The sequence below is a fragment of the Brachionichthys hirsutus genome, chromosome 5 (genome assembly GCF_040956055.1).
Source record: "Brachionichthys hirsutus isolate HB-005 chromosome 5, CSIRO-AGI_Bhir_v1, whole genome shotgun sequence".
Lineage (NCBI taxonomy): Eukaryota > Metazoa > Chordata > Actinopteri > Lophiiformes > Brachionichthyidae > Brachionichthys > Brachionichthys hirsutus.
The window spans coordinates 5,069,913-5,131,246 of record NC_090901.1 but is presented as its reverse complement, the minus strand read 5'-3'; the positions used below and the strand labels follow the sequence as shown (position 1 = coordinate 5,131,246).

At 45.9% G+C, this 61,334-nt stretch overlaps 7 protein-coding genes across 7 annotated transcripts; 4 read left to right on the top strand and 3 right to left on the bottom strand.

The window, feature by feature from the left end:
- The first annotated feature begins 1,202 nt into the window (after positions 1 to 1,202).
- gtf2h1 (general transcription factor IIH, polypeptide 1) lies at positions 1,203 to 5,913 on the top strand. Its single transcript, XM_068739473.1, has 14 exons — positions 1,203 to 1,356; positions 1,447 to 1,639; positions 2,474 to 2,639; positions 2,752 to 2,845; positions 3,003 to 3,152; positions 3,321 to 3,400; positions 3,518 to 3,651; positions 3,722 to 3,809; positions 3,890 to 3,978; positions 4,271 to 4,388; positions 4,507 to 4,597; positions 4,794 to 4,909; positions 5,196 to 5,288; positions 5,368 to 5,913. Exons 1-14 carry the CDS (start codon positions 1,203 to 1,205, stop codon positions 5,452 to 5,454), a joined length of 1,653 nt encoding a protein of 550 aa, XP_068595574.1. The 3' UTR covers positions 5,455 to 5,913.
- Positions 5,914 to 6,435: 522 nt separating this feature from the next.
- On the top strand, positions 6,436 to 14,787 carry hps5 (HPS5 biogenesis of lysosomal organelles complex 2 subunit 2). The gene is made up of 23 exons (XM_068739461.1): positions 6,436 to 6,452; positions 7,076 to 7,188; positions 7,339 to 7,449; positions 7,527 to 7,591; positions 7,711 to 7,903; positions 8,091 to 8,221; positions 8,643 to 8,861; positions 8,945 to 9,016; positions 9,112 to 9,200; positions 9,343 to 9,521; positions 9,774 to 9,932; positions 10,035 to 10,182; positions 10,795 to 10,912; positions 11,193 to 11,330; positions 11,448 to 11,516; positions 11,604 to 12,175; positions 12,313 to 12,433; positions 12,530 to 12,679; positions 12,765 to 12,884; positions 13,100 to 13,213; positions 13,293 to 13,399; positions 13,721 to 14,012; positions 14,301 to 14,787. Exons 2-23 carry the CDS (start codon positions 7,081 to 7,083, stop codon positions 14,359 to 14,361), a joined length of 3,336 nt encoding a protein of 1,111 aa, XP_068595562.1. The 5' UTR covers positions 6,436 to 6,452; positions 7,076 to 7,080; the 3' UTR covers positions 14,362 to 14,787.
- An 810-nt stretch (positions 14,788 to 15,597) lies between these two features.
- Positions 15,598 to 21,298, top strand: epx (eosinophil peroxidase). The gene is given in 18 exon segments (XM_068739466.1): positions 15,598 to 15,615; positions 15,687 to 15,774; positions 16,299 to 16,395; positions 16,472 to 16,647; positions 16,969 to 17,101; positions 17,188 to 17,355; positions 17,357 to 17,591; positions 18,179 to 18,548; positions 18,627 to 18,789; positions 18,791 to 18,831; positions 18,834 to 19,124; positions 19,213 to 19,383; positions 19,936 to 20,173; positions 20,258 to 20,469; positions 20,543 to 20,707; positions 20,840 to 20,923; positions 21,027 to 21,123; positions 21,241 to 21,298. Coding segments are annotated over 18 exon segments (2,805 nt in total).
- A 507-nt stretch (positions 21,299 to 21,805) lies between these two features.
- rab3il1 (RAB3A interacting protein (rabin3)-like 1) lies at positions 21,806 to 30,866 on the bottom strand. Its single transcript, XM_068739392.1, is given in 13 exon segments — positions 21,806 to 22,883; positions 23,014 to 23,080; positions 23,158 to 23,257; positions 23,571 to 23,594; positions 23,801 to 23,913; positions 23,993 to 24,121; positions 24,986 to 25,033; positions 25,035 to 25,094; positions 25,288 to 25,524; positions 25,628 to 25,705; positions 25,965 to 26,060; positions 26,186 to 26,369; positions 30,667 to 30,866. Coding segments are annotated over 13 exon segments (1,431 nt in total). The 3' UTR covers positions 21,806 to 22,788.
- Positions 30,867 to 32,395: 1,529 nt separating this feature from the next.
- Positions 32,396 to 36,110, top strand: best1 (bestrophin 1). The gene is made up of 9 exons (XM_068739937.1): positions 32,396 to 32,547; positions 33,191 to 33,285; positions 33,374 to 33,607; positions 33,715 to 33,869; positions 34,223 to 34,300; positions 34,431 to 34,583; positions 34,707 to 34,787; positions 34,873 to 35,024; positions 35,099 to 36,110. The coding sequence occupies exons 1-9, from the start codon at positions 32,396 to 32,398 to the stop codon at positions 36,108 to 36,110; spliced, it is 2,112 nt and encodes a 703-aa protein (XP_068596038.1).
- Positions 36,111 to 36,721: 611 nt separating this feature from the next.
- Positions 36,722 to 43,664, bottom strand: incenp (inner centromere protein). Its single transcript, XM_068739619.1, has 20 exons — positions 43,525 to 43,664; positions 43,304 to 43,411; positions 42,577 to 43,196; positions 42,449 to 42,485; positions 42,112 to 42,163; positions 41,908 to 42,013; positions 41,759 to 41,798; positions 41,183 to 41,264; positions 40,932 to 41,072; positions 40,596 to 40,613; positions 39,843 to 39,952; positions 39,638 to 39,749; positions 39,262 to 39,372; positions 38,873 to 39,045; positions 38,649 to 38,769; positions 38,355 to 38,417; positions 38,131 to 38,166; positions 37,837 to 37,899; positions 37,603 to 37,759; positions 36,722 to 37,102 (listed from the first exon to the last, which is right to left on the bottom strand). Exons 1-20 carry the CDS (start codon positions 43,662 to 43,664, stop codon positions 36,927 to 36,929), a joined length of 2,466 nt encoding a protein of 821 aa, XP_068595720.1. The 3' UTR covers positions 36,722 to 36,926.
- Positions 43,665 to 44,773: 1,109 nt separating this feature from the next.
- On the bottom strand, positions 44,774 to 49,140 carry pgghg (protein-glucosylgalactosylhydroxylysine glucosidase). Its single transcript, XM_068739661.1, has 13 exons — positions 48,897 to 49,140; positions 48,596 to 48,806; positions 48,093 to 48,528; positions 47,899 to 48,018; positions 47,639 to 47,770; positions 47,460 to 47,571; positions 47,196 to 47,268; positions 46,923 to 47,059; positions 46,697 to 46,830; positions 45,981 to 46,076; positions 45,799 to 45,896; positions 45,466 to 45,689; positions 44,774 to 45,234 (listed from the first exon to the last, which is right to left on the bottom strand). Exons 1-13 carry the CDS (start codon positions 49,138 to 49,140, stop codon positions 45,158 to 45,160), a joined length of 2,094 nt encoding a protein of 697 aa, XP_068595762.1. The 3' UTR covers positions 44,774 to 45,157.
- Between the last annotated feature and the right edge of the window lie 12,194 nt (positions 49,141 to 61,334).

Here is a 61,334-nt window from a genome sequence, read left to right as displayed (position 1 = left end):
AAAAAAGGATGAAGATATTTGATTTATTTATTTATTTATTTCGACCACGTAAACAACAAAGAATAAAATGATAAAACAACGCCAAATACATGCGCACACATATACATAAACATATAAATAATTACAAATATATACTGTACACACATATATAAATACATATTCACACACACAGGCAGCGCATGTAACATTAATTAACAATAACTCAAACAATAAATAATAGCCATAAGGCACTAACTATGCAATTTACGTGAGCGAAAAGGAGTAGGAAGAAGTATGTACTTAAAATATAAAAGTCCCAAGTATCATATCATTAAATATTAAATAATGAAATAACAGTTGGGTTTGTTATTCCACATGAGTTTAATGTATATGTTAGTATATGATCCTTTTTTATTAGTCCGTCTGTGTGTCTATCTATCCCTCCCCAAGCCTTGTATGCTCTGTACTCCTCCTGTTGCCCGCCCGCCTGATCGGCTTGTCAAAGCCCAAATATTTTACCATTTTAATTTTAATACATTTTCTAATATTTATTTGTGGTGTAACCTGTTTGAGTTACTATTGTTTTATTGTGAAAGGTTAACCGGATGTGCCGGAACGGAAGTTTGGATTGTGGATCGTGAAATACGGACGCTAAATAAATGTGGTCCAGTTGCTTTACAATGTGTCGCATGAATCCTTACGTCGAATAACACGACACTATTAATAACAAATACGTATTTATTTCTGTGTTGACGGGATTAGAGTTCTGTATATATCGCGTGGATTTTTGCCGTACTGATGTTAATCGGACTCTGACCGGAACTGTTTCCTTATCGCGTTATCCAGCCGTAACGTGTTTAGTGTAACACACAACCAACCAGTTATGTCAGCGTAGAGCGCTCACTGGGAACAGTAGTCGAATTTCCGTTATAAATAACCCGTTTTGAGTTGTTTATATTCGGAAACACATTAGTTCGGGATTATGTGTTGAGGTAAATTGACGTGTTCATTGCAGCGTCGTTTATTCAAAGGTAAAATAAGTTAATTTCCGATGTCTTTAGGGTATTTCTTTCTCGTCTACACTGTTAGCGTTAGCTGCACGAATTATTTCTTACCAATGCCTAGTTAGTTCTTCAGTCTGCAATATTGGATCTATGCTGCTGTTTGTGACTATTGTTGATGCAGTGACAGTTTGTCCTGTTTCTCAGCTGTTTGCGTGAGCCATGGCATCACTATCAGAGGAGGTGTTGCTGGTGGTGAAAAAGGTTCGCCAGAGGAAGCAGGATGGGACCCTTTATCTGATGACTGAGCGTATAGCCTGGGGGCCAGAGGGTAAAGACCGATTCACAGTCAGCCACTTGTATGCTGATATTCGATGTGAGTACTGGTTGCTATCAAAATTTGTATAGTTCCAACATAATATGTTGGAGATATGTGTTCTCAAGATGGGCTTTGTTATATGAACAGGCCAGAAGATTAGTCCGGATGGGAAAGCCAAGATTCAGCTTCAACTGATTCTTCACACCGGCGACAGCACCACGTTCCACTTTTCCAATGAGAACAGTGCGCTAAAAGACAGAGAGGCTGCCAAAGAACTGCTGCAGCAGCTGCTGCCCAAGTTCAAGAAGAAAGCCAACAAGGAGCTGGAGGAGAAAAACAGGTGAGACATTGCTAGTTAATGTAACAAATCTAATTAAAACACTAAAATCAACAATTAATTTATCTATCTGGCTGTCCAAATATAAATATGTGTTTGTTCATCTTTGCAATGAAAATTCAAAAAAGCTTCGATCCAAATCACTGCACGTATATATGTTTACTCACTGCACTCGTGACATGTCAGATGGCAACTACGGTATGTTATAGATGGTATTGTTGGAGCAAAAACCTCCACCACGCAGCTCATTCTCCTCGTAATTGGATTTATGACTGTGATTTTTGGTGAGTGAATTGAATGCATATTTTACGAGATATGATTCTTAGTCCAGATTTTTTTTTGTATCCAGAACGGTATCTGGATCGCTCTCAAAATGCAATGAGATCCAAGTTAGGCTAATACCCATCTTCAGATTCCATCCAGCAGTTTCTCTGTAATCCTGCTAACAAAAAGACAAATGGCGCCAAAAACATAGCCTCCTTGGCGGAGGTACGTGTTAGTTTGGACCAGATCAGGAGAATTGGTCACACCAAATTGTCCGTGAGTGTGCGTGGCTGTTTGTCCTTAATGCGGCCGCGTGATGAGCCGGTGTCTTTTTGGGGGTGTGCACCGCCTCTCACCCGTGACCCGCAAGGCTGGATGAGCGGCTGTAGACGAGATGATTGAGGTCGTCTCCTCCTATGAGAAAATGGAAGGATGGATTGATTGGTGCTTTACAGTGAATCAGTGCGGTTTTCTGAATTAGTCACACAACTAACAATGTCTTGTTATGAAAATTATTTCTGAGGCGTTTGCACACTTTCTTTCTTGCATTCTGCTCTTTGATTCTATCCTTAGAATGCTGCAAGAAGATCCGTTGCTCTTCCAGTTGTACAAAGACCTCGTGGTGAGCCAGGTGATCAGCGCCGATGAGTTCTGGGCCAACCGCCTCGGAGACATTAACACTACAGATTCCTCGCTAAACAACAACAAACAGGAAGTTGGTATATCTGGAGCCTTTCTGGTAAGCATTGGGGGAAACAATCTAATCTTAAGCTTCTTGGTTGAAGGAGAACTTCAGCATTAACAGCCTACTTTCAATAGTTAACAGATTTAACATCATCCTTAATTTCTAGGCTGACATTCGACCTCAGACAGATGGCTGCAACGGTTTGAGGTATAATCTGACAGCGGACATCATTGAATCCATCTTCAGAACGTACCCTGCAGGTAACTGAGCAGGGAGCGTTCATGTTAACATGAAACATGATCCCGAGAAGAAGGCGTGGTCTCTGTTAGTAACACGCAATGCATAAATGCTGTTCTTCAGTGTTTACATGAAATATTGGGCTGAATAAAGTTCTATTAACTTGATTTGTACTTGCAGTGAAGCAGAAGTATAGCGAGAATGTGCCTCATAACCTGACGGAGAAGGAGTTCTGGACCCGCTTTTTTCAGTCCCATTATTTTCACAGAGACCGCATCAACACAGGAACACAGGACATCTTCTCAGAGTGCGCCAAGCAGGATGAAAAGGGTAGGACTTCACAAATCGACTCTCACGTAGAATCTAGAGCATTGTCGGAACGCGTCATTTGTTAAAAATCCCTCTCCACAGATTTGTTTTCATATGTAAAACTAAATGTGTAAATGAATGAATGAAAAAAATGAATGAATGTAAAACTGTTCAATCTGTCTCGTGCAGGTTTAAAGTCTTTGGTGGTTCAAGGAGTGAGGAATCCTTTGGTCAACCTCTTATCACTAGAAGACAAAACATTAGATGAGGTGAGATTTTAGGAGGCGCGGCTCCTTCATCCAAAAAAACCCCTAATTTGTTTTTTATTAGCTTTAATCGTTTGTTTTGCCCTATATCCTCGAGACATGATATTGTCTCTTCTGCAGGGTTATGGAGCTTCCACAACATTACCTTCAACTTCTAATTCGAACAGGACGGTGAGGGAGAGCAGCAATGCCGCCATTATTAAGCGGTTTAACCATCACAGCGCGATGGTGCTGGCGGCAGGCTCACGCAAAGGGTAAAGACGTTTTTTTGAAAAGATGTCCCTTCCTCGGTATCGTAAATTCTTAACGCTGATATTGTTACAGGGAAACACAAACTGACCAAGGCAGTGAGACAAGCAGCACAGATGGGAACTCCAGGGATTCTGACTTCTTCCAGCCTCCTGTAAAGAAGGTATGACGACTGTAGCTTCAAGACCCTTTTCTGGATCGGGTTGAGACTCTCTAGCAATCACTCTTTTCTGGTCTCCTTAGGTTAAATTACACGAAGCCTTGGAGTACGAAGATCTGCAAGGGGGCAACAGACCAAAAACAGTTGCACTAAACCTCAAGAAGTCTGACAGGTACAGTCCCTTCTGAGCCGATTACAGTCTCATAACCTAAAATGTATTGGCATGATTATTGCATTACATATTATTGATTGATTGATTAATGCAAAACAGATGGCTTCCTGCCAGCGATCGCGACCTCTCAAACCAATAACACGGCTGCATGAACTCATCTTCAACTGATGAAATTTGTGCAAGAATGAAATGTCCTTCTCGTTTCATGCATCTCCAGTTGAATTGATGGTGACATGATGTAAATTGACATTTCTCCTTCCCTTTTTTTCCATGTGGGGGGGGGGGGGGTAAGGTATGCTCATGGTCCTGTGCCACTTCAGTCCCAGCACTACAAGACAAGCCAGGATATAATCAACTCTGTCAACTTCATCCGGCATGAGATGATCAATTACAAACCCAACCTCACTCAGGTTCGATCCTAAACACCTCGGGTCTTCATATGAAGATTAAGAATTATATCGTCATGTTTTCAGTTGTCCTCCACCAACACTACTGAGTCTGAACCCTGCCTCCTGTTCCCTTTTGCAGGTAATGTCCAGCACAGCAGCCAGTTCCGCCATTGCTGCTCTTTCTCCGGGTGGCGTCCTCATGCAGCAAGGAGCACAGCAAGCTATAAATCGTAAGTGTTGCACGAAGTCTAGACAGCGTTACTATTTCGCTACACTCTGAAAAGCTGGTGGGCAGTGTGAGCCCATAGTACGTCTACACTGTGTGTGAGGATGTAGAGAGACTACAGGAGAACAGCCAAAAATAACGACTGAAATATTCACAGATAAGGATTTAAATTGGATGCATTTCTCTCCCCCTTTTTCCAGAGATGATACCCAATGAGGCTCAAACAGAGTTGAAGCATCTTTATGCAGCTGCTGGAGAGTTGTTAAGACACTTCTGGTCGTGTTTTCCTGTAAACTCTCAATTTTTGGAGGAGAAGGTGACTCGTATTAATTGTGCTGTAACCGGCTTTTATTACTTTATGTTAGATCAAGTACATACATTTGAGTACTTGCTGATAAAGGACTAATATGAATACTTCCTGCTAACAATAGTTTACTTTGAAACCATTTATTGTTTTTCATCGCTTATATTCTGACTGTAAGAGAATCCATTTTTTAGAATAATGCTGCATCGTCAAATTCTAGAATTCAGTTTAGCTTCTTTTCTTTTGCTGACCCAAGAATCACATCTACCTTAACAAACCTGCAAACGTTTAATTCTAGGTAATGAAAATGAAGTCCAACCTGGAGAAGTTTCAGGTGACTAAGCTTCGGCCGTTTCAGGAGAAACTTCAACGTCAGTACTTGAGTACAAACGTAAGTCTCTCGGCGATTGTTGGCAACACAGCAATTACACTCGGTGCTTCCGACATTAATCTCTCTGACGTTCCCGCAGCTCACAGGACATTTGGAGGAGATGCTGCAGGCCGCCTACAGCAAGTTCGACATTTGGCAAACCCGTCGCATGATGAGGAAAACCTGAGAGCTGTTGTTTGTCAAAGGGAGAATGAGGAGAACAAAAAAAATGAACAAATCGTCGGTGAGGAGAACGCGGATCACACCCTGACGGAACGTGGTTTTTAGGTGGACGCCGCTGCAGCTGTTCAACGGAGACTAAATGTATCTCCGTCACAGATGACTCCACTGTCTTCTCATGTTTGTTTGTGTTTTATCAGTGTTTAGGAGGTCGCTGGCTTTAACGGTTAAATGGATTTTTGTTTATTAAATGGCGCATCATGACCAAATTACAATATAACATCAGAAAGGCACTCAGGACAAGCGGATCGCTGCCGTCACGCAGCCCAAGACTTCCAGGAAATGTCAACGAACGTGAATATAGACATACTGTGCTGTAGACGCGTGCAGGAGTGCGTGCCTCGCTGTCACCGGTCTGTAACGTCTGCTCCTTCTGCACTGGGCACAAGATGACACTGAATTAAAGGGAGACATAATGTTTGATGCAGTGTTTCATTCCATTCACCCTCTCGCTCGGGTTTGTTACTGTAATCTTTTCATGCTACAATCGCATCTCATTTGATCTTCAAGTGTGTGGGGGCTCGAGTGTTTTGCACACCTGCTTCCTGGGGAATCTGGTGGCAGCCGTTGATAACTTCCTCTTTCTGAGGAATTGCCTGATTTACAAATGTGCGCGCTCATATTCAAGTGATTGAATATTTTTTGAGATTGCATTAGCGTTTTGCGTTATTATTTTTTAAACATCTTGTAAGTCTGCTGGATGTTGTTATTGTAAACGGCTGCTAAGTCTCCATCCGGATGAATGTCGGTGCAGCTGGTCAGATTCCCGCGATCCGATCAGCTGATAGCCGACAGCGTTACGCGCGTGACGTCACTGCTTCCGATCAGCTGATAGCCGGCAGCGTGACGCGGATCGACGACTCTCTCCAGCGGGGGGGGGGGGGATTATTCTGCGATGTCAGACCGCGGTTTGAAACGTCCGTGAAGTTTCACCGCGACCATCCGGTGAGTCCAGCTAACGGAGGACAACATCTGTCTTAGCTAGCTAGCTAGCATCTGTGCTGCTTGACTGCTGAACGCGCTGACTCTCCGTCAGATTTATGTCTGCTGGCGTGAACAGAAACGGAGATTAAACACAAACCATGATTCTGTCCAAGCCTTTCGGCGTGTGTGGACGGAGTCAGACGCAGGGTCGGCCGACGGGTCTCGTGATGCAGGCTGCCGTGATCGCCCTGTTGTCCCCTGTTCTGTCCTGCTGTTGTCCCCCCTGTTGTTTCCTGTTGTCCCCTGTTCTTTCCTGCTGTTGTCCCCCTTTCCTGTTGTGCTTTCCTGTTCATCCATCCTTGAACAGTTCGGTTCAAGGATGGATGAGTGTTTTATTTCCGTGCAGTCTTGCGGCCGACATGTCTGGTTATTACAGAACTGGAACCGTCAGTGGTTTCCTTTCTTGTGAGCGTGATCACACGCCTCCGAGGCGCCGTAAAGTGGAGTCATCGCTGACCAATTTGTGGATTCATTAGCGAGAGTCACGGGTTCCACCCGGCACGGCGCTGACAGGCCGGTGGCCCTTGTTGCGTCTCTTTTTCTACGTTTTGCTGACGGCCTCATTCTTTGTGGGGATTCACCAGTGGGAATGGCTCTGATACCAGTTGCACCAGAGAACCGCAGTCATGTGCTGGCCGAGTTCGACCGCCTTGATCCACTTCTGTCTGCTCTCCGATTGGACTCCGGCAGGCTTAAGGTAGGCTCCACCCTCTGGCTGTGTAGTAGAATCACACACACGCATCACTGGACTGGAGGTAGCCGTACATTTATTACACATTTTGTTTTGTTTTTTAAACGTTCCTCTAAAGAGCCTCCCGTGTCTAAATGTGATCCGGTTGTCTCGCAGTGCACCTCACTGGCGGTGTCCAGGAAGTGGCTGGCCTTGGGGACATCAGCAGGAGGATTACACCTGATTCAGAGGGAGGGCTGGAAGCAGAGGCTCATCCTCACTCACAAGGTGACGCGAGATTTAGCAGGAACAAAGTTTCCATGTTCGATCTCTGGATCTGAAACGCAGCATTTGCTTCTCTTCAGGAGGGATCTATCACGCAGGTGTCATGTTGCCCTCATGATGAAGACTTTATCGCTGTTGCAACAAGGTTAGACTCTCTCCGAGAAGTAAAGTAGCGGTTTCATATCTTTCCATTTCTTCCGACCCGTCTCCGCATGTGTTTCCGGTCGTTCCGCTCTAATGGCCGGGGGTTTGTCCCTGCTGCAGTCGGGGTCTGCTGGTGGTGTGGGATCTGCAGCTGGAGCGGCGGGGTCGTCCAGAGAGACTCGCAGTCTCCTGGGAGCACCGAGGTCAGACCATCACGGCACTCTGCTGGGACAACAGCGCACTCCGAGTTTTTGTCGGGGACTTGGGAGGCAAGGTCTCCTACCTCCGTGCAGGATCCTCCAAGCTGGGCAAGGTGATGCCTGCTGGTTAACAATGGGTGAAACGCTTTAGTGCAAAGTGTAGGAACGAAGTCAAATATTCAGAACTGTCGTCATTGTAAAATATATATCCAAATATTTCATTGTTTCCAGTTTGTCCTAACATCCATGGCATCAGGCCGAGGGGTAATTAATCTGATATGGTGATGTTTTTGTCTGCAGGGATCAGCGTTCCTCATCTTCCCGGTTCACACCGTCACCACGGTGGACTCCAGGGTGGTTCAGCTGGGCTACCAGGACGGCCGGCTGCTGGTGTCGTCCCTGAGCCGCTGCTACCTCTGTGACACGGAAAGGTGAGGACCGGCCAGGAAGTCCTGTCCTAGGGGGACAGATTATGGAGACCTCATAGCCTCGGCCGAGGAGGCTATGTTTTTATCTTTCTGTTAGCAACATAACTCAAAAGGTTACAGATGGATCTTGATGGAATTTTCAGGAACGTTTGGGAATGTTACCAGAAACAGATGATCCAGGAGAGATCATGGATTCTGGATCACTTGGTATTTTTTGATAACATTGCAGTAAAGTGAATGCATATATCATCTTATATGATATATGCATTCAATGCACTCGCCAAAAATCACAGTTATTAAGGGGTCATCATGAAAGATGTCATCTGGATCTGATCTAGAATGAGGTCAGGAAGAAATATGACATTTTAGCATCAGCGTTCTCTGACGATCTCGCTTGGGTGTGTTTCTGTCTGTCTGCCTTCAGGGAGAAGTTCTGGCGTGTCGGGAACAAGGAGCGTGATGGGGAGTATGGCGCTTGCTTTTTCCCTCAGAACAGAGGATTATTATTGGGCCAGCCCCCCCTGCTTTACTGTGCCCGACCAGGGTCCAGAATATGGGAGGCCAGTTTCAATGGTGAGGTTCTGAGCACCCATCAGTTCAAGCAGCTGCTGGCCTGCCCTCCTCTCCCTCTCATCACCCACAGGTACGGATTTTTCCTGCTTTTATCTTGTTGTTGTTTTTAATTCTCAACACCTAATTTCCCCCGTTGTCCTGCGTCGCCTGTAGAAATGAGCCACATTACAACCCCGAGCACAAGAGCCCCCAGTCAGTCGCCTTCCCGAGACTAATCTACCTGGGGTCAGGTTTCACATCTTTATTACATACATTTCTTCACACTGTTATTATTACATCATTTATAAATGTTATTACATTTATACAATTTATTCACACAGAGACCAAAACCTGCTGACCTGGACCGACTCCGCTATATATATCTTCACTCCCCAGAATGGACAAGTGCTTCTGTGGACTGAAGTCAAAGGTGTGTTTACTGCCCCCCCCCCCCCCCCCCCCCCCCCGAGTAAAACTAGTAAAGTGATAACAGCAAGGATGAGGTCGAGTCATATTTAACCACCTCGTCCTGTTGTTCCTTTTTGATTCAACGTAATTGTCTTTCCTTTTAGATCTGGTCGATATTGCCGTCCACCGCAACGAGCTGTTCTGTCTCCACGCCAGCGGCTGTCTGTCTCACCTGTCCTTGTTACCCGCTGAGCGCTGCGTGGAGCGCCTGCTGCGGCGGGAGTCCTGGCCTCTGGCCGCTTCCGTCTGCTGTATGTTCCAGGATTCCATCACCACCAGCAGGGTGAGATGGCTGTCGCTGCCGGGCTTGCGTCTCTGTGTGTGTCCACTTTTGTCTGGACTTTATTTGATCTTGAATAGCCTGAACATAAAAATCACAGAAATGTGCAGGAGTCTTTTTTTGACTGAAAACAGTGTGATTCTGTCAGCCGCTAACGGCATGAGCTGGCAGGAGAGTGATGGCAAAGGTCGGAATGTTTTCAACCAGATTTTTCTTGATTAATTAAAGCCTTGCTTATCACCCCGCTTGATTTAGGTCAGGAAGTCCATTTCCATCGACCGCCTTGAACATCTCCGATCCCAGCTCAGCTCTGATTCTCAATCCGAGCTGCTCAGCCAGCTGGACGAAGTCATTTCTAAATTAGAGCCTCTGGACTCGGCCTCCAGCAGCCGTAGAAGCAGCATCTCTTCACATGTAGGTTCAAGTTACCCACTTCCAGAATAATTCCTCAGACAGACACGGCTTCGGGTTTTTCTAACCCATGGCTGCGCACAAACGGGTTCTCTCTTTACCCAGGAGAGTTTCAACATCCTTGACTGTGGGATTTATCGCGTGATCAGCCGCAGAGGGAGTCAGTCAGAGGAGGAGACGAGCTCCCTCATTAACCAGTCGACGTCGCAGGAGGAGTTCAGTTTTGTGCAGGAGGACGATCAGGTGGCTCTTGGTAAGAAGACGCATAAAACGAATGTCCGCTAAAAATATACAAGACTTGTATTAAAAGAGAAAAAGTTGACCTAACTAGTTTCAGGGCTTTTTTTTTTTTTTCCAAGCCGTATTAATAAATATTAAAATACTGATGGAGGCAGCACATTTCAGTGTTCAAACCAGGCAACAAAAAATTGGGAAAGATGTGGGACGTTCAAAAAACACGTGATTTAATAACAAGTAAAGCTACGAAAGGAGGATCTTTGAAAGGCTTGTTTGTAAAACACTCTTATTATGAAGGCTGGCGCTGATTGGTTCTGGAGCGCTGTACCCTTCGTCGGTCCATATGGCCATTGTTTTTATTCTGGCATTACTTTATTAGGAAAATACATTCAAATAAATGGTTTCACGCTGTTTACACCACGTTTCTTGTCTCTTCCTTTCTATCACACGATTATCACCATTTTGGTTCTCTGGCGCTGTGCGGCCTTTAATTTCCATCTTCTCCATAGCGCCGTCTGGCACCGTTGCTCCATCCGCTTGCGTTATGTCCTCCGCCTCTCGTCACTCCTCATCAGCGTTTCCATCCATCTGTGTTTGTCCTCTGGCTCTCGCCCCCGCCTTTATTCAGATCCACAGAGCAGCGAGCGCGTGGAGGCCGAGCGATCCGAGCAAGGCCTGCAGTTCCACCTCCCCATGTCGTTCCGCCCCAAACCCCCCCGCATGGCTCTGCAGGCTGTCAAAGACAGGTGAACAGCCAGAGACACGCGTGTTCTGATTTATGGGATTGAAATACAAACGTGCTGCCGTAACCCATCTTTCAGGCACAGCTGGAGGGGCTTACTTCCCGTTTCCACTGAAGGCTCGCATCTTGTTTTTTCACAGTCACATTCTTTGCGTGGGAGGGTGTGGCATGTTTCATTTCCAAGCTTCACACTCGATCATTTGTCGTGTTTGTAGTTCTCTTATTGATCGCTTGCAGACCCACGTAATGGAATGATTTTCTTTCTTTTCATTCTTTTTTTCCAGTGTTTCTAGTTTTGTTAAGAAGACGACAGAGAAGATCACCACCCTGCAGATGAACTCCGAGCTCAGGCAGCGACCTGAATTCAGAGAGGGCAGCCAGGCTGACGTGACCGTTCCGTACTCAGAGGAAATGGACAGCGAGTAATTTTTGGACCTGACAAACTGGACTGGAATCAGTTTCTGCTAAGAACAAATGCATCTGTTTGTTGTTAATTTAAAAAGATCGGATAAATGAGTCGATTATATCCGTCTTCACAGATCTTATGACGACGTTCCAAACGCAGAGGCCGGCATGCAGGAACTCCGATCAGCCACAGAGCGAGCCATGTGAGTTTCCACTCTGAATAGTTGAGCTTTCTGAAGGTTTACTAACAGAACCTGAACACACAATTCTGTTTATTTACCCGACATCAGCTCCCAAATCCAAGACCCTTCGGTGCTTCTGGATCCCGTCTGCCTGACAAAAACTCTGCTGGAGTGGCTTCCGGTGCTGGAACGGATACTCGGACCCGAAGAACACGAGTCGCCTCCTGCGAGCGATTCACAGGTGGACGGTCCAGGAAAAGGGAGTTGGGAGAGAGACTGTCTGAACTCCAGCTCAGAGCAGCAAGAGGCGATGTCAACGGAGAGCCTTAAAGAGGAAGAGGAGGAGAAGAGAGAAGACATTCCTGAGGTTGGAGAAAATCAGGACCAGTGTGACTACCCTGAAAAGGAGGCGGGGTTTTCCATTGACACCCTTTCAGAGCCTGTTCGAGTAGAGTCTCCTAAGCCCATACCTCCAGACCTGCTGGATCACATCGCCCAGCTGGCGACGCTCTACGCCGAGCTGAGCTGCTTTAGGAAGCAGGAGAAGGAAGCGCTGGGATGCACGACATTCCTGCGGCGCTACTTCTTCCTGCTCGACGAAGAACGCGTGAGGAGAATGTGTCTGCTCTGCCATCAGGACCAGCCGGAGGTGCAGAGCTCCTTCATTGAGGCCATGTTAGGTCAGAGGCGGCGCTCTTTCTGTCAATTTTGTCTTTTTTTTACATTTTGTAAACCAAAAGAGGAATATGTTCAGGTAACCTTCAGACTCGTATAAGCTTCTATTAATTAAAAGGTCAGCCTCTCTCCTCCTCTGTAGAGCTCACTCGGTCCAGTAAGGTGGTGGAGGTGATCCAGAGAGGGGAATTGCTGAGATCGATGCGCAGTCTGAGAGAGCTGCAGCCCTGGAGCCCCCCTCCCCTCCTCGCTCACCTGCACAGGTCAACACACACACACGCACACATCTGTTTCACTCTTAACACATACAAACGCACGTTCATCACAGTAATGATGGGCCTTGATTAAATTCCATCTAGGCTATATGAGAAGCACGGCGAGGCGGCTGTACGACTCTTTTCCCAGTTCTACCCAACGATAACTCCTGCTGATGTCATGACCATGGCTCAGCAGAGGCACTTTCTGGCATACCTGGATAATTTGGTCCAATCACAAACCGAGGAGCACAGGTACATCTTCTGTCGCATCTTTCAATCAAGTAAAAAAAAAAAAAAGGACTCCTTAACTCTGGATTTTGTTTTTTGCCTCCTCTAGGCTGTCATTTTTGCAGTCCCTTCTTGACCCAGAGTCGCTGAGGCAGGATTGGCTCGAGCTGGCACTCACCCACGATGCTCCTCAACGCTATGATACCCTGACCCCCGAGGGGCAGCCCAGGTCTGGTTCTGTTACTATAAAAGGACATGCCTTTGTTTCATTTTTTTTTTTTTTTTGTCAGTTGGTCTGGAAATTGTCTATTATTATTTTGGTTGATTTCTTGACTAAAAATGATGATACTAACGGATGGATGTGAGCTAAACCGTTGCAGTGCCGTGGCTACGTTTCACCACTTGATTGTATATATATCATGGGAACCCTGATTTGTGCTGCAGGTGGCATTCGCACCGTTTCAGCTGGGGTTATGGGCGCCTCCTGTCGCTGCTGACCCGTCTCCCTGCAGACCTGCCCTCCAAGCAGAAGATGGCAGAGACGTGCCGCGGTCGCGGGTGCTGCTTCTTTTGTTCGACTCGACAGACTTGGTGCATTTGATTCTTCGGTAACCTCCTGGATCACGCCTGTGTGCAGGTACTGGACAGGCTACCTTTACCTCTGCTGTGAGCTGCAGCGTCGCTCGGAAGCGTTCTCCACCATCTGTCAGCTGGACGACATCAGTCTGCTGGAGGAACCGGAGGGTAAAATCCTTTTAATAGTTTGAGTTTTTCGCTCGTATTATTTGTGATTTCCATGGAAAAGCGTTTTAGGTGAAGATGGGTCATCTTCCCCATTACTTCTAGCTTAAACATCATTTCTTCTTCATCCTCTTTTGTTTTATTCTGTCAGATTTTAAAATTCTGGTAGCGTGACATCTTTATTTCACACTTTAATTCTACAGACAGTAGAATTATTCTCTCAAGGAATTGTATATTGTGAATGATACAAAAAGGATGCGTTCATCAGATGAACATTTTAACTCACCCGGTGATTTAAAATCTTAACCGCGTCTTATTTTCCAGGCCTTCAGCCCCAGTCGTTGGAGGAGTGGAAGGTCTTGATCCAGTTGTCTCAGCAGTGTACCAGTGGGGGGGACGGCGAGCGGGTCGCTGGTGTGAACGGGAACAGTTGGTCCGACGGCTCAGCGGATTGCGGCAGCAAGATCAGTCCGGAGAGCCTGACCCTGATGCTGGCTCGGTCGGCCGGGCCCGACCGGGCCTTGGCCGTCGTGGAAGACTGCGGGGTGCAGCTGATCCTTTCGCCACAATCCAAGCTGGTGTGTGAGCTGCTGAGAGTCACCGAGACGAGGCAGAGGTGGGTCAGGGTGGCAAGCACCAAACTAAGAACCTCAAGAACGAGGTTTTATATGTCGACGATAGAAACCAACCAAATAATTCTTGTGGCATTTGAAAGGTTTGTAGAGCATGAAAATCCCTGTTTGATATCTTAATATTGAACTAAATTATGTGACCGTATCTTGAAATAACAGCTCATGAGTTTGTCCGTTATTTATTTAATAATAATAAAAAAAAGCCAACTAAAATCTGAGGATGTGCATCCGTGGTGTCTCATGTCTTTCCTTTGGTTTTCATTTTTATTTAGAGCGATGATCCAGACGATGCTGGAGCGCTGCGATCGCTTCCTGTGGTCCCAGCATACCTGATCAAATGTCCCAGCTTCCTCTACCTGATGACGAACGCAATGTCAAACCTCCTCGGTATCTCCTGTTGAAACTGTCGTTTAATTTATGGACTGTGATCATATAAATCTTCCATTTTAAATAAAGGTACTAAATCTTCCGGTATTATCCTCTTCATGTCACATCATTATTCAGATATATGTAGTCTCGCTCCATTAGTGTTATTAATAAATCAGGTTAAATGCTTTTCTTTGCATGAACCGAATATCTATGACAAAATAAATTACTGATATACAGTATGTGTTAAAGATGTTCTGAAAGCAATGCTATATGAAATAAAGCTGTCTGTATGAACCGCTTAGTATTTACCTCTTTAAGAACAAAAGGTTTCAGTCGGCATGACCTGTGAAGTCTGATCAGTTGTCTATATGCAGATGCAATGCAAGACATTGTTTCAATTTGTATTAAAATTATAAAACCAAATTTAATGTATTCGTAGCGTCCAGCTTCATTTACCGGGATTCTTTATTGAGGTTCTGAGCTGAAGTTTAAACTGCTCGCCAACAAGATGTTTGTGTGTAAAAGGGGAAAGCCGGAACACTGGTTCATATCTTTGAAAACAATAATTTTCTACATTTCAGGTCATCGGGGGGGGATTATGGGTAATGTGGGGCAACCGAGATAATGTTAATAACAACGTAATGAAATGGGGAACGATGACTCGTTTGATGGTATCACGCACCTGGATCATCAAAGGGAAGCAGCTGAGGGAAATGGACTCTTGAGTCACAACTTCTAAAGGGATTCATCTGTGACCTTTCTGTCTCACCTGAATGCGTCATCCTCACCCTCGCCTCTTCATCAGTCTTCACTCGCCTGCTAACGTTGCTTGGGATGGTCAGATCTCAGCCGCCTGCGCCTCGTCTATCAGTCCTCTGCTCTTCAATGGATGGGGGGGAATAGTTTCATTTAATTGAAATGATCCCAGAGAGAGACGGGCTTTTCATCATGGGCTTGGAGGGCAGAAATAAATTTGATTTAAGAGGCTCTCCGTTTGAGTCCGCTCAGTGTTTGATGTCTGTTTCTGTCACCAGGACGTCAGATAAGGGGATTCTGCACATACCTGCTGGACCTGCTGGCCCTGCTGCCGGTGTATAAATGGCTGGTCCCAACACAAGCAAATCGGTTGTCTCTCAAGATGAGTCTGAGACACTATGATTAGTTCTCTAAAGCTGTCTGCACGGGGTCTTAACATCGTAGATGGACACGGCACTCATGGTGAGTTTCTGCTTCATTTATTTGAAGTAAATTCACAGAATAACGTGCCGTCCGACGGGTTCCGGTTTCAGGTGTCCAGCTGTCTTCTTGGACTGGCTCTTGTCCTGCTGTCCTTCCCTGAGCAGGCTTCACTGAGCAGACACTCCGACGGCACCTCAGGTAGGACGTCGGCTCGATTATGTCTCGCTCTGTTCGTCTCAGTCTCTCCACGGCACTGCAGAACCTGGACCTGTGGCTGTCGAATCAGATATCCTTATTGCTTGTGTGTTGGCAGTTTTCTGAATTGCCGCCAACACACTTGCATTAGCATTCATAGTTTTATAGGGCAGCTCTATGTTGTGAATTTTGACTCTCCTACCTGTCACTGTCTCTCTGTCTTTCTACTTCTCTCTCTTTCTCTATTTCTCAACCCAGCTGGTCAAGACAAATGGCCGCCCACTAGGTTCTGTCCAAGATTTCTGCCTGTTAAAGGAAGTTTTCCTTGCCTTCGTCGTCAAACTGCTTGCTCTTGTGGGACAAGTTGGCTTCTGTCTTTCCCTTCTGTCTCCTGTAAAGTGGCTTGAGATAACTCTGTGTTACGACCTGGCGCTATAGAAATAAAAACGAATTGAATTGAATTATCACCCACGAGGCAACATGCTGCGGGACCCGGCTGAGCGGATCTAAGCTTTCCTTTGCGATAGTTTCAGGGACTTCATATTTGGGATCTATGTTTGTGAAGGAGGCTCTTCAGAGGGCAATCCAACTGACGGATGCTGCTTACGCCCGAACGAGTGAAAGGTAAGACTTTACTCTTCCTCCAGCTCCATCAGGTCGTGCGCTGATGCTGACGCACGCAACCGCTGTAACGTCACAGGGTGAAGACGTCTCTGTCCGAAGGCGCCCTGAGACCCAGCGACCTGCTGGCTCAGTTCAAACAGGTCGAAGCCACGACCAGGACTCAGATCTGGGCCGCAGAGCTGCTGGACAACACAGTGGAGCTGATCAGAGAGATGGTGTACACTCACACGATGGAGCAGCCCGGCCCTCACGGTACGGAGTAGAAGCACAGCACAGCTACGTCTAACAAACATTTACCCAGGCCTAATTAAAATATGACGTTTAATATCGTGATCCAGTTTTTTTTTATTATCCCGCCAGAGGAGCCTCAAACAGCCCAACTACATCCCGAATTCCTTAACCGTCGCTTCCCCAGTTTGTGTTACTTTATTTGCTTTTATTTTTGCCGTTTCCTCCTCTCCGTTTCTCGTTCTTCCTCGCTCTGTGGATGACGTGTGAACACTACCAGGAGGTAATGAATTGGGTTTAAACCAGCCTGGCTTTTCTGTGTTGTGTTCCCCGTTGTTCTCCAAGAGCTACTGAGTGAAGGAGACATGGAGAACCTGCTGCAGGTGACGGGTTGCTCAGCCGAGCTTCAGAGACCCGTCTGCGGCTCTGGCTGTCTGTTTGAGCGCTACAGATCCATCACCGGAGAGTGCAACAACAAGTTAGTGCTTGTGTGGCACGATGGGCTCCGCTTGTTCAAGTCGATTCTGTGGTTTGGCCAAGCCTCTCTCTTCTTGTCCTTTCTAGACAGCACCCCAGGTGGGGGGCTGCAAACATTCCGTATTCCCGCTGGCTGCCTCCAGAGTACGAGGACGCGTGGGGGACGCCCAGAGGGTGGGACCCGGAGCGCACCTACCACAATGCCTCTCTTCCTCCAGTAAGAGTCCCTTAGCAGCTCTCTGTCTCTCTCTCATCAGCCATCTCATCAGTATTCCAATCTGCAGGTCCGGCTGGTGTCCCAAGAGGTGCTGTTCACTCACAACTACAACATCTCTCTGGATTCCACTCTGTCCCACCTGCTAGTGGAGTGGGGTCAGTGGATAGATCACGACGTGGTGCAGACCCCTCAGAGCCCCAGCACGGCTGCCTTCAGGACGGGGGCAGACTGCTCCCACACTTGCAGTCGGGACACGCCCTGCTTCCCCATACAGGTGCAGCCCAGCATCACCTGCGTCCCACTCTGCTTTGTTTTCCCGTCTACAGCACATATCCTATTTGCTGCTCCACACACACAACGCTCAACACCCGCACACTGATCTTCTGGATGGTAAATGAGAACTTTAAAATTCTTTACCGCTAAGCTTTGCTTCCAAGACATTTTTATATCGTCTTAAAACACGATTGAAGGACTTGGAAGGAGGCAGAGTGATCTTATAAATACTATCATCTACAAAGTGCAGGCAGGGCTAGGCTGTGCTAATGATTAAACAACCAGCGAATTAACCACCGAACCAAGCAGAGATCCAATCTAAAAAACAAAAGAGCCTCTCATTTGTGGTAAATAAATACTACAATGCAGGTTTTTATATTTTTTGTAGTGGCAGGAATCAAAACAACAAAATCTCTTGCACCAAATATTCATCTCCGTCATCATTCTAGATTGTACAGGATTAATCACGTCTATACTGCAGTATATCTTCATATATAGTCTTCCCATGTGTTTCCTGTTGTTAATCGTTTTCTCATTAAGCTCCTTCCTTTACGAGAGCCCCGTCTCATAAATGATAACTCTCCTCAGATCCCTCCGTCCGATCCTCGCTACAACATCCAGAGTTGCATGCCGTTCTTCCGCTCTGCTCCCAGCTGTGTTCCTGGAGGACTGTCTCATCGCCACCGTGAGCAGCTCAATGCAATCACCTCCTTCGTGGATGCCAGTATGGTGTACGGCAGCTCTGCCAGTCTGGCCTCGGTTCTGAGAAACCACTCCTCTCCTCTGGGCTCAACGGCCCTCAACTCCCAGCACACCGACCAGGGGCTGCCTTACATGCCGTACCTGCCACGGCTTCAGGCTCACCTGGATCCCTGCGGCCCCCGAAACGCCACGGCCTCAGGGGCCACAATAGACAGATCCCAACGGCAGGACAACAGCTCGTCCTGCTTTCAGGCTGGTGAGTGACTCCCTGCAATGAGGTATGAGATCTCTGCAGGCTTCAGTGGAGCCATTGTTCATCGCTCAGTCTCCACAGGTGATTCCAGAGCTAATGAGCATCTGGGAATGATTGCGCTGCACACGCTCTTTCTGAGAGAGCACAACCGCCTGGTGAAAGAGCTGCACCTGCTCAACCCTCACTGGAGCCCTGACACCCTCTATCAGGAGGCTCGCAAGCTCATTGGAGCAATTCATCAGGTTTTCCGTCCGGCACCCATTCGCCTTCTCCTATAAGAGCATTCCCAACACTCTGACCGGCTTGCTTTAACGTTCCAGATCCTCACATGGGAGCGCTACCTACCGCGGGTCCTTGGTGGCGACGCCATGTCTCGTCTGATGCCTCCCTACGAGGGCTACGATCCTGAGGTGGATCCCAGCATCGCCAACATCTTTGCGGCGGCTGCCTTTCGTTTCGCCCATGTCACCGTGCAGCCCGTGGTGAGCAGACTGGGGCCGGGATACACCGCTAATTCCCAACACCCCCCGCTGCCTCTGCATCATTCGCTGTTTGCTTCATGGAGGGTTGTACAGGAGGGTAAATAACAATAATAATGTGAAGCACAACACTCGTGCGAGAGGCAACACTCTCACTGCTCCTGTCGCCCGTCCTCCCGGAACACCAGGAGGTATAGACCCAGTGCTGCGGGGTCTGCTGCTGTCTCCGGCCAAGCTGCAGACTCCAGGTCAGATGATGGTGGAGGAGCTGACGGAAAGGTTGTTTCAGGCCCAGGGAGGGCTGCCCCTAGATCTCGGGGCCCTCAACCTCCAGAGGGGCCGGGATCACGGCCTGCGAGGTACCAGCTTGGCACAGGATAGTATCAGTGTGTACTCACTGTCAGCAGTGTCAGTTTATTATATACCATATTTGCTCTAGACTCCTCTTTGTTAGGATAATGGGCGATTTGAGCATGCCAGAGCACAGGGACATTTAATGGAGCATTTTCCAGAGACAGATATTTCAACATTAGAATTATGGTTGGATGAAAGGGGGTGAAACAAGGAGCACAAATAAATCCGCTGCACGCTCTCCTCAGAACACTGAAGGTTTCTTCTTGGTGCCTTGCTTCCCTGTGGTGTGGCACAGCCCTCGATGGCGCAACATAGGAAATAGAACTTAATGAAGCATGATAGGCTTGTCGGCCAAGAGGGCGTTAAAATAAAATAACAATAATCTGTTTCCTTTAAGATGCTTACAGAGAGATCTCACGTCAGTGGCGTCTTGTTAGCAGCTCCTTTGGAGACATCTGAACCTCCTCCTAAAGCTGATCACTATAGACGTCTCTCAAGGACATGAATCTGACACCCCCCCCCCCCCCCCCCCTACCTGTCTCATCTCCCTCCATCAGGATATGGCTCATGGAGAAGCTACTGCAGCCTGTCCGTTCCCACCACCACATCAGAACTGGCTGAAATCCTCAATAATTTCACTCTGGCTGAAAAATTCCAGCTTCTATACGGGACACCTCACAACATTGATGTTTGGGTGGGGGCCATATCCGAGGCCCCCCTGCCCGGCGGTCGAGTCGGGCCGCTTCTCTCCTGCTTGCTGTCAAGACAGTTCAGAGCGTTGAGAGACGGAGACAAGTATGACGACATGTTGCTGTGAAAGTGTGACCATTACGACGCGAGAAGAGAAATCTAAGTCCGCCTCTGTCTGGTTGGTTGGAGGTTTTGGTGGGAGAGGGACGGAGTCTTCACCAGCACCCAGAGGAGACACCTCCAGTCCGTCTCTCTGTCCCGCATCATCTGCGACAACAGCCACATCACTCACGTCCCCGCTGACCCGTTTTCACGCACCGAGAGGTCGGAGGACATGCTGGCTTGCTCTGACCCGCTGATCTCCCGCCTTGACCTCGCCCCGTGGAAAGAACCAACCACAGGTGAGGAAGAAGACATAAATGGAGCCTGTTGTGTTTTACACATCTGTATGGAGCAGTCTGAACTCTCTTCCAGACCCCAGCTGTGGTCCGATACCCAGGATTCAGTGGGGATACCTGCAGCTCTGCAACGCTGACATTCTGTACGCGTGTCACTCCGGCTTCAAGCTGCTGGGATCGTCGTCTGTCCACTGTGATCCAAGCAGCCATCAGTGGAGCCCCGCCCCCCCTACGTGTCAAGGTAACACACCATAACGCTTTTCCATTTTTCATCGGTTTAGTCTCCACTTTTGTATCCTCTCATATCTTCACATCACTTGATGATAGTCGGTCCTGAATGTCAGAAATCATGAGCCTCATTGATTTGTTGTAGATATTAATGAATGCGAGGAGCAGCTTTCTCTCTGCCCACCGGGCCTGGCGTGCTTCAACACACCAGGTTCCTTCGTTTGCTCAGGTCGGTTTGATTGTTTGATGAAATGAGGTGAAAAACACTTTTACTACTATTATGAATGAATATTATAAGCGTCCTTGATTTGTGTGTCTGCCTGCTGATCCAGAACCCTCGCATCTGTCTGCCGTCTCCGTGGCTACTGCGGTGGTCCTCGTGGCCGGGGGGGTGGTCGCTCTGCTGCTGCTGATGCTCTGCTATCGCAGGTAAACCTGGACAGTCTTCACTGAACAATGACCTTTGACTGCAGTGCCAAGATGATTCTGTAATCATTGTACATCCCAAGATTTCAAAACTTAATAAAGAAAATATCTCTCTTGCAGATGTTTCCCCAGGAAAGAGGAGTTAGTCAGTGCTGGATGTTGCCAGGTGAAAAGTTAAAAGAAAAAAACGTTGGTATTTATTTATTTGAAAACTATATTGCTGTTGTCAGCTTTTTCGCATAAGGTGCCATATAAACAAATAACGAGCTTTTAAAAGTCCTTTCAATCCGGAAACCGAGATCTAGTTGGAATGTCTGCTCCTGAAACGGATCTGACCGTGAAGTCCGTCTGAGCGGGATCTGATCCGTCTGCCTGAGCCTCAAACCTGTTACACAACCGTGTGTGTCTCACGGGGGAAAAGGCGTCTCCTGTCAGTGACCTCGATCGAAAGAAAAATCAGCGTCATGCCCTGACAGAAATAAGAGTCTGTGTGTCATCTGCAGTCCGTTCCCTGCGTAATAAAAGGATTACAATGGTGACTCATTGTCCCCAAACGTCAGACTCATATTTTTGAAAAGGCCACAGAGACTTGACATCCAAGTCAAACCTGCTAATCCATTTTTTTTTTTATTGTCAAGTTTTACTCAAAGATCTACAAAGCAAACACAGCGCACAGGTCATGTAATCTTTAATGGAGTGTGCACACTGGAAGACAATTCATTATCAGTACACTAACTGTAGGAAGCTAAGAAAAACGTATTGCACTTTCTAGCAAGATATCCTTCATATTTATCTTCAAAAGACCACTTCACTTTAAATCGGCTGTTAATAATAGTAATAATTAAGCTATACAATGAGGTATAGCAAATGGACATTATATGGCTGTGTACTTCATTCATGGAAAGTAATTTATGGCTTTTACTGTACGAGCAGATGTGCAAAAATTAAAGTTGTACATATTACAATCAGTTTGCATTAAAGCTTGTTCACGTGTCTTTGTTCATCTTACTGTAAAAGTTTCACTATATCGAAAGTGCGTGTCATGACTACTGAATTACCAGTATGCATGCATATCTGTGTCCCTAATGCGAGGCTGTTCCTTTGAAAAAACGGTTTGACCCAGGGTTTTCTGTGGCAGGCAGCACAGGAACGCAGCCGGTGGGAGAGGAACGCCTCATCTCGACGTGTGACAAGTGAGCAATATTTTGAAATCAAGACATAAACGCAAGTTCGGAAGAAACTAAATTAATGTTTTCAGTTTCACAATGGAGCTATAGATATTTGATACCAATGTAATACTTGAGGTAAGAGACAGCTAACGTCTCGACCGCGTCCATCCTCCACTGTTCTCGTCTTTTCCTCAGGCTAACGCCTAAAACATGATACGTATTCCATTGTGTTAGCGCGTGTAATCACATGCACTCCACCCGGGAGGTTCAGAGCAAGATGCCGTTCTCCTCACCAGTGCAGGGAATTACTGGAGGTATTACTGCAGTACATCCTGTTTTGACTCCTTTCTCGCTGTGCCGGTTTAATTCTTCATTCTCATTGCATAAAAGTGGCACGTTCCCTTTTTGGTTGACTTCAGTACAAACCTCTGCTACCAAAACCACAGTTTAACCCTCCCCGGGACCGTAAATAATCCCGGTCCTGGGATCGTGCTGCCCTTTAGTTCCTCCAGCCCTGGTCGCTGGCGTAGAAACCTAACTTGGCCACAGTCATCTCTCTGCGGAGACGCATCACCTCCCAGAACATCTGCTCCTCTGGACAAAGAGACAATAACAGAAACATGTCGGTCGCCCGATGGAAGCCTTTCGTAGGAGAAGCAAGTCCGTGTGAATGAGATTTCCATGCTAATAAAGAATACAAACTCTTGTTGTAGTGCTAGCTTACCGTCTTGCCTCACCAGGCCCTGCTGGATGTAGCGGACATAAGTCAAAAAATTGCAAACAGCCGTTACCTGGAAAGATGAAACGCGATCACATGTAACGGGAGCGTGCACTGTCGGAAACGCAAGGCAGATAAAGTTATGGTTACCCGCGCTCGGCTGGAAGGAGAGATGTAGTAGTAGCTTCCCTTGTCGCCAAGTTTGATGCGGTGTCTGCAGAGGCGCGCCATGCCGCTCAAAGCGCACTTTCTGCAAACAGAGAAGCGTCGGCCGTCAGCGACGAGATGCGTTTCAGCACAGCGAACACCGAACGCGCGTTGCATCTGAGGCGCAGAGTGAAAAATGAATCCTGGCGTTGAACAACTGACGACACACAACCATCGCAGGAAGTTAATCAGCGGAGGAGGCAAAGGTTTGCGGCTTCATTTACACACACACACACATGCAGATCATTGCTTGAAGGCATGTTTTCAGACACCTGGACAGGCAGATCTCATTTCATGCTGCATTCATTTGTGTTAGTGGAAATCTGAACACGCGATTGGTTCCTGATAGGACTTACGTCTCTATTGCTGCCCTAAAGCCACTGGAAGAAAAAGATGTTTCAATCAGATGGTGAATAGAAATGATTACCCCCCCCCCCCCCCCCCGGGATGCGTAAAACCTCCAGGGATGATCGTAAACAAACTGAAATTGGGTAAGAGTGGATTTTCATTGACTTGAGCATTGTTTAGCCGTGAATGGTGGAAGCGAGAACAGAATGAGAGTTCCCATGTGATGGCGATAACTCACTTGGGGCTGCCGCGTTCCACGGCTGTGGCTTTAACCATCGGTAGCGCCGACATGGCCACAGGCTCGATGGTCAGAGAGTTGTTTTCCACTGCGCTCTGTACCAGCTGGGACAGCTGTGGAGGACAGTAACCAATGGCGTTAATCTCGGAGAGGGAAATAAAGCACATGCAGTGGGAGTGGCGAGAGGCTGACCTCAGATCTGGTGAAGGAGAGGCAGGGTCCGACGTCCTCTCTGTAGATCCGACTCAGGAAGGCAGAGGAGCGCTCCAGACAAGGATTCTCCTTCCACATTAAGAATTCTGCGTACAGAACAGAGTCCATCTGCAAGCACAGGACCGTCCTTAATAAGGAGTCCGTTTAACGCGTCAACAGCCGCAGCGCTTCAGAAGCCTTCTAGTGTGAGACGGAATGACTTTAACGACTTTAAGCAGTTGGAACTCCCCACACAAATTACCATTCAATATTTGGCATCAATAGACTGGTTAAGAACCGACTTGTGTTGGGAAAGAAGGTGAGCAGGAGTAAAGCAGAGAACGTCTGTGTAAATGAGAAGGTACCAGGGGGGACAGTGACGTTGCAAGGAATAGACGTAGGTAAAAGGTCTACAAGACATGATGGACGACTTAGAGACAGTGGCTCTGAGGAACAGACAGGAGGCGGAGCTAGAAGTGGAGGAGATGAAGATGCTGAGGTTCTCCTTGGGAGTGACCAGGTTGGACAGGATTAGAAATTAGACAAGAGGGACAGAGAAGGTTAGACGTTTTGGAGACAAACTCAGAGAGACCAGACTTTGATGGTTTGGACATGTCCAGAGGAGAGACGGGGACTATATCGGTAGAAGGATGCTGAGGATGGAGCTACCAGGGAACAGGGCTAGAGGACGACCCGGGAGAAGACGCATGGACGTAGTGAGGGAGGACAGGAGAGTGGCTGGTGTTGGGGAGGACGATGCAAAGGACAGCGTGAAGTGGAGAACAAGCCGAAAGTACAGTAGTAGTAGTCTCGGGTAACCACGGATATCTTCTCCATATTTCCTAGAAAGTGTTTCAGGTTGCACCAAAACAGTCGAGACCCACATTGCTGTCCTTACGGTCACACCGGGGGGGGGGGGGGGATATGCGCATCTCATCGCATATGACAACACCCGGCAGCAGTTAAATCTCCTAGTCAAAGGCATGCAGTTACCTGTCTGCCATCGGTCCCTCGGCCCTCCTGACAGTAAAGGTCAAAGGTCACTGACAGAACGACCAGGGACCGAGAAGAGTATCAGAGAGAGGAGAGCAGGAACGGCAGGCTGAGAGAGGGAGAGACACCAGAGACTGAGAGGAAGAATAACAAATGAGGAGCTTTTAGTACCGAGAGAAGAAAAGGAGAGAGGGCACAGCTCAAAGATAGAGAGACTATCGGCGAGACACACGAACGAGGGGTCGGGCCAAACGTCACATAATCAAGTTGGAAGGAGGAGAGACTAACTTTATTCGGGTTACCTCTCTGTCCTCTTTGGCCGCGTGCTGAACGGAGACTGAGGATGACGCCGGCTTGCCGAGTGAGGACGAAGGTGCACCGCTTGTGCTCCTGTTGCGGTTGTGTCCCCCGGCATGTTTGCCTGCTGCCCTGGTTCCCGAGGACTGCAGCTGTGGGTGTAGCTGCCGATTCGGGGAGGAAGGCGTCGACGTCAACACGAGAGCCTTGAGCGCCGTCACCTCTGCTTGCAAGACGTCGATCTAGGAGTCGGACGGGGAACGAGTTCAGGAGGCAGAAACTGTATTTCTGCCCTTTCTGTTGATCCAGTGGATCACACAGACCCAGACTAAAAGCGTCACACACCTTTCCTTGCGCCTCCTTCAGCTGTTTCTCTGCCACTGCTTGTTTGACGTTGGCGTCGTGCACCATCTTGTGAGCTTCCTGTTGTGACACAGATCGAATCATGAGCACGAAGGACTCTTGTTACTGTAGTTCTAAAAAAAGAGGATCGTGTTCCTAATTATTCATTGACGTGAATGACTAACCTGGTATGAATTGTAACTTTACAAAGCTGTTATAATAAGTGTGTTTTGAGTTTCACATAGATCCATTTGTTTTCTGAGGGGCTTCTTTCAGGGCTGTCGACTCTTCTCCGCTCAAACTTCTCTTTAAGAACATCCCCAGAGAAGATGCCGCTTACCTCAAATAAACAGGCAGTCAGCTCCTCCAGCTCCTGTTCCAGCTGGTTCCGGACCTGCGATAGGCGCTCACACTCCTTGTCCTTGAGTTTCAGTTCCTGAGATTTACCAGAAATGTCAAAACCGCATTTAAGAAGGAAGGACATTTTGCATTGTCAACATTTTTCAGGTCACACAAAGCTCTGTGTGCGATTGTATGTCAGCATTAAGTAGGTTACAACACCTTCTTTGCAGCATCCAGCTGGTCCCTAAGGATCTCGGAGCCCTTTTCTCGGATTTCTTTCTCTTTAATCTCCAGCGAGGAGCTCCGAAGCCGAGAAAGGCTCCCATGGTCTCGGCCTGAGGTGGGCCCAGCCTGGCCTCCTACCTCCCCCCTGAACTCCGGCTCTGGATCCAGATCTACCAACCTTAACAAAGGAGCAAATATAATTAGTACCGTTATTGCTGTGCTGTGGTGTTATGTTATTAACGGGATTATTAATGAGCAACGAAAACAACTGATGGCAGTAGCCCATATTTTCATGTAGAACTGGGCGATGTATACAAAATCATCATTTAAATCAAATATTCAGTTCCAACATATTCAGTGCTGCTTTATGGGGTTTTACAGGGCATCACTATAGCTATAACTATCAACATTAAGATTATATTTCTAAGTTTTTCGATATTTTGAATATACAGTACTGTAGTTCACGTCATCAGTCAATAACAACAATATATCTGCATTACGCTAATTTAATTAGCCCAGCTATGTTAATGAAATGTGCACTGCTACACATTTATATGTGTGTCATGAGGACCTTTTGACATAAGAGTAAAAATATAAGTATCCTATTTCTGACTTTCGTCAACAAATGAATTTTCACCAGGCGCGACGCGGACAGCCCAGCAGCGACACACCTGGACTGCCTGGGGTCCGATTACAACAAACTTTATTAACAAAGAATGCCATACAGGAGCTGAGCAAATGCAACAGATGAGCTTCAGTCAAATGAAAAATAACAACAACACGACACACAATAGAATAACAGACAAAAATAACATCAACATATATATTCTCTTTAGCGACAAATGAAACGAGAGCTGCGCCTCTCAAGATATTTGGTCAACACAATAAATGCAAAGTACGTAAATCGCTCGCGGTTTATTCTCTGATACCGCATCATCATTGTTGTGTTTTTTTCCACTGGGTTGTAAAGTACTATCGTTAACTATTTTTAGAAAACTGGTTGTTGTTCATTTACAGTTGTTTTTTTTAAGCGTATAACTTATAATAGGAATAACTCTCCAACCAGTATCCGCCCTTACCCCGTCGGAGTCCCGCCCGGTCCGACTGTCTGTCCGCGTCTCCCCTCCGGTCTCCACCAGCTGTTAATTAAAGAAGTACCTTTACCGCACTAACCGGGGTTAACTAATCACAGCCGGCTTCTGTCCGCGGTCGGCGGAGGAATGCGGACGCTGACGTAGACAAACGACAACAGCGAGTCCCAAAATAAAAACCCAAAAGTTGCAACGCCGACTCGGTTTAAGAGTGTCCGGCGTTCAGATCACGTCGTGCAGGTTTCCTCACTGTTCTTAGAACCAGATGATGAAGAAGAAGAAGGGTTTATCTTCTTCTCACTGGTCACATGACACCCCACTCCCTTCCCAGTATCCTCCACCCACTCCCAGTACCTCGTCGCCCTGACTGCACCCAATCAGACCAGAACCACTACAGAACCTCACCACTCCAGTAGCACACCTTTTTACTGCAGTATAAAAAGTCTTTGAAAGTCTTACTCTAGTAAAAGTCATCATTCTTTAACGGCCCAGTTCAGAATCACATAATATTCTCTGCAAAACGGATTTATCTAAGCAGGAATTTAATGTAGTGCCGGAATTGATCTCGAGCCAGAATGGATCCCATAAAATTTTCATGGGAATTGATAGTTTCCTTTTCTTTATTTCTTTATTTTCTCAGGACATGAATCGTGATTTAAAAGGACAGACAGGCCGACCTCTATTAAGGAGGTAATATTGATGAGTTTGCTTTCATGTAAATACTGCAGCTGTGCTATGGGGATCGCTTTATTTACTTTATTACAAATTATAATATAATAGCTGATTGATATTTTTGCATGAATAATTTAAATATTCATATTGGCTACATGTACTAACAAAAGTAAAATATTGTAGCTGAGTAAACTTATACTAACAGGTTTATCTTTTATAACCAGATAATCTCATATGGTTAGCCGGTAAAGTGTAACAGTTTTCTACATTATTCCAAGAGTTCTTCAATAAACTTCAACTTCAAATACTAAAACCAACAGTATCCTTAAACACGATGAACCCCCCTTTTAGACCCATTTCCTATTCACGTTAGTGTAATGTTTATGAATATAACATGTAAGCCTAATACTGAGATAATAAAACCTTTTAAGAGGACAGGGGTTAAGATTCCGTGTGTGACATGTGAGTCAGAATCTCCTTTTTATATCTTCAAGTATAATTTCTCTATCGGTTTAAATCATGCTCAGAGACGCAGCTGTCTCTATCGCCCCCGTGGTAACCCATCTGATAAATTTATCCATCAATCAGTGCCACGTCCCACAGGAATTCAAGACGGCACGGGTTATCCCTCTGTATAAAAAAGGAAACAAATTAGAACCTGGCAACTACCGCCCTGTTTCCATCCTTTGTTCCATCTCAAAGGTTATGGAGAGAATAATCCAGGAGCAAATCAACCGCTACCTCGCCGAGCATAGCCTGCTCTTTGAATTCCAATCAGGCTTCAGAACATCCCACTCCACTGACACGTGCCTCATATATCTGACCGACTACATTAAGCGTGAAGTAGACTCGGGCAAGTATTGCGGCATGGTTATGCTGGACCTCCAGAAGGCCTTTGACACGGTCAACCATTCAATCCTATTGAATAAACTAGGGGCGATTGGTTTTGATAGCACATCAACAAACTGGATGAAATCGTACCTTGAGGGACGAGAACAAATGGTTGACATAAACGGAACCTTGTCCTCGTCCCTCCCGGTAAGCTGCGGGGTTCCTCAAGGCAGCATTCTAGGACCGTTACTGTTCCTCCTATACATTAACGACATGAATGCTGCCTGTAACTGCAAATTGTTCCTGTTTGCTGATGACTCAGCACTCCTGATTTCGGGAGAGGACAAAGTGCAGGTTGAGGAGGCTCTCAGCTCTGAGCTCACCAGAATCCGTACTTGGCTTACTGATAACAAACTGTCACTACATCTTGGTAAAACCGAATCGATTCTTTTTGGGTCTAAACACTCTCTGCGTGAGATAAATGTTAATGATTTCAAGGTCACAGTCGATAATACAGTCATCTCCAGCAAAGAAGAGATTACCTATTTGGGCTGTGTTCTTGACAAATACCTGTCTGGCGATAGTATGGCAACTAAGGTGATCAAAAAAGTCAATCAGAGAACAAGATTTTTGGGCAGAATGTCTGCTTTTGTCAACAAAAGTGCTCTCCGGACGCTTGCTGCAGCCCTCGTTCAGCCCCTCTTTGACTATGCTAGCACCTCCTGGTATTCAAACATCAAAATGTCCCTGAAAACCAGGCTCCAAACCTCCCAAAACAAACTGATTCGGCTACTCCTCAATCTGGGGCCCATGACCCACCTTCTTCCTGGACATTTTGCTAGCCTAAAATGGCTCAGGGTAGAAGACAGGGTTAAACAACTCAAAATGGGATTGGCATTTAAAATAGTCAATGCAGCTCTGCCCTCAGTCCCCTCAATCCCTGCATACCTGACGGAACACCTCCACAGATTTAGTGACACCCACAGCCACAACACTAGAGGGAGCTCAAACAACAACCTGATTACCCCCTCCTATAGGACTAACATGGGTAAATCATCTTTTTACAATACGGCCACCCAAGGGTGGAACGGTTTGACTCCCGCCCTCAAAACATGCACCTCTTTGGCCTCCTTCAAAAAGGCCCTAAAAATACACCTTTTAGGGGGACAGAAACGGAGATAGTCATCACGACTCTCTCCGGGTCAAACCCCCCCTCCTTTTTTTTTGTCCACCTATGTTGCACGTATTAATTGCTTTAGTAATTTATTGTAATTTATGTAAGTTATTTATTGTCATTTCGCATCAGTGGTGTAATTTATTTTAGATTAATTGTTAGTTTGCACTGGCGGTGTAATAACATTTTATTTTTGTCTTTCTAATGTTACGTTGCATCAATTGCGTAATTTAATATTGGATTTATTTTTATTTGTATTGTTTTTTGTGGATGATTTATGTACGAAGGACTTTCAACGGAAACAAGCCCGCAAGGGCTTTTTTGAAATGCTCCTCTTAGACAGGATGTTTGACGTTATTTGTACTGTAATACATGCTACTGTGTGACTGTACTTGTACTCTAACATTCTATCTAATAAATATATTCATCATCATCATGCTCAACTCATTATTTAAGAATCAGGGCCTTGGGGCTCATCTCCCCCAGTCCCTCTCTCTTCTCTCATTTCCTGTTAGCTCTCTTTGTACTCTATTAAAGATTAACATTAATCTCACTGCAGTAGGCCCACAGGCTGAAAACCACCGCTGTGGTTGCTGATGCCTGTCTGTAACACTACCTGTGGAGTTTTTGGCCATCATGTTGGCTCCACGCAGGTGAAATCCGACTCCTATTTCTTGCTAACAACTGCTTCGGATTTGGACTCTTACCGGCCAACAACACAAACTTCCTCCTCCGCTTTCCTCCTGGACTGTCCAAGTCCCAGGACATCCGGCGTGCCAAAAAATACAGCCGAGGAGTATACCGCTATTCCTGATGGGCCTGGTTTGAGGACTTCGTATCCTGGGCAGACTGTTGCTGGTGGAGAAGAGGAAATCCGGACTCTGTGGATTCCCTCAAAAGCGTCCATTTGTCACTGATCCAGTGGAAACAGCTCGATGGTTTGAGGATTCCAGCCGTTTATGGGTGTTAAACACCTTAAACGTAGGGAAGAAAGCTTTTAGGTGTTCCAGCAGTCAGAGAGGACGAGCTGTGACCTCTACTTTGTTTAAACTATAACTCACCTTGCTTCTTCCTGCTCTGATTATTGCAGAGCTAGAGGAAGTCCTGCTGCGTTCTCTGCAGGTAGGCACATTGTAGGAATTCCTTTCTCTGAGCTCTCTAGTATCATGACTGTATAATAAATCTGGTAGGGCTTACACTCATCCGGGATGACGCACAAAGGTACTCCCCAAAGCGTTCAAAGTGTTCCTGGTCGCCACCATAGACTCGGAGAAATCTTGCTTTGAGAATCTGAGGACTGAGAGTTCGGCAGGCTGCCGTCAGCCTCGCTTTTGCTCTCCTGGTTAGACAGGAAGGGTTAATCCCTCACCTCCGGGGGCCAGGCAGAGCCCGGCTGTGTGCATTTCTCCCAGCAGAGGGTGGTGACACAGTTTTCACCTGACGAACAGTTTTCCAAACACTGACTTGATGCTGAAGAGAACAATCAGTTGACAACAAGATTTGAGAACGTGCAAAAAAAACAAAAACAAAAACAAGTGCCCGGCCTCAGCGGTTAGGAACGTTGCTGATGCTGGCCACATTCCCAAAACCTAAACTCAATATCTTCAACCAGTACCCACCGGTGGCTGCTTCAGATTAACAGGTTTCCGGCTTCACAATGCAGCTTTGTTGCTGAAGCAGATTAACACATCAAGTGACCGGAGGTGTGGGAGCTCTCTTTCCTACCTCTGCAGCAGACGCCACAGAGCTGCCTCCACACACCTCCACCCACGGCGAGGAAGACGGACAGACATTTACAACATGGCGGTGAGTGAGCAGCCTCAGCTTTACAGCCTGTTTGAGTCTGTCTGTATTAGTGCCTCCGCCAAGGAGGTTCTGGTTCTGCTGTCCTTTACCAAAACGCTGTGGAATTAGAAGTGTGACTCCAAAAGCTACGGATCTAGATCCAGAAGAAACCGGCATTACTGAAAGTGTTGCTTTTAGTGAATAACTCCTAAACTAATGATGATATAAATGTGAAGCCAATCGATAAAGGTTTGTTTTCATGGTTAAGGAATTTAAAAATAGAGATAAAATAAATGTAGGACAATCATTTTCAGTGTAAATCACAATATAGGGGGGGGGGCCGAGGAGCTTGGCGGAGGTCTGCGCTCGTTCTAGTTGATCGTGTGCTGTATCTCTGCTCAGATGCAGTGGCGTGCACAAAATAAGGATGATTATGATTTTTTTTTTTTGGGGGGGGGGGGATCATCTTGAGGGACTTTGCATCTTTATACTTATCCAAGCAGAGAGAACATGTTTCCCACAACTACCTGTGCTGTTTCATCATTTCAGATGTGATCCACCCGGCCTCATGAGATCCAGGCGAGGCGCTGACGCTGAGAATCAGATGCCAGAGGAGGCCACTGGTTTCCTTCGTGCCACTCCCCAGCCACGATGACAGTCACGTACTCTCGGAGGGTTGCCGACGCAGGCCTGGGGACCTTCTTTGGCCTGCTCCTGCGATGGAGGGGAGGCATCTATAAGCTGCTCTACAGAGAGCTCCTCCTCTTCACGCTGCTCTACTACTCCTTCTGCGTCGTCTATCGGTACTCTTTAGGAAATCACAGTGACTCCACCAAGTAATCCTCCCCGTCCTGAATGAATGGAGCTGTTTTGGAATCTTTCTAATGTTGGTGATCTCTACCTGTTTGACGCCGTTTTAATGTTTGTGTTAATCATAGCTGTTGTCTTCATTGTCTTAGCAACCGCCACTGACTATAGAAATAAACTGATGATTAAAGTTGAAGTTATGTCAAAGATTAATTGTTGTGTTTGAGCACATTTCTTATATTGACTTTCTCCCAAAAAAAATGTTGTGCCTTGTTGCCATGGTAATTATCAATCTTGCTTTTTCTCATTGTCAAGATTCTTTTTTCGTGTTCTAATAAGTTGTTTTTCACATTTAAATGAATGTTCTCATCACCACAACAAAGCAAATTCTGATGAGCCAGACTGAATCTTTTTCTTAGTTTCCCGTCAACAAGCCACAAGGAGAAGTATCATGTGTACAAAAAGTTTGTCTGTTGCTAAAGTAAAAAAACAACAACAAAACATTGTTTTAGAGGAAAACAAATTATTGTTTGGGGGGACTTCTACATTATATTCTCATAATATCTTGTTACAGCAGGACCATTATGTTGCTGCATCTTCTAAATACTTTCATTTTCTATGTCCTATTTCCACCATCAGGTTCGTGTTGGATGACGACCAGAGGCGGGTGTTCGAGAAGCTGTCGATATACTGCGACCGCTATGCAGAGCTCATCCCCGTGTCGTTTGTGCTGGGTGAGCTGAGGCTGCTCATCGTCCACACGCTCGCAATAAACGCCGGACGAGTCCACGCTCCTGCAATGAATGCTTGACTTCTTGCCAGGTTTCTATGTGACCTTGGTTGTGTCCCGTTGGTGGGGCCAATTTGAGAACGTCCCCTGGCCGGACCGCTTGGCAGCATTAGTGGGCGGTCATGTTCGTGGAGCTGACGAGGCCTCCAGACTGACACGGCGGACCCTGATGCGATACGCCAACCTCTCTGGCGTGCTCATCTACCGCTCCGTCAGCACTGCCGTCTACAAGAGGTTCCCCACCATGGAGCATCTGGTGCAAGCAGGTAGGACTCCTGCTGATGCATCTAAAAACGACCGGCTGCGTCCTAAAGAAGCTGTGCTGGTTTAGGATCAGCGCAACGCAACAAACCGCCGTCTGCGTGTTTCTCAGGTTTGATGACGTCCGAGGAGCTGAGGCACCTCGAGGACTTGCCCTCCCCTCACAACAAGTTCTGGGTTCCATGCATGTGGTTCGTGAGCCTGGCTCTGAGGGCTCGTGCTGAGGGGCGCATCAACAACGACGTGGCACTAACTGCAATCCTCACAGTAGGCCTGCGTGTGTCATCTCTCTGCAGGCCAGACGAGCATGAAGACCTTCATTCGACCTCCGCCAAGGAGCTTCTTTTGTTTGTTATCCGTCTGTCTGACAATTAGCAACGTAACTCAAAAAGTTACAGACGGATCAAAGGGAGGACATTTTCAGGAAATGTTTGGAATGTTACCTGGAACAGATGCTTATATTTTTGGTGATGATCCAGAAGAGATCCTGGATTGTGGATCAGTTTGAATGTTGTGTTACGGTTGCAGTAAATGGAGCTAGTTCAAAACTTGGTCCTTAAAATCTCTGTGTTTTTTGACTTTAAGTCCGTGTTGCCTGTCCAACTGTTTTCTCTCTCCAGGAATTGAATAGCTTACGAGCAAAGTGCATGAAGCTGTATGGTTACGACTGGATCAGCCTGCCCCTCGTCTACACGCAGGTTTGGCTCATTTACTGTGCTGGAACTGTAGAAGTCTTATCTGCAGAGAAAAGTTTGCAATAAATAGGGTGCTGGTAGTTTGTAGTTCAATCCCACGTCTCAGAGGAGACACTTGCTGTCCTTCAACCAGGTGGTGACGGTGGCGGTCTACAGCTTCTTCCTGGCGTGTCTGATTGGCCGTCAGTTCTTGGATCCAGCTCAGGGGTACCCCGGTCACGACGTGGACTTCTACCTGCCTGTTTTCACCCTGCTGCAGTTTTTCTTCTACGTGGGTTGGCTGAAGGTGCTGGACAGCAGACGCATGTTCTGACGCTGTGTGGTTCTACTTTGGCTCTGTCCCTCTCTGAGCTGCGTGGGGTCTTTTTTTCTCCCCCCCCCCCCCCCCCCCCCCCGTTTGTGGTCTCAGGTGGCCGAACAACTCATAAATCCTTTCGGGGAAGACGACGACGACTTTGAAACCAACTGGCTCGTCGATCGCAATTTGCAGGTTTGGACTCGAGCTGAAATGCGAGTTGCCTTTTTCCCCACCAACCCCAGAGGCCGTGTGGTTCCACTTGCATCTTCTGTCCCAGGTGTCCTTGCTGTCTGTGGACGAGATGTACGACAGCCTTCCACTGGTTGAGAGGGATATGTACTGGAATGAGTCTGAACCTCAGCCTCCCTACACCGCTGCCAGTGCCGACCACCGCAAGCCCTCCTTCATGGGCTCAGCCCTCGATATCAGGTTCGGCATGCCTTTTATTTTGTGTTGCACAATTCCTAGTTGTCTCACGGCCACCATCTGTTATTCTCACCCAGCATTCCTAAGGAGGAGATGGAGTTTCAGTCCAATTTAGAGCAAATCAAGGAGCACGAGGAAGCCAACTACTCCACCCCGCTGATGGGAGGGCTGGGTCGCCTTCTCGGCGTCCAGTCCCCTAACTTTCCTCGGTCTTCCCGGGTCTCTCTGCTGCGCCGCCGCCCCGGAGCACCGCTAAGCCGTTTCCCTCTGTACCTGCACCCAGAGGCGCCATCAACTCCAAGTCAAGCCCACCAAGAGCGAGATGCAGACTACGCCTTCTCCACCATGCCCCCGTACGAGAGGTCGGGTTTCTACAGTTGTCCGCAAACACCAATCCACTGTGTGCCCCCTACTGTGCCCCGTCCTCGGCCGTCCCGCCGACCTCAGAATGAGTGGAATCGCAGCTGCAGCTCCCTCGCTCCACCAGTGGCGGGCTCGCAGTTACTTCCCCCTGATACCCCCAACCAATTCCCCCCGCCGCCATCCTCGGCATTCCCCTGGCTGAGCGAGGAAGGAGAGGTTCCGAGTCGCCCTACTTTCTCTTTTCCAGACCCTCCGCCTGAACTGTGCCCAATATCTAAACTCAGACCTGGACTCGGGCTACTGTCCCGCCGCCCTCCACCTGCCAGTCTTGCTCTGGACCCCCTCTCCTCAGCTGAGACCCAGCCTGGACCCCCGAGCGCTCGCACCGGAGGTAATGGAGGAGAAAGGGTGTTCTCCTTTACCCCAGGAAATCCCAGTAATCCCACCAGCAGCTCTACCAGCATTAACGGAACAAGCACCAACAGCTCCGGCACAACAGGAAGTCTCTGCACCGGTACCGGTCCCAGTAGTAACCATGCAACCTACAGCGCCAACGTGAGAGCGAGCAACAGCGGGTTGAGCAATAATACGAACACAATTTCAACATCAACCTTATCACAGCAAGAAGCCAATGATTCAGGAATCTCATTGGCCGAGGGCGACCTACTGGGTGTTCTGGTGGACAGTGGGGCCAACAAGGTGGTGGGAGGGCGGGAACAGCCATGAGACAAGGAGGTGTGAAGATCATTTTAGAATTGAAAGTATTTCACACTCATATGAGTTGATCTCTCGATCCTGGTAAGATCTCAGACCTGCTGGCAAACACAAAAATGTGTTGTGTGATGTTGGAAACATCTTTGTTCTTTATCACAGGGTAGTCTAAAAGACCATGAAATGCTCTTTTGCACTTCCTATTGGAATAATAAAGTTCAAACGCAATCCGTCACTCTGTGAAGCGTGCAAACACAAGTTTATGTTCAGACGCCCGGCAGTGAGGTCGGTGCTGGCTCACACCCTGACAGGCACCGGGGGGGGGGGCAAAGCCTTCTTGACACCGCTTGCAGCTTTAATTAATCATATTATTGGATCCCAGTGACCTAATGCTGTTTCCGTCACAGCTCCACCAAGCTCAAACAGGTAGAATTATTAGAAACGGGGGCAGACGGCGCCTTTAAGTGAAGCGAGACATTCGGATTTACAGGACAAAGTCGATTTTACACAATATTAAACGAACAACCATTCTAATGCACTTTAATAAATTCCAACACAATTTACAATCATCACACATTTAAATGAAAGTTTTTAATGATCCGTCAGTAAAAACTTTTACATCCCTCTGGGTTTTAATGCAAAACCATTTACAAGTACAGAATAAAAGCACAATGCATCAAACTATGATGCCTAAAACCAAAGAAATAAAATAAAGAGTGAAACAGCAAAGAGGAAAACATCAAGAGAAAATGTCTTTCCTTTATTAGAAAAATACTAAAACAAAAATGAACCTTGACAGCCATGGCTGGTACATCTATCAGTTTACACAGATCACTTGGCTCCAGCTGGAGGCGAGTTCCAAACAGCAGAGCTGGTGCGTTTGTTATAGCGAGGCTTGGTCTTGTAAAAGATGTCTTCTAGTCTGGGAGGTTCAACACGCCCAAAGAACGCGTCGAAGTCCGGAGGGTTAAAGTACTGCTTCATAATTATCTGCTGCAGGTTGTGACCTGGGAGGAAGAAAAGCATTTAAGAGGACAGCATGAGAAATCACACCGAGGTACGAGGCAAAGCTCGACACAGAACATTGAATCATGTTTGTCATTCATCTACGCCGGTGGTCGATGGGGCTGACCCATATGCTTAATGCGTCACTGTTGCCATGGTACCTGACATCCAAATCGGCATTTGAAACGGCGGCAGCTGGTAAAAGAGTTTATTTATAGAGACATGCTGCAAAACACCCAAAACGCACCACACTGATACTGAAAGTATTGAACCGTTTGCACCGAGGGAGCAATGAGGTTCTGCTTTATTCTTTTTGAAATGACTTAATTACTCTGATTTTCCATATTCATTTTCCCTCGTCAATATAGATCAACAAACAAAACAGAAGAAAAGCGTTGTGTACAGAGGCAGATATATTCATAGGAAATTATTTTAAAAAGATATATATAAATGAACAGTAAGTAAGAACAGCATTAATAATACAATATTAAATAAAACCAACCTTCTGCCCAGGATGGAATGGCTTTCCTCGGGGCGGACTCATCATCAGTAGAGTCGTCACTGTTCTGGTCCATCCCATAATCCTCTATGCCGGTGGTTTTGGGGGCCAACGCTCTGTTGCCGCCCTTCGGAGTGATGACGTAGGATTGTGGTGATTTCTGTGGAGGACACACTCAGGAATCATCCACTCGGGATCGATCCGATTACACTTGTGCCACGTGTCGCTTCACGTTACCTCGATCTCCACGGTCACGTTCAGGCCGGCGCCTTTGCAGACCGGAGTGCTCGGTACAGAGTGCTGCGGAGATTAGGAAGGAGAGCGTGAGAAGTATTTCTTCATATTATCGGGTCTCAGAAAGCAGGACAAGTTGGAACTTCACCAACGACGACAGTGAAGAAGGAAACAAGTTAGCGCAGTTACGACGGTGGAGAACAGCGGCAGGCTTCTTGTGTGAATCCAGCTACTCTGCTAGCAAACAACAAAGAGACACTTAAAGCTCCCAGGATGCTGAATTCTAGAGCCGCTTACCCCGATATCCACGGTCACGTTCAGGCCAGAAGCAGCCTGCAGAGCAGGGACAAAGAAACGGTCCAGTCGTAAAGCTTTGCTGGTGCAGTGCTAGTAAATAATTACAATTTAAAATGAAGTAAAAGCTAAATCTCAACTAATATTTCATATTCGGGCGAAGCTCCTCTTCCCAGGATTAACCCTCTGTGTACCTTGAGGCAGCATAATCCCAACTCTTTTCTTACCAGTTTAGCAGCTTCTCTTTCTTTGGCAGCTTCCTCTTCTGCAGCTAATCTCTGCTGCTCTTCCTAGAGGGGGGGGGCATATGAACAAACAGCCAGTCAACAGCAGATGTACAAGATATTTGACTTCATCCATTCAAATTTTACGGTATTTTCAAACTTCTCAAATAAATCCTTGTAAAGGATCTTCATGGTCAGAAACCTGAGCTAACTCGGGACGTCACAATTTTCATTTTTTAATTGTTCTAATAATCAAAGTGTTCTGAATTCATCTGGTCCCAAACTTTAATTTCTTACCAGTTTTCGTTTTTCCTCAAGTGCCTTCTTTCTCTCCTCCAGTTCTCTCCTCTCTTTCTCTCTCGCCGCTCTCTCCACCTCCCGCTGCAGAGCAAGAGCTTTTTCTTTTTCCACTCGCTCCCTGAAACGCATGAATCACATCACATCACCGCATGGAATGAATAAACCTCGCTTTGTCTTTGATCAGGTTTTAACGGAACACACTGACAAGGCTCCATGCTGACCTTGCAGCAGCAGCTAGTCGCTCTCTCTCCAGCTCTCTCTCCAGCTCTCTCTCTCTCTCCCTCTCCCTCTTCACTTCCAGCGCTCTGCGAGCCTCGGCCAGCTTCCGAGCCTGCTGTTCCTCCTCCTCTGCCTTCTTTTTGGCCAGCAACTCCTGCTGCCGCTTCTCCTCCTCCTTGAAGAGATTGATTGAATAAAAGCACAATTAGAACATTGTAAAAGCCGCAAAATAGAGCAACACATGATGGCAAAGAAAACTGACCTCTTTGAATTGGTTTATTAAACACAAATTGTAGAAAGAGGCCGGCTGTAAAGGCCGTGCTTTTGTTTGTTCTGTCTAGTTGTGATGGATTAATGGGGAAGTGTGACACAAATCATTAGAGGAGCTTACCGCTTGTTGAATCTTCTTTCTTTTAGCTTCCTCTTCCAGTTTCTTTTTCAGATCCAGCTCCTCTTGACGCTTAACGGCTGCCTTCTTCTTGGCCCTCTCCTCAGCCAGACGCTGAGCGAAGACACAATATTTATTAAAAGACAGACCACAGTGCTTCTACGCCACCTGAAACGCCTCAGTCATCCAGCATTTACTCCCCACCGCATGCCGTAAAGTAAACAATAACAGACTTTAGACTTGGAGGATCAATACGATGCTGCACCAATCAATACCACGAGAAGATCGTTTGAACACAGAACTACAAACGCCAACCAATTCTAGAAGACACCTACATTTAAAACAACACTTTTCAGTCAGAGTCAAATACGATACACACCTTGTCATTTTTTTCATCAATCTGTGCCATTTTTTGCTCCATCTTCTTTTTCTTCTCTTCCTCCCCCTTCACCTTCGCCTCAACCACTCTCCTCAGCCTCTCGTCCCTCTTCCTGTAACCAGATTTAATCAGAAAGAACTTCAGACAGAATACATTGCACGGCTTTCCAGTTTGGCTGCATTAACAGAATGAGTGCTGCATTTACCTTTTAAGTTCATCCTGTTTCTTTTTCTTGTCCTCTTCCATCTTTTTGATTCTTTCCTCCTCTTGCACCTGCTTCTTTTTAAGTGCTTCCAGCTTGTGACGCTCTTTTGTCTGGGTGAAGAGAACATAACTGTTGTATTCATGAAACGATCAGCTCACGTAAGCATATGCAACAGGCAGCATATCAGAGAAGACGGATGCAGCAGATGAAACCGGTTAGATCCGTGGTAAAACCTGGACTGGTTTCAGTCATCGGTTGTGAACTGGAAGGATTTTTACTTCCAACCAAACAGTCTCAAACACAACGGCGAGGCTATTGAGGACCCTTCCGGTGGATTGTTAGACGAAATGACGAGTGTTAGTGACACCATCTACCAATGAGCGCAGTCTGACGGCTCATTTAAACGCAGCAGCCCCCTTCACTCTCTCAATGCATTGCAAACTCGCCCAGTCACCGTCTGTCAAAGTCCATTCTTCACAGCGCTTTAATTTTTGACTGAATTATTGGAGTCTGTTGCTGCTCCTATGTTCAGAGCCCAAACAACAAATAGATGTTTAGTGATCAAACTCCCAGCAGCCGTGTTTTCAGCTCTGACACTGACAGATGTCACTTTTACACACGAATCCACTGGAAGTGAAAGGGGCCTCGGGCGGGTTGGGAATAAGGAGACCTAACCCTCATCATGCTGCACAACGTCATATTTAGACACCACCAAATGCCCACCAACAAACAATGCTTCCACATTCCACTTACCACTATACCAAGGTTCAGCTGTTGGGGGGGGGGGGAGGGGGGGACACACACCAAAAATAAGAGATTCACTTCATTTGACAGCTCAATTAAAACGTGAGACACAATACTTTCTAGAAACCGAAGCTCAATCTCAAGTCCAAGATCGTGGGCACAACTGAAATCAAGACACCTGATAATGATCGTCATGGAGATTTATTTCTAATCCACTTCAACGCCATCTATTTCGGACAGTGAGATACGTTAAGCTGATCTACATTCTGAAGACTCCCGTCAGCGCAAGTAAAGTAGATCAGAACGCAAGGACTCAAGCAGCCGTTAAACAGCCGTTCAGCTTACCTTAGAATCGATCTTCAAAGGAGTGGTGTGTTTGATGAAGGACTTGATGACACTAGAGCGGCCGAGGGTCGTAGGAGTCATCATCAGGATCTGATTCTTTTGCACAGTGTGGAGAAACGATCTCATGTGGGGTCGAATTGTCTGTGCAGTAATAAAACAAAAAGGAGTTGAGAAATTAATTTATTGTAAGTATTACATCAGACTTTCTATAACTAAACCTTGAACTGCAGGATTTTCTGCATCCAACTTACACTTTTCTTGGGTGGAGAAAGTCTTTTTGAGGGACTTTCCTCCACATAATCTGGTGCTTTTCTTTTGGTACTCTGGCGTGATCTAAACAAAGAAATAGCATTTGTTCAAAGACACAAGTTACCAAACTTATTTTCAACACCCGCTACAAGTTGAGACGTAACATGTCCGTTAAGGGTACGCAGACATTTAGACACGCTTTCAGTCCACTGGACCAAAAAGTGCAGATTAATCAGGCAGACTTTAATCTCAGCGGTTTGTTTACATTGTGAACACACTTGTTCAGCAGCACATCTTTGACAATAAACAAAAGAAGAATAGCGAAAAGAAATCATTAAATATGGAGGTATGGTAGCAAATGAGAGGAAGAGACAAAAGATATGGTCAAATGAAGAAATAAGAATTCATCGAGTTAAAAAAAAAAAAAACGTTGAAACTTTGTTTGACTAACTGGCTCAAATGTACACAATGTCACAAAGACGTGCACGTTGGCTCAATCTTTCAGCTGAGAAAGCCTCCTATAACTGCAGCAAACGCACATATAACACACATATAACGCACAAACACACACAACTCACTTCCGACCAAGCTGGGAGCTCTTCCGCTTTGTGTCGACAACTGAAACACAGAAAAAAACATTTATCTGTCAAAATTTGGTACAAAACTATTCACAGTCTACAAAAACTAAGAACTATTCCAGAGCATCATTTATAACACGTTCCCATACCCGTCGCCTTGTTGGGGGTGACATACAGTGAGGGGGGTGCCAGTTTGGGGGAGTGTGCCGCCACAGATCGGGTGATGCGTGCAACAGATGGATTTTCCTTCTGAACCTGGGTTCATGTTTAGTAGATGTAGAAAGTGAATACAAATATCAATAACCAAAGAATCCATTACTTTGCAAATCGACTCTTTATCGATATATCTGTACCTCGGAAGTTTCTTTCAGTTTCTCCACTGCAGCATTCCCAGCTTCCAACACACTACGTCAAAGAAAGATCAATGCAGACACTTAAAAACATATATGGTACCCAAAGTCAATAACGAACGATGGATTAATGTCACACGAGGCAAAGGTAAGATTTTGTAGACAAATGCTCACAACTATGAGTGTTAGTATCTAGCGAGTTGCGCTTCATTACACTTTTGATGTTTTCTTCCTTTGAAAAACGTATTTTTGTAAACTAATTACAGTCTTGACTGGGAGCCCTCTCCATTCAAGTGTCAAACCCACTGTAAAATGTTCCCGATTAATCCTCATTACTTACGGCTCCTCTTCCTCTTCCGACTCCCGGCAAGAGTCCTCTACAAACGGAAAGAAACAAAACAAATAGAATCAGAAGTCAAAGAGTGAGAGGATTTGCCACAAACACACCAAACATGGCTAATCTCTCACCGTCTCTGTTGCTGCTACATGGAGAGTCGGTCTTGTGCGCCATCTTCCTCTTCAGCGTAGAGCGGCGTGAGGCGCGCCGAACAGATTCCTGAGTCATGCTGTGCCTCAGACGCAGCTTGAGGGAGCGCCGTACCGAGCTGCGCCGTGATCTCTGAACTGCATCGGCTATTTCGATCTTATTAGCTGCGCGACCATCAGAGCACTCGATGCTTTCAGCAGACAAGCGGTCTGCAGAAGAGATGGCAACAACGGCCTCGGGCAAGGGCATCTCGGCTGCAGGAGACACGCAGATAACCTTTGGTGGAGACTGTGAAGTAGATACGGGCTCCGGATTGATTCCTGCTTCGGCCGAAAGGTTGAGTTTATCAAGCTCTCTCTCCTCTACCAAGTCTGGCTTCTCTACTTCCTGCGATTCAGAGCTGCCAAGAGGCGACTGGGTCGCATCCTGGGTCGCGTCCTCTGCCACGTCAGGCTTCGTCTGCTTGTTCTTGCGAGTATTGCGTTTGGGCCTCGTGGTCGTGTTGACTTCAGCGGTAGAGGTCTCTGGAATATCCTCTTCAGCAATGAAATTCAATGATTTGATGGAGCCACGGAGGTTGCTACGTTTTCCCTTGGAAAATCTAGACGGCAAATAAATTGTATTTGGAGTTAGAAACGGCCTTGATTGTTTATCAATGCTCAGATTTGAAAACAATCCCCTTCTAAAGTGGCGATAAAAGCAACAGACCTTCGCTTGGCTTGATTTTCAGCCTGACGACCCAATGACACACGTTTCCTGCGACTATTCTTCTGCGATGGCGTTTTTGGCATCAATTCTGGCTCTGCGATAAAATCACTAACAAAAAAAAGGCCGCTTCATTAGTAAAGCAGTCAGACTCGATAATATATAAATTTGGGTGAAGATTAAGAGACCTAAAACTAACATTTGCCCATTTACTTAAAACGTACTTGGAGAACATGCGCTTGGCTTCTTGCTGGATTTCATCAAGCCAAACCATGTGCACATCGTCGATTTCATCCACGAATTCTTGTGTTTTACCAACAAACAACTCCATGAGGGACGACACAGACGACAGAACCGACGCCATGTTGACAGCCTGAAGGAGACAACACATTGTTAATGAAGGAACTAAAGGACATTATGGCCTGGCAGTTTCTATTTTAAAGCAAGACATGGAAATCACACTGGAAAAATAAAGTTAAATAGATTGCAAAGGATAGCGCTAGCGTCAAGTCGGGTGTTTGCTTATTATTGTTTCTTGGGGTGGTGGTCTGCCATTGCCAGATTTTGCACGAGCAAATCGGTACCTGCTAGCTGCAGCCGCACAATAACTTTAACTATTCCTAAACAAACAATGTAGTCGACGAGATTAGTTATTTCTCTTTTTCCACTACTAAGCCAAGTAATATGAGTAATACTCCACGATAAACCCAAATGCTTCGTTGTGTTCCAACAGATTAAGCTAACGTCCTTCAAGAAACACGTTAGCTTTACTCAAATGCTACAAAAACGAAATAACCATTAAATGGTTAAAATATTAAATGTTCAGTTCAGCTGCAGAGAAACATTAAGCGTGAAGTTACGCGATGAGTTGAGCTTATTGTTATCAATAAGTGTTCTTATTTAAAATCTGCTAAGCTAGGTGGCTAACGTCAAATTAGCTAACATCGCCTGTGACATTAAAATAACTAGCATTACCTTTTCTCTCCGTGTTTCAGAACAGGAAATGGCTTATTGGTTGCTCTGTAAATGTATATAAAACCGACTCAATCGCCCAGTCGCGTTAAAAGGAGGAGAAATCCTAACGTACTCCCGCAACCATCGAGTCTACTATATGCGAATCGATCCGAATAACCCGGGACTGCTAATCCTCCAACCTGACACGGTTCAACTTGATTCAAAACGTCAGCAGCCAATCCCGTCACGGCGCACAGTGACGACATTGTAATATGTTTCTTTTTCACATTGGGACTCGCCACAAGGGTGGCGCTCACACTTGGTAGCATTATGTAAAAGGTGGTGATACGTTGACCACGTAGCAAATCGAGCGCACCCTACCGAAATACAAGGCGGAGTTCCGGTGCAACTCGGTTTTAAATCAACCAATTGATAACATTATCAACCAATAAGATGAACATCATCTAACAGTATTAATCATTAACATCACAAAACACAAAGCACTGTATGTAAGAGGGTTTATTGAACATTTTACATACAGTAGAATTTGATCATAATTCCATTACACAAACAACTTAACAATGCAGCGTAACATAATGTGAGCAAATACATGCATCATACTGTTGGAGGCCACTGAATTATAAAATACAATTTTCTCCAATTGAACTGGGTGCCTTTATGTGAGGATCTTAGGATAAGAGCAAACGTGTACACACTTTTTTTTAATAACATTCAAAAAAATAATCAACTTACATTTTCTAATTCCTCTTATTATTATTAGTAATTCCTGTACTGTACATACTGTACTGTAATTGAGACATCCAGGTGAAATAGGATGCTCTCCCCATACAGGATAATCAATTCTGGGAATATTGAATAATGAGGAAGGTCATGGTTGCTGCTTCAGAAAGGCCAACAGGAAGGCATTGGAGACATTTTACAAACGTACCCAGGCTCTCGAGGAAACGTCACAGGCTGTCCTGAAAAAATAGGCGTGTACAATTAAATTCATGACTTGATATTGCATCAATTTCATCAAAGAAACATGAGATATGGACTGTAGGACCAAAGTAAGAATTATATTACATTTCCTTTGGCTTAATTTTGATACAAATCTTTCTTCAATAATAATTTATTTATGTGATAAGCTGTTTTTTTTTTTTTAACAAAAGAAATGGCCCACTATAATACCATGTTTTTGCTTGTGTTACCTGGTGTCAGGGGGATTTTAGTTCCTGATGCCTTCAGGATAATCTGTAAATCATAGGATTTAGCATTGCCAGCACTGTGAACTTGTTTCCTCAGTGTGACACAGATGTCTTCTCTCCTCAGAAGCCAGTCCATCTGGCAGCCGAGGTAACTCACTCCAAGAATGCAAAGCTCAGAAATGTGATTGGGAAGAAGTGGGGAAAAGGCCAGATGTTCTTTTTGAGCTCTGCAAAAACAAAAAACAAAAACACACACACCGGATGTCGGTATTTGCGATGCGACCTGGGTTCTGTGATTCTAGTTCACTGTGCATGGTGGGAGGTTTAATAACTGACCTGAAGCCAGTATAACCAAACAACACGGCTTGAAGGAATCCCCCCATACCCGTGAGAAAGTTGACTGCACCGGAGCCATCTGATGATTCAGTCCATACCTGTGAGGAGAGACGAGCGCGTGTTCACAGCGTTCCTTCACCAGCCACGCATTCGCACGAAGCAGGTGCGTGAACCTCGGATACCTGGAACGGTCCCTGGATGTTCTCGAAGCACTTCTCAATTAAACGGTGAGCTCTCTCAGCCTCCCCAAGCTCCAGCCAGCCGATAGCAAACATGCCCTTACAAAATAAAAGCATTACGACGAAAGAAGACAAGTGATCACATAAAAAGAGTGACAGACTTTTACATTCAACTCAAGTAGACATCAAAACATGATGCCCGTGTGCCACAAGTAACTAATTACTATCTAATTATATTAATCTTTACTTTGCGGTAAATTGATTTTTGCCCACACAGGGGCAGCGATTGTTAGGAAACAGTTTGTTTACACATCTAGGGACAAACATCCAATATTCAATCTCTTATATCGGCTGCAAAATCCTGAGGGAAATATCTGACTCTGTTTGCTATCTTTGCATTATCTATTCCCTTTCGGTGCTGAGGAGGCAGCAGCTTTTTGGACCACTTTAGTGGAAATCAGCCACTTGCTGCAGAACGATGTTCATGATAGACCCGCCAGGAGTCCAAAACAAGAACATTTCATGTGTGCATTACATTTGATCCATTAATACAGTCACGTTAAGGAGTTTAAGCAGACTTTTAACCGTGTCTCCCATGCTGCTACTTTTATTTAAAACAATCTAAAATCATAACAATGTAATTAAAAAAAAAGTCTACTACTGCCAATCCGAGTTCTCATCAGTCCTCCAGACCACGCACACAGCAGGATGTCTCATACCCACGTCATTGCTGGCCCGTGAGGGTCTGTTACTGGCTCATAGAGTTCCAGGTCATTTCTCCTGACCTCCGGGGGCATCAGGAGTCCCAGAGGATAGGCCAGCATCACTGCATCCGCCTGCTTCACTGGATGACCTGTGGGAGGACCAAAAACACACTCTGCTGTATGCAACATGTTACATCTCAGCAGAGCCAGTTCTCGCATGCCAGAAAGGCTTGAGAGGAACCTTTGATGTAGTCATCATACTCAGGATGGTACTGGGCTTCCGGGTCAAATGGTATTTTGAGGTGTTCGGCCACTTCGCTCCATTCGTTCGGTGCAGGATGTTGGAGCACGGTGGCCAATTCTACAGCAAACTGGAGACTGATCAAAAAAAAGGTTTTGCATTATTTTCATTGACGATATGCACTGGTAGAAAATATTCTTCATATACAATCTGTACAATATGATTGCATAGTATTTATTCTACAATGTTATTTAGCATATTTAACAATAGTACCTGTGTTTGGCCACCGTATTTGTGTACACAGAGTTGTTGACATTGCAGTGATACTCATCAGGTGGCATGACACCTAAATGGTGCAAAAGCAAAATGCCACATGAAAAAACCATTCATGCAAATATACAACAATGAATACATGTATATAATAAAATATCAAAGTGGGCTTCCGAGCTTCGGTAACACGGTGCCTTTTGTATTTCGTTAGAGAAATCATTTTGGGAGACGAGCATCCGCTGAAAAGAACACGATGGATCCGTTTACCTGAGAGATGGTACTGCTGTTCATCGGGCATCCATGTTACTCTGGAAACCCAGTAATCAGCCACGCCGTACACGACCTCCCTGCCCCGGCCCGCCGTGAACATGGACAGATCCTGCAGCAAAGAGCTCCGTTAGCATCGTCACACCGGGCAGCACAGTGCGAGGACCATGACAGAATACCTCAGTGAGGTAGAGGTAGAGTCGGAAGGCCAGGCTGATGTCTCCATTTATGTGAATCTCTCGCTGTCCATAAATGGGCTCTGGACACACCTCCCTCCCGGACACAGCGCTCTCCCACGGGAACTTCAGTCCCTGGAAAGACAGGGACATTCTGATTGTATTTACATTTCACACCTCAGCCTAAGTTGGGTTATATGTGTGTCATATGTAAAATGTGTAACGTGGGGTTGTATGAGTGAAAGAGTTGTGCGTCCTCATACCTTGTAGCCCTGCGTTTGGGCGTTGTATTTCGCCCCGTCCATCGTCCTCACCCTGTACTCCAGCGCAGCCCGGGCTAGCCTGGGATAAAACAGGGCTATACCAGGATACATCCAAGTCTCCTATCACAGGAAGGTTGAGTCATGTGACGAACATACAATCCGCTTACAAGCAGCACACATGTAGGTAGCCATACCTGGTCCCAGAAAACATGGCCCCAGTAGTCCTGACCATCTCCACCATTGGACAGCCCACCTGGACTGAGTCCTCCAAAAAGGCTTGAGGTATCATGAATAGAGGGAAACGCGCTGAGGAGGTAGAATATGCAGCCAATCAGGGCCTTGGTCAGGGTCTCCGACCCTGACGCCTCCACCTTGCTCTGCAGCCACAGTTCTCTCCAGGCCTCCTCGTGAGACGAGCGCAGGTTACCAGTCGCCATCAGATTCAGACCCTCATCGAAACTCGTCTCCCCAGCATGCAAACTGGTTGCAGCAACCAGGATGAAGGTCCAAAGGCTCTGGCTCTGTTCTGGAAGCAGCGTCACGGTGGTGGGTATGGCGCTCCAGATGAGATGCACCTCTGGACAAGACATTCCTGGGAACTCAGCAGTGTTTGTCTTTCCCTGGATGTGCCTGGGATAGAGGAAAAAGACATCGCACGTGTGCTACAAAGCTAAAAATGTGCTCCTGTTAACCTCACCTTCCTCCCCTGTAATCAGGAGCCGGCTCGAAACCGATGTCTCTGCTCCGAGGCGTGAACGAACTGACCAGCTTAATGGTGATCGGCTCCTTTGATGTCGCCTGACGGACCAGCAGCACCTCCATCACCATCATGTTGGAGTAGCATCGGTGTGAATACCAACACTGTGAGATGGTCACACTGGCTGAGCTCCGGGTGTGTGTGAAAATGCCTGGATGAAAACAACGAGACGGAGATAATTGTTCTTCATCATCATCATCATCTTCATCATCACACGCATGAGATCCACGGCAGATGTTACCTGTGTGCGTGTTAAGGCTGTGCAAGTGCTGGGCTGGTTCGTCCAACTCCACCTCCACAGCTAGAGGACAGGGGACGTCCGCTCGGTGACACTGTCCAGCCTGCCCGTTATACACACCACACATGTGCATGACGCTGTCGTACACCCTCCATCCCAGAAGCCCATTGGCCAGTGGGGGGAGCAAGCGGGGGTCAGTGGGTAGCGTATCGGTGGAGAAGATGTAAAGGTCGGATTCACAGGACATGGCAACAAGATGTCTTGACTCTGGAATAAAGGAAATGTCGTTTCCTCAAATGCAGTCTGGAAAAAGTAAAGTTCAATGAACTTTAGTTTGAAAACATCTGTACTACAACTGAACAAAATAAAACATTGCATTCACAAGAGGAAATCTTTCATGTAGAACATGCACCAAGTTCACCGGGTTACTGAGAACCTTTATAGCAGGGGTCCCAAAACCTTTTTCTGCAGGCCGTAGTTTGGGGACCCCTGCTTTATAGATTATAGATAATATAGAAAAAACACAATACTGTATAGCAAGGATTTTAATATTTTGATCCTTGACAACATCCCGGGGGGGGGGGGGGGGGGGGTACACACATCCTTCTCAACGTATTAATTACTCTGAAAGTTTTTATTGGCTGATAAATAATAAATAAACATATGATCTTCTTACCTGGAGATGCACCAAAAACCGGAGGCCCGGAGGAAGTCTTTCTGTGGGGCGGGAGAAGAAGCAAACTAAAGGAAAGTTCCCAGTTAAGCAGCACCGAAAGCAGACTGGTCCCAGTCTGATTCACGTCAGAGTTCACGTCTGGTGATAATAAAGAGCTCCAGTGTAAATGCGTTAAAGTGAACTCACGGTAGACGCGTAAAACTGCTGGGTGGGTGAAGCAGAGACGCCTGCTGCACGGAAAACACGCGTATGGATCACTGTGCGCTGGAAAACATGGAATGGATTTCACGTGGAACTCTGCAATGCGCCGCTGTGTCTGCAACCAGACAGGGAAAGAAGTGACACCGTTTAGCCTCGTCTGTTTAAACCAGAGACATCCTGTTCGGTAACGTTTCTTTGTCTTCCATTCCTTATCTAAGAATTTAAAGTGGTTTGACGCAACGTTCCCTCTCAGGTGCGCTCGTGCGTAATTACGCACAGCTGATACGGTCTTCGAGCGGCGAAAATCTACGTTGCGCACAAAAAAGAAAATCCAACCTAAATTGAAAATAAGCATAAACACGTCACCATTCATCCTATGCTATTTTCCATTGTAATCGGAGTTCCAGGACTCTCTCGGGACCACAGTACACACATCCTTTGCTTGTTGATTTTATCTGTTTTATTTGTTGATTTTTATCGCTTGTTTTTATTTTATTTATTTTTATACTATTGTGCACTTTGAGATTTGCTTTCAAATGTAAAGTGCGTTTAAAATAAAATGTATTATTATGATGTTGCTCAAAGTTGTCCAAGGGACTGCTTGGGGAGTTTGTGTGTTTGCTCAGACGCATGAACAATTAGAGGGAACATATTGTTTCACCTATCCTCCGAACGTTGGATGCACTAAAACAAATGTCGAGGCCCATTTTGGGCCTTTCTTGTGGACCCTAGAAATGTCCTTTATCCCCTGGGTCGTCCTGGTCAGAGGAATATTTTCATAAGGAACATCATGTATTATAATTTATTTATCCTTTCATGAATTTCACCACTTGGTGGCGCTGAGAAGCTGCTTGAGTAGTATCTGGCATCATGCCGGGGGTCAGAGCCACAAACCCTGGGAAAAGCTGTGCTTTGTCCATAAAAGGCTGCAACCCATCCGCTTCCCTCTCCCTCCCCGGCTCCCTTCCTCTGCGTTTCTCAGACCGGAGGGATATTTACAGAGCGAGCGCCTCGGCCAGCCTGCCCTGCCTTATTAGGAACTCGGCTTGCTGTCAGAACTTATACCCTGTAGGACAGTGGCTCGTCTCTTCGCATGCCAGAGGAGACAAATGGATGAGCTGCACTTTAATGCAAACTGACAAGTGTCAAAAAGACAAAAGGGACACTTCCAGTGATTAGCCAGACGTCTGCTCCTCCTCCACGGCATATGGAACGACGCTCGAGTTCCATCATATCACTCAAGAGAGAAGATGAGTACATCCTTTAGTCAAAAAAGATTTACGACTTTGACCTTTGACCTAATATTTGACCTTTGACCCAATATTTGACCTTTGACCCAATATGAAAATTAATAATTAATAAAACATTTTATATAAAAAAATTAATAAATTAATGATGACCTTTGGCCTCGTATAAAATATTAATAAAATATTAATTAATAAATAATAATTAATTAACATCGTATAAAATAATAGTACTATAAAAAAAATAAAGGTAACTTTTTTTGGTCAGTAAGGAGGGTAGGGTGCAACCCCCCTTCCCTTCCCCCTGACACTCCACTCCTCCTCCTCCTCCGGATTGTTCCTTTATGAAGCAGAGTAGAGAAAAGTAGAACAGTACATTATTTTATTAACATAATAGTAACCCGGGAGCAGCATATTCCTCTCAGATCGTCCTTGCACTGAGTTAGAGAGAGCGAGAGCAAGCCGTTATAGTATCTTTCCACGCCTCCTCCACGCCCCTTCTCCTCTGGGGTCCTTCCTGAGCTACGCAGCTGCGGATGGGGGAGATGAGACAAAAAAACAAAAAACAAAAAAACAGACCTACCCTTCCGTTGACACAGATGTGTATTAGCGGCAGTAAAAAAAACAAACAAGCCCAATATAACCATAAAGAGATTATAGCAGTTGTAAAAAAAACAATCAGCATATGGCATGTGAATTGGGAGAATTTCTCTGGCCATGTCTGGAGCTCTCTCTCGCGAACTCTTGTGACCACAGAGTTGTAAATTCTGGATTTGGGTAAATATAACAAACACTTAGATCGTGCTTTTTGCGACATGTCATAAAACACCTTTCTTTTATAACCGAGCGTAACTAATCCAAAAAAACATGGTGGGTTTGTTTTAGTATGCGGGGGTTGTTTATAGTTGTGGTGGGAGATGTCTTAGCTGTGGTGTGGTTCAATGTCTCTCATGACCTGCGACCATGGAGTTAGGTAAACATCTGGAACTAATTGATCAATAGTCATAAAGCACATTCTAACCGGTAAGTGATGCGCCAAGTTCCTTTTATAAACAAACAAAAACCGTAACCCCAGATTCAACTCGTTAGACGGTCGTAATACAATGCGCCTAATGAAGGGGCGGGAAACTACTTTTAAATGAACCCGCTGCAGGAGAAATCTGAGTGTCACAATCTTGCAGCCTTGACCAGAGATGCCTCGCATACACCAAGCAACAATGATGGACGGTAATTAGGAATTGTTAAATATATTCTAAAAAAAAAGTGTAACTTGTTTTTTAAAAACAATATCTTTTATTAGTGCCTTCTCCCATCTCAATTGATTCGGATTCCTCCGGTGAGTTCTACCATATCTGAATATAATCTAATTCAAAGTATTATACGTTTAAAAGAAATCTAAAGTCATGTATTTTTTCCTGAAAAAAATCAACAGACGATGAAAGGATAATCGGAAACACGCTGAGTAAGTAAAATGTTATTTTTTCTACCTCGCTGTAAGAAATTAGGAATAATAGAATGTTGAATGTTGAATGTTAATTTTTTCGTTTTATAGTTGATCTAAAAAACGAGTTTGAAATAATAAACTTCACCCAAAGCGACTTTGGTACGTATTAAGTATTACATCTTGCATTGCACACTATATATATATAGATATATATATATATATATATATATATATTTCTGTTTGAATTCGTATGTGGAAAAAAATCAGATTTAGGCGATCCTAGTCTTGTTCCAACGGACACGAACCGATCTGGTCAGACGTTCGGCTGGCCTCTACTTGAGTTTGAAGATTTGTCATCGAGTTTGGATGACACCGAAGATGAAGGTAAATATGTGATTGTATGGCATTATATACTGCAGAGCATCATAAATGAATTGCTTTTTTTTTACTAAATCATCGCGTCTTTTTTTCCTCACACAGATCTCCTGCCTAAGAATGTGCAACAGGAAACGGCTGTTTCAGATACGCCGACAGCCACAGATGAAACCCCTGCCAACGCTGGTAAAAAAAAAAAAAAAAACAAATCACACACGCACGTTACGAAGCAGTAGAAACGGCTAAAGCGTTGTTGTTTTTCCCCCTCTCCTTACATTCCAGTATCGGCGTTCGAGGACATAGAGGCTGAAGATTTACATCCGCAGGAAGAACGAGCATCGTCGCCAGAAATCATCGCCATTTCCGGATCACAGTCATCAGAAACGGACGTCGACCCGAATGACGTTGGCAACGTTGCCACCGCACCCCCGCCCGCAGGAGAACTACAGCCAGCAAGCCCCCCGGCAGGAGAACTGCAGCCTCCAACCCCCCCGGCAGAAGAACTACAAGACCCAAGAATCCCTCCGCTGCGTCTCAGGATTCCGCGTCGCAGAATTCCGCGTCAGAGAAGAGATAGACAAGCCGTCTATGGGAGATACCGACGCGAGCTGACGATTCTTCACGACTCAGCCTTTATGATTCTCGGAGCTCTGTACCGCATGCTTCTGAAGGATTGATGAGTGAGTTTTTAATTTCTTTTATTTTCTTTCTAAAACAAATGTGTGTGTGTGTGTGTGTGTAAAACAAAATGAACCCCAATGCAGATATTCTCAGATCACAGCTACTTGCTATTCTATATTTTCGTGAATTGGATAATGCCATCCGGTTATATGATAATTTAAACCAGAATTATGTCTGCTGTTTGAGCGGGTTAGAAGAAGCCTTGCGTCATCTTAATGAAACTATGGAACCCGAGTCTAATAGTGCCTCAGACGAGGATGAAGACCGAAACGCTGCAAACTCTGTCGCACAGTTTGAATCACCTGCACCCGACAGTCATCCATCAAAAGCAGGCTCATCAGCTGATGGGCCTGGGGAATCAGCTGATTCCCCAGGCCCATCAGCTGATTTGCGTGTGTTAGAATCACCTGTTGCGGGTCCATCCGGTTTTCACCCAGTCTCATCAGCTGATTCCCCAGGCCCATCAACTGATTTGCGTGTGTTAGAATCACCTGTTGCGGGTCCATCCGGTTTTCACCCAGGCTCATCAGCTGATTCCCCAGGCCCATCAACTGATTTGCGTGTGTTAGAATCACCTGTTGCGGGTCCATCCGGTTTTCAGCGCGGAGGGGGCACCGCTGTATCGAGCGATGGACCAACTGTAATTTCACATCCTCGATTTAACCATAAAGAAATCCGTCATATTCTGAGTCTGCCGCCGCCTTCAAACGCTCCAGATTTTGGAAGTTATTATTCGGAAGTCATCGGCGGTATAGCCTCGCACGTGGAAAACGCTCTCTCGGAGGCTCGGTGCGACGATCTCATTCAACTGGAATTAATGGGTCGCGAGATTCGTACGCATATAACAGGCACGGTTCGCAGCGATGAATCTGTCCAGGAGACATTTCGGGATCTGCTGGAACGGATTGTTCAATCCAATCAAAATGCGTTGTGTGATGAGCTCTTGGAATTAAGCGTTCAAATTGTGCGTAATCCACGAGGGGGCGGAAAAAGAAAGGCGGACAAATGCTTAGAGGTCGAGTTGATACGCAAGAAGAGCAGGCATCTCTTTGTATCGCATAATTGTGATAATCAGCTGTGTTTTGCCACCAGTTTAGCACATGTGATGTTCCCAGAGTTAGATTCTGACCAGATCGGCATCCTAGCCAAAACGTACCAGCGTCTCGCTGGTTTAACCGATCAGACCCCCGTCTCTTTCAGCGACGTTGCTAAATTTGAAAAGATTCTGAACCGCAAAGTTTTTGTGCTGTTTAAAGAATCATCCGATTCAGCGTTTTCCTACTTTGAGACAGAGTTCCCTGTTGGGAGTAATGCAGTCGCTCTGTTATTACATAACGACCATTATCACGGAATCAAAAACCTCCGGGGTTTTTTAGGCGTCAGATTCGTGTGCGTACATTGCTTTCGCGGTTATGAAAAACCACATCTGCATAACTGTCTGGGGTATTGCAACATCTGCTGTGACCCTTGCTGCAAACAGGAAAAGGGGACGAGCGTCCTATGTCGAGACTGCGGTCGCATTTGCAGATCCGTCTCTTGTATGCAGAGACATAAAGAACCAAAGCCGGGCCCCCAAACCAGTCTGATGCTTAGTCGATGTCAAAAAGTTAAACTTTGTTCAAAATGCTGCAGACTGTATGAGAATACAGTATCGGGGGAAGACAGACACAAATGTCAAACCCTCAAATGCAATATTTGTTTTGAAAAAGTACTAGAAACCGGCGAACCACATCTTTGTTACATTCGTCCTCTGCCCCCCGCAGAGAATAATGTAGAAAAAATAATCTTTTATGATTTCGAGACGTTTGTCGACCCCGAAAAAAAAAATCACCGGCCATACCTAGTTTGCACAAAATCGCTACAAGGAAAAATCTGGGCCTCCTACGGTTTGGAATGCGTCAGGGATTTCGTTCTCAAATTTCGCAGACCTATGCATAAAAACACCGTCTTTATAGCTCACAACGCCCGCGGCTTTGACAGCTATATAATTCTTCAAACCCTGATCGAACTCGGTATTAAAACAACGCCGGTCATGCAGGGAAGCAAATTATTGTTTTTCAACGATCCGGAATTTGGGCACAAATACATCGATTCTCTGTCCTTTCTGACTATGAAATTAAGTTCTATGCCGGAAGCTTTGGGGTTTGTTAACATGTGTAAAGGTTATTTTCCACACAGATTCAGCTCTCAGGCAAATCTTAACTACGTAGGACCCTTTCCCCCGGCCTCGGATTACGGCGTTGAACGCATGACGGCTTCTGAGCGGGGTGAGTTTGACAAATGGTACGCCGAAGCGTCTCGACTCACTTTTGATTTTGCTCGTGAGGCGCTGCGTTACTGTAAAAACGATGTTGATATCTTGGCAGAGGGATGTAATTTATTCCGTGCTCAATTTATCAAAGACACTAACGTCGATCCTCTTCTTTCCGTCACCATAGCGTCGGCGTGTGTAAGAGTATTTCGGACAAATTTCCTTTCAGAGAAGATGCTGGCGATCCCCTCTCCGCTAAACTATCGCGAGCGATACAAAAACTACTCTGATGCCTCTATCCAGTGGTTGGAGTGGGAAGCGCAAAAACGAGGCAATTATATCCAACACGCCGCAAATCAAGGTGAAAAAACTATTTCCGCCCTCAAAATACAAGTTGATGGATATTCAGAGCGTGACGGTGTTGCTACTGTATGGGAATTTATGGGATGTTTTTATCACGGATGCAGCGACTGTTTTCACCCCAAAACCGTCTGTCCTCTGAGAGGTGTGACGTTTGCAGAACTGAGATCCAAAACCGAACAGAGGCTGGAGCGGCTGAGGCACGTCTGCGGTTTGAACGTGGTTGTAATGTGGGAGCATGAGTGGAAGGAGATGAAATTATCTCATCCTGGGCTGAGCGTGTTTTTAAAATCCTTTAACCCGCCCTCCCCTCTGCTTCCCCGCGACGCTCTCTTTGGAGGCAGAACATCTGCGTTTTCTCTGCGTTACACCAGCGGACCCGGGGAGACCATCCATTACGCCGACGTCACGTCGCTCTACCCGTACGTCAACTGTGCATTTGCATACCCGCTAGGTCACCCCAAACTGATTCACAAAGATTTTGAGGAGCCCCAAAACTATTTTGGCTTGATCAGAGCAACCGTAAATCCACCGCGGGGTCTGTATTTTCCGGTCCTACCGTCCAAAACGTCTCGAGGTAAATTAGTCTTCACTCTCTGCCGCACCTGCGCCGAGATGAATAATCAGGATGACGCATGCGTGCACGACGACGGAGCCAGAGCTCTGACGGGTGTTTGGGTGACGGTAGAATTCAACAAAGCTCTGCAGATGGGGTACAAACTAGCTAAAATCATAGAAGTCTGGCATTTTGAACAAAGTAGCAGTAGCATATTTGTCGGTTACATGCATACTTTTCTGAAAGGCAAACAGGAGGCTTCGGGATATCCTGCCGACGTCGTCGATGAGGAGAGCCGACGAAAATACATCTCGGACTATCATCAAAATCAGGGGATTTTGTTAGACGCAGCCAACATCAAACCGAACCCGGCCAAGCGACAGGTGGCCAAACTGTGTCTCAACAGCTTCTGGGGTAAATTTGCCCAAAAAAGTAATTTGCGTCAGACAGTGTTCATTTCAGAGCCGGGGGAGTTTTTTAAATATCTCTTTTCAGGGACGTACGAAATTCACTACTTTCGAATACTCACTGAAAAAATCGCTCTGATTCAATGGACTTACAGCAAAAGAAAGTGTGTGGCTCCGCCAAACAAAACCGATAATGTATTCATCGCCGCTTTTACGACCGCCTACGCGCGTCTAAAACTCTACGGTTACATGGAAGAATTGCAAGACAGAGTTTTGTACGTGGATACAGACAGCGTCATTTACGTAGTGCGCGAGGGACAGGTGCCTTTAAAATACGGTAATTACCTGGGTGATTTGACGGACGAATTGGGGGGCGACACCATTCAAGAATTTGTTTCTGCCGGACCAAAATGTTACGGATATCAGACAAAAGAAAAACTCAAAGTGGTCTTGCGCGCAAAAGGAATCACGCAGACGCAGGATGCATGCCGGACCGTTAATTTCGACAGTTTGAAACTTCTTGTAAACGAGTATTTGAGAGGATCGGTTTGTTCTGTCATAGAAACGCCTCAAACCGGTATAAAACGCGATAAAGGGGGATTTTTTTTGAGAGACTCTGCATTTGTGAAAAGATTTCGTGTCGTGTATGACAAAAGACGATTGTTGCCGGACGGCAAGACTTTACCTTTCGGATATTAACCATGTCACAATTCCCCGAAGGCGAACAGGTGGATTTCGACCCCCGACTTCAGTGCCCGTTCTCCTGTCTGGTGGCGGGCCCTAGCGGCTGTGGAAAATCATTCTTTGTAAAAAATGTTTTACAGCATAGTCATCATGTTTTTGATAAACTTCCTGTCAATGTGGTGTGGATATATACGTCTTTCCAGCCAATGTATGCAGAGCTGCAGAAACTGAATAAAGATATTAAATTCATTCAAGGCATCCCCGACTCATTTGAAGATGAAGGATTGTTTCCGGAAGACCAGACTCATTTGGTTATTCTGGACGACGTCATATTCGAGGCCGCGGATCATCCCGAAGTTGTGAAAATCTTTACCCAATACAGACATCACAAGAATATGAGCGTAATTCTTTTAACTCAAAATATTTTTCATCAAGGCAAGTTTAGCCGCACGATAAGTTTAAACAGTAATTATCTAGTGCTGTTTAAAAACCCTCGAGATAAACTTCAGACAAATATATTAGCTCGACAGATTTACCCCACGCAAAGAAAGTTCTTCCTAGAGTCCTTTGCAGACGCAACTTTACAGCCGCACGGATATTTATTGATTGATTTAACTCCGAGCTGTCCAGAACCTCTTAGGTTGAGAACGGGAATACTTCCCAACGAATGGCCCGCAGTTTATTCTCCTAAATAATTGTGTTTTTCAATAAAAGTAATTCATTAATTACATAATGTCTGCGCGTATGAAAAGAAACGCTCCTCTGCTCAAGGCTTTGTACAACGCCACACCACGGAAACGAAGAGACATTATAAACCACTCCTCCGAAGATTTCTTAAAAAGCTTATGTGAGATTGCTGTAAATTTATTGAAGGGAAATATTTCACTCTCCCCTGCCCTGTTCAAAAAACTCCAAAGGCAGAAAAAGGCAATCAGATTATTAGCCGACAGAAAAACCACGTTGGCGCACAAAAGACGCGTTCTGAAGAAACAGTCTGGAGGTTTTCTGCTGCCTCTGCTATCGGCCATAATCCCTCTTGTCGGTAACTTGTTTGGCGGTTTGATAAACAGATGAGTGGATTAAAAAATACGCAGAAAATGTTCCTGCTTTCGCCGCAACAGTTTAACCGTTTAAAGGCTGCACCTGACACATCCATCAGAGAGAAGGCGGAGAGTGGATTGGATCAACAAATGTCAGAAATTCTGTCTAACGTGAGTTTGGATCCTTATGAAAAAATGAAAAGGTACGACTCTTTATTGCAAAAATATCTGTCGCTCATGAAACAAGGTAAACAGGAAGAAGGAAGAGTAACTTTGACTCTGGGAGAGAAACAACCGGAAGCCTCAGAACGCTCCAACCAACCGGAATCACCCCAGCGTCTGACGGATGGAGTGACGTCTGACGTTTTAAAAAGCCTGCCTTTGCGTCATCGTCAAAACGCAGAATATATCATGAAAAAATTATCTGACGGTCGCGTCGAGTGGACGGACAGAGGAGAGTTTATTCATCGCGGGGAGCGTCATGAGGGATCCCACGTGATTGATTTAATGAAATATTTAATGGTGCCCCGTAAAGAGAGCAAAAAAACAAATCCGCCCGTGGGCTGGTCTCTGTTTCTGAAATCTTTACAAGATCTGAACGTTCCTCATTCTCTGATAACCAACCCACGAGCGAGAGAGGAATTAGGACGTCTTAAAACGGTTAACCCCTCCCCCTCACCCTCAAGGAGGAGAAAATCTGCCACACTCTCTCCACGCTGGACTACGCCCATGACTCCGAAATATCCTGGTTGGATAACCTTCTCATCTTGAAATAATGAAACTTTAAGCTTGTTTTATTCTTAATAAAATATTTTTATTACAAGAATCATCGGTTACAGTCGTCTTTTTTCTTTACAAAATACACTTACACACAAAAGTTTTTAAAGAACATGCGTTGTGGCAAATCCCGTGAAATCCACTGATGCATTTGCGGTTTCTTTCAACAAATTGTGATACAAGGGCGTCATTTTCTACTACGTCGTTATTATATAAAGACAATACCCGATTATAAGACAGTCCGCGGGCTCTATGATAGAGGTAAAAAATACAATGCTGGCCGCAGACTGAAGAGAGCGTATGCTGTATCTGTTTTGTGTGGTAATAGACGCGTTCGGCTCTCTCCTTAAAAAAACGCAGGATGCTTCGAGGGTAGTGGGAAAAATCTGGTGCGAAGCCGTAGGAATCAAAAAACGTAGCTGTTCCGTCTTGATCCAGGGTTATAGCGAGCCAGTGCTCACCGGGCATATGGGAAGGATGCGTGTTCACGATAAAAAAGGCGGGTGTGTCAAAATCTCTTTGTAAAAATTTTAACTGATCGGCCGCCCAGACTCCGCAGAATAAATCCCCGACCAAACATTGCAGTATAGTTTCAATCTCGTTACTATTCATCGTCCTCAGGGAGATCAGTAGTAATCTACAAGAACTTCTCTTTTGGAATTGATCTCTAGGATCGAATCGTAGCAGGCATATACGATCAACGTGGCTGTTTGCGGTAGAGGTTGTCTAAAGCGCATCTCCAGTCTCAGATTTCCTGTGGAAACCGGCGTCAACGCGTCATTGTCGTCTCCGGGGCATAGATTAAAAACAAACAGTGAATAACCGTTTTCAAATTCTTCCCGATTTATTGCTAGCGGTAAATCTTTCAAATGTCTTCCCGTGGCTGCAAATATATTATAAAACTCCCTGACCGAAGCCCCCTGGTTAAATTGAGGCTGATATGCTTTCGCCGGCACCTGTCTCCCATCCCTGCACAAGGCCAAAAATTCTACGTCATTATGCATGAAATTGAAAGGCGATAAGTCTCTTCTTCCTGTAAAAGCGTCGTGATTTACCATACATAAAACTACGTATCTGGGCATGGTGCCCAAAAATAAATTTTCCTGGTTGCAGATTCTGGAATTTTGAGGGATGGAATACGTTTTGACTTGTACTCGCGAGAGCGGGTACAGAGCATTTCCTTTCATCAGCGCCGACGCGTGCCCTAAGCGAACGGCCGGGGACACTGTGACTTTCTTCACGTACAGAGAAGCGCCCGTTATGTTTAAACGGAACGCTGAGTCACGCGCCATCATGAGAACAAAGTCGTCGCTGGCTCGGGTAAGCTTGATTCTCAAGTCGACAGAATTTAAAAGCAACCGCTCACAGAAAAATATGTCTGCGTGTAATGGACCCAACAGGTGAACCTCTCGGGAATTAGCTGTAAAATCCGCTCTCTTTCTGTATCCTAGATTGAGACCGTTTAAGGCAAAATTATCAATCGCTCCGGCCGTGTCTTTGTAAAACAAACCGCCGGTAAATTGACTGCTGAGAGTAGCGGGGGAATAATTAAGCAGCGTCTCGATGATTGCTCTATAGGGATGCGTGGAGCTAGACTGCGAGATTAACCGATCCCCCAACGTCACGTCGCATTGGCTGAAAATTGCATTGAGAGGATAATTAATCAGCCCCACTTCGGCTCCGTCCGGTAAGTCAGTGCCATCGGTTTTGGTAATCTTCAAACTCAGATGGAGCAATGTATCGTT

Bases quoted from the DNA above. Each gene is read 5' to 3' on its own strand.
- gtf2h1 (XM_068739473.1), top strand. From the start codon at position 1,203: ATGGCATCACTATCAGAGGAGGTGTTGCTGGTGGTGAAAAAGGTTCGC. The intron at 2,846-3,002 runs GTAACTGAGCAG...TTGTACTTGCAG, and splicing joins CTTCAGAACGTACCCTGCAG to TGAAGCAGAAGTATAGCGAG. The intron at 4,598-4,793 runs GTAAGTGTTGCA...CCCTTTTTCCAG, and splicing joins AGCACAGCAAGCTATAAATC to AGATGATACCCAATGAGGCT.
- hps5 (XM_068739461.1), top strand. From the start codon at position 7,081: ATGGCTCTGATACCAGTTGCACCAGAGAACCGCAGTCATGTGCTGGCC. The intron at 7,450-7,526 runs GTGACGCGAGAT...GCTTCTCTTCAG, and splicing joins GGCTCATCCTCACTCACAAG to GAGGGATCTATCACGCAGGT. The intron at 12,885-13,099 runs GTCTGGTTCTGT...TTTGTGCTGCAG, and splicing joins ACCCCCGAGGGGCAGCCCAG to GTGGCATTCGCACCGTTTCA.
- best1 (XM_068739937.1), top strand. From the start codon at position 32,396: ATGACAGTCACGTACTCTCGGAGGGTTGCCGACGCAGGCCTGGGGACC. The intron at 33,608-33,714 runs GTAGGACTCCTG...CGTGTTTCTCAG, and splicing joins GGAGCATCTGGTGCAAGCAG to GTTTGATGACGTCCGAGGAG. The intron at 35,025-35,098 runs GTTCGGCATGCC...ATTCTCACCCAG, and splicing joins GGCTCAGCCCTCGATATCAG to CATTCCTAAGGAGGAGATGG.
- incenp (XM_068739619.1), bottom strand. From the start codon at position 43,664: ATGGCGTCGGTTCTGTCGTCTGTGTCGTCCCTCATGGAGTTGTTTGTT. The intron at 39,046-39,261 runs GTAAGCTCCTCT...AATCTCTTCAAG, and splicing joins GAAAGAAGATTCAACAAGCG to GAGGAGGAGAAGCGGCAGCA. The intron at 38,167-38,354 runs GTAAGAAAAGAG...CCTGCTCTGCAG, and splicing joins AAAGAGAAGCTGCTAAACTG to GCTGCTTCTGGCCTGAACGT.
- pgghg (XM_068739661.1), bottom strand. From the start codon at position 49,140: ATGTCCTGTGAATCCGACCTTTACATCTTCTCCACCGATACGCTACCC. The intron at 47,269-47,459 runs GTAAACGGATCC...TGCACCATTTAG, and splicing joins ACAGCAGTACCATCTCTCAG to GTGTCATGCCACCTGATGAG. The intron at 45,897-45,980 runs GTATCCGAGGTT...CTCTCCTCACAG, and splicing joins ACATCCAGGGACCGTTCCAG to GTATGGACTGAATCATCAGA.